This window comes from Gymnoscopelus microlampas (assembly GCF_963454915.1).
Source record: "Gymnoscopelus microlampas genome assembly, chromosome: 2".
Classification (NCBI taxonomy): Eukaryota; Metazoa; Chordata; class Actinopteri; order Myctophiformes; family Myctophidae; genus Gymnoscopelus; species Gymnoscopelus microlampas.
In genome coordinates, this window is record NC_139939.1 from 55,897,067 (window position 1) to 55,969,155 (window position 72,089).

Consider the following 72,089-nt stretch of genomic DNA (forward strand, 5'->3'; position numbering starts at 1 on the left):
GATGGAAACCTCGTATGTTCCAAAACTCTTACTTTTCAGGATTCAAACAAAAGAATATCAAAAGTAGCAGATCTACAAGCTCAAAACGGTCGCATTGCTTTGCGTTTCGAGCTTGTGGATCTGCTACTTTTGATGCTTTATTGTGACGCTGTAGTATGATCAAGTACTGTAGGGCATTAATTATTTTGAGATATAACTGCTAAATTGCACTGCGATCAATCATTTGAGGTCATGTATTCTTTTACTGTTGTGTGTGTCAATGCTCACTGTTTTAACAAACTGATTTGGACCAAACCCAGTTCCAACACACTTTATTAATATGAACATGTTATTAAAACGCAACAGATGGCTTTTAGATGAATGCTATTCCCATTATACAGTATGTGCTTCTCTTAACTTAAAAATGAAAAGATGAATATATTGTAATTTAATGCATAGAGTGTATATTGGGTAGAATTGCAAGGCAGACAAACCAAATCAAACACACAAACTGTCATCATGTAGTTGTACCTGCACACAAGCTAATACATTGTGAAAATGATGTTTTCACTAGATAACTCGTTCACAGATAAACCGAGTTGCATCACGACCACATGATCTGTCATTCCATCGTCCATCATAAGTCTCAGCACAGTCTTCGTTACGACCAGCGTCATTAGGCTCACCAGGGTACCAGAACCTGAAGAAGTAGGAATACATTTACAACAATGTTTTTTTCACTCACATAATTTGGTTTCTAATCATTACATTAAACATCTGGATAGTGAAATAGACAACATTGTCTCAGTGACAGTGTGTGGTACATTGTCATATTATTATAGCATTTAAAGGAGAATTCCGGTCATTTTAAGTGTTATGTTTGATGTGTGTCAAATCACTTACCAACGTAGAAATGAAAATCGCGTTACTCCACAGATCCCCCTGTCGACCCCCACCGTTGGCATGATAGGAGGCTCGTGGATAGCCCAAATTCGCCTATTTTAACAAATGTAAAGTCTGTTTTTTTCTCCTAGTACTCATTGTGGAGTCCCATGATAACGTAACAGGCGCTAAAACTCCCGACAAGCTAACGGCTAATAACAGAACGAGCTAACCCTGGGGCTGCTTATCTCTCTGCATGGCAGCCCCAGGTTGCCAGGTCGGGAGAGAAACCGGCAACCAGCATTAGCTCGTTCTGTTATTAGCCGTTAGCTTGTCGGGAGTTTTAGCGCCTGTTACATTATCATGGGACTCAACAATGAGTACTAGAAGCAAAAAAACAGACTTTGCATTTGTTAAAATAGGCGAATTTGGGCTATCCACGAGCCTCCTATAATGCCAACGGTGGGGGTCGATAGGGGGATCTGTGGAGTAACGCGATTTTCATTTCTACGTTGGTAAGTGATTTGACACACATCAAACATGACACTTAAAATGACCGGAATTCTCCTTTAACACCATTTAGAAAAATGCAGAAAAAGAGTAAATATGTGAAGTGTGCTTAAATGCTTCTTGAAATAAACAACAATGATAAGTCTTACGTTGATGTGGTCAGTGGAGTATCATCCAACCACTTCCAGACTCCTTCCTGGTCTCTGTCAGTCAGAGCCAGCCACACTGTATGGTCTAAACCGTCAACAAAGTCCTGTATAGAAAAACCTGTGGTTATTGAAGCACAAACTGTACAATAGATCTGTTTCTACATGAAGTGGAATATGTGCCGCACGCACGCACGCATTTTATACCTTTTTTTCTTTGCTCCTTGTGACCATCAGGTCTGATTGCTTGTCTCTACAGTATTTTCTGCTCTGGTCCCAGTTTTTCGTCTCAGTAGAGATGTAGTAACACAGACCACCAGCAAATGTAAAGCCATGGGGGTCTAACAACAATAAAATCATGTTAGTTGAGATAATTGAATGTGTGTGTGTGTGTGTGTGTGTGTGTGTGTGTGTGTGTGTGTGTGTGTGTGTGTGTGTGTGTGTGTGTGTGTGTGTGTGTGTGTGTGTGTGTGTGTGTGTGTGTGTGTGTGTGTGTGTGCGTGTGTGCGTGTGTGCGTGCGTGTGTGTGTTTTGTTGTTTTTTGTCCATTTAGATTAATGATAAACAATGATATAACAATGAAGAAAAACAGTGATGTTCCACTGACCACAAAGAATCCTCAGAGCATCCTTCAGAGCAGCTGGGTCTTCAGTAAGGTTCTTATATCTGATTTGTAACTCTCTGAAACGAGTCTCTAACAGTTGCTTCTGTTCAGCCAGGTTGCTATGACTGATCTGTAACTGCTCAAAACTGATCTTGAACTGGTCTTTCTCTTCAGTCACGTTGCTATATCTGATCTCTAACTGCTCAAAACTGATCTTCAACTGGTCGTTTTCTTCAGTCAGGTTGTTCCTGTCTTTAACCAGCATCATATCTGCAAGAAGAAGAATCAACAAACTGATGAGCTTTACATTTTCAACTTTGTTCTGATTTTGACAATGAGACAAAAGGCCCTTTCTTGGGGTAACTTATGAACTGGTGTGAGGCACAGTAATTTGCGTGGCAGCTGAGATCCTCATGGAAGTCTTGCCGTTATTTAAAATCTGTCTGTTTGTGTCCGTGCTTAACTGTCCATGAGAAATGTCACAGGCCTTTGCTGTGCGCTGCTGAACTGCAAATGACACACCGTCAACTCCACCTCTCACGGTACGTTTTAACAGCGGGCGACTCTCGGGCGATGCCGGGCGACATCGTCCAAAAGATAAAGAAAATCCATCTTTCATCGCCCACTTCGCCCGATCGCCGGCTCTCATAGACTTTCTTTATCTTTTGGGCGATGTCGCCCGGCATCGCCCGAGAGTCGCCCGCTGTTAAAACGTACCGTCAGTCTCCTCCCACACATTTTCACAACCAACACATGCATGCGGTGAAAAACACCACTTTTCCCTCCATAAATGGTCAATTTGCTCATCTGCAACTTAATGCCAATTCACCTGCCCCCAAATTAGAAACCAGAGTATTCCAAGTAACAGCCATCTATACTATTTCTATTTCTAACATATAATGATGTAGATGTGCTATTTTTGAGAACCACTGTTCTAAACCACTGTTCTAAATCCTAAGAGTTTTTGTTGTAAATATATTTTTTACATTGTTGTTCCATGATAGTTGTCATACACCAGCAATGAGTTTACTCAGATTTTCTACCTCTATATCACCCGATAACAATTACATTATCAATGTAATTGTAATACACAATTTAATATTTATTCTGCAAACAGAGGACCAAAAGCTGAAGATAAACACAGTTGTTACTGTTATAAGAGCTTGATTCAGACCTTTGTCCTCGTCACAGTCCATGGCCATGTGTACGGTTCTCACTGCCATTAGGAGAAACAGCAGCGTAAGGCAAACGGCACACGCTCTCACGATGGCTCTCTGGATAACTGCAGGATAATTAGTACAATACAGTGTACAACATTAATATGATCTGCTTCCATGTTTCATTTCAAACAACACAGAGTGAATAATATTATACAGGTTATTTCTGCAGAAATGCTATTATGTCTTATGTACAATAATGTATAGTTGAATTATAGTCTTCAACATGCAATTCTGGCTTTCTCAAAAATGCAGTGGTTCTCAAAGTGGGGTCCGGGGACCGCCAGGGGTCCTTGATGGGGTTCCAGCGGGGTGCCCAGCAAAATAAGTGAATATAGCATCAAAATAAGTTTAACCACTTTAACCTGTATATACATCGGCTATTTTCAAAAAATCTTGAAAAAATGTAAATTTTCTATGCATTTTAACAACATAAATCTTGAATAGGCGGGGTCTCAGACCCAAAATATTTCCAGATGGGAATCCACAACCAAATGCATATTAATGTGGGGGTCTTTGACATGAAAAGCTTTGAGAACCACTGACGTAATCAGTATATTATTTAATGTCTATCATGTAATGGGTAATGTTGTGAGCAGAGAGAGTAAGTATTTTAATGTGTACCTAGATCTCGTTGAGTCTCCTGTTGAGTCTCCTGTTGAGTCTCCTGTTGAGTCTCCTGTGCGTCGGAGCGTCTGAGACGGCGTGGTCTTTCATTAACGTAGTCAGGACTCTCATCGTCATCTTCATTCACCTCCTGGACCCGTTCATCGTCCCTAACTCTCTTTTTTCTGGCTGGCTTGCCAGAAATGTTCGTAGACATCTTTAAGGAACGACCCCCCAAAAAAGTTAATTAGTTCAAGTTTTTGTTAATAATTGTATTTATAATAATAGTTTTCAAGATAATAACACAATTATGTTACTCACTTTTGTCCAATGTCTGTGTCAAACTACATTGGTGTTCTCTGAGCTGCTGTCTGTTCTAGTCTGTAGTTGTGTCCACATTTATACTGTGTACATGCATGCATATTCATGAGGCACAAAAACATACGCACTACAGATCAACCAATGGTCTCTTTACCACCGAATATATGTGGGAATTGAGGAAGTGACAAACTTCTCAAGAAGTGGCACGCATGTGGTCGCTGACCTCCTATGTCCCAAAGACAGAGTTAAAACCGTAACCAATGGCAACAGACATTTAGCAAATTATGTAGAACTGCTTCTCAGTTTTACTGCAAAACATGGTGTTATTCTGTGAAACAACGTTTTGAAAAGGAAATCCCACAGCCTTCAGGTCAATGTCAACTTGTCAACTTCTTGAAGTGCGCATGTTACTTTATTTCCCTGTGTTTCATTTAAGGCAGAATTGCAGTCGTACGTGATGGCTGTGCATCTGCCTCCAGGCACCACTTTAGGTTGGGGGAAAAAGCGCATTTTGCGCACTAACAATTAAATGAAAAAGGACGGACGGTCGGACGGCAGACAGGGGGCAAAACATACTCTCTCGCCATGCCTTTCGGCCTGGCGGAGACAATAAATATTAATAACCATTTAACCGTTTGGTTACAGATTTCTTAACAGTTACCGGTTAACCATGAACATTTAGTTATTTGTTTTTGTATACATAGGCCTGTGGCCCAGACCTCAATTCATTTAACAATTTTGGCTCCCTGTGTCTAATCTAGTTTAATACACCCCTGTGCTACTGTACACTAACAAACAAAAGGTCAACAAACAAAACACAACACAATAAAGTACAGTACAAGGTAGAAAACAAAATGGAATGCAAATAAATGAAAAACATAAACAGCACACAACAGTAGCAATGAGCGAGGACAGGTCTAAGGTCCTAGAGTGCTGGCTGGTCTCAGCTGTGCTCGAAGGCCAAAGACTCAAATCAAATCAAATCAAACTTTATTTATAAAGCACATTTAAAACAACGGAAGCTGACCAAAGTGCTGTACAGGGTTGAGACAAACAAAGCATCAACACAATTCAATAAGCGCACGTAGGCGCACAGACAAAAACAATACATTGTTAAGACACAGTAGTGGATCAAGGGCAATTAAAAGCCAGAGAGAAAATGTGGGTTTTAAGGAGGGATCTGATCAATAAAGAAAAGAAGTATGTCTTCAATAATGATTTAAATATATATTTATAAACTGAGCAGCTCTAATGTGAAAGAGCAGGCTGTTCCATAGCATGGGGGCGGCTGCAGCAAAAGCTCTGTCGCCTCTTAGCCAGTGGTGTAAAGTAACTAACAAATATTATTACATATAATTCATATTAGTGTGGTGCCTATCGCAACTGTCTGTCAGGCTCTCCCTGTCTTCCTGCAGCTACACTTCCCCTGTTTGTTGTGACAGCAACTTCTGCTTATCTTTATCTACGTAAGAAACAAAACATGGTGTAACTTTGTGGTTATTACAGCATGTGGCACGCTGTTGCTGCAAGTTACCTTTGCATATCAGCTTGGGGGCTGGTCAACATTGCATAACCCAGTGGCATAAAGTACTGTACTTAAGTACAATTATGAGGTATTTTTACTTTACTGGAGTATTTCTAATTTTCTGTACTCTTACTTATACTCCACTACATCTCAGAGGCAAATATTGTACTTTTACCCTACAATTATTTGAAAACTTTGGTTATAACTAGATTTTGATTATTATTATAAAACCACTTCAGACCTATACTTCGGCCATTTGAAAAGGCCGATCTACAAGCTCACAACGTGATGCGTTGTGAGCTTGTAGATCTGCTATTTTCAAAAGAGTTTTATACATTTGAAAACTTCTCAAATGGGACCTCCTGCATAATGAGTACCAATACTTTTGTACCTTTACTCAAGTCAAATTTGAATTCTGGACTTTCACTTTATTTCTACATAGCAGTAATGATACTTTTATGTAAGTAAAATATCTTGAGTACGTTTTCCACCACTGCCATTATCTCTAACCTCCTTAAAACAGTAAAGGATAGAGAGAGCGTCACGTTATTTACCAATATGACAGGTTGATGGGAAGTGATATGCTCAACGACTTCACTATTCTCATTCATCGTTAATCTTCCTCTTTTGTGACTTCTGTTTTCCATAAAAAGCTGCACGACGGCTTAGTTGTAAAATGAGCTACGGTAGAATGTCTGAGGACGTGTACGCTGTGCCAGACCTGACCAAGAAGAAGGTCAGACATGGCCAAGGAGAGAGGGAGGTAGAGATGGAGGAGAGAGGAGAGAATGAGGAGGACAGGGGAGAATGGGAAGAGAAGATAGTCGCAAGCAACTGGTCACTGACCTTTGAGCTCTGGGTGGGTTATCATCTAGTACAGGGGTCTTCAACAGGGGGTCCGGGACCCCTAGGGGGTCCTCAGAGTTACTACAGGGGGTCCGCCAAATCTTTGTGTGATGTGATTTTTTTTTTACCTTAAACACTTGAACCCTAGCATCCCTTTTCTGAGGAGAACTTTAGCCAAAAATAGCCGATCTACAAGCTCACAACGCCTCGCGCTGCGAGGCGTTGTGAGCTTGTAGATCGGCTATTTTTGGCAAAGAGATATAGGTGTAGAGGGAAAAGAGAGCAGACCACGTAAACAAAAAAAGTTTAATCTGAAACACAATTTTATACAATATGTAGAGGGGGTCCCTGCTTCATCTCTGTCTCAGCTAAGGGGTCCTTGGCCTGAAAAGGTTGAAGACCCCTGATCTAGTATAAGATCTGCAAGGAAGGGGGAGCCAGACCCTTTTTAACTTTAAAAAAAAAAAAACATCAAAAGCTTAAAATCGATTCTAAAGCGCACGGGGAGCCAATGTAGCGAGGCCAGTTATGTGATCCCGCCTCTTTGTGCCGGTAAGGAGGCGAGCAGCGGCGTTCTGGATGAGCTGCAGGCGCCTAAGCAACGACTGATCTATGCCAACGTACAGGGAGTTACAATAGTGGAGTAGAAGAGATGAAGGCATGTAGAACCCTCTCTAGATCTATGGGGAGAGAGATAGGCCTTGACCTTAACCAAACAGCTGGTTCTGACCACGGTGCTATAACCTGTTTATAGAATTTGAAATTGGAATCTAAGGTGACGCCAATGTTTTTTACACTGATGTAAAGAACATCTGGGAGGAGGAAGAGAATGAAAAGTTCTCTACACCTCCCTCAACAACTGGTGTAGATTTGACCTCACTCACTCACTCAAACACACACACACACACACAGAGAGAGAGAGAGAGAGAGAGAGAGAGAGAGAGAGAGAGAGAGAGAGAGAGAGAGAGAGAGAGAGAGAGAGAGAGAGAGAGAGAGAGAGAGAGAGAGAGAGAGAGAGAGAGAGAGAGACAGAGAGACAGACAGACAGACAGACAGACAGACAGACAGACAGACAGACAGACACACACACACACACACACACACACACACACACACACACACACACACACACACACACACACACACACACACACAGACAGACAGACAGACAGACAGACAGACAGACAGACAGACAGACACACAGACACACACAGACACACACAGACACACACAGACACACACACACACACACACACACACACAGAGAGAGAGAGACACACAGACATACATGCTGGATCCAGGCCCAGCGGCCCTAAGGTCAAGTGGTTGTGTAGAAAGTTGTGCCCACTGAGAGTCACTCAAGCTCGAACCGGAAACACAACTCAGCCTGGGAATTTAATTTACAGCAGCCATCATATGTGTTATTATGATATATACAAATAATAAAGATTATTACTGAAACACTTCAGCCCTATTTAATAGTGAAAATATATCAACAGGCTCACAAGCTTGTGAGCTGGTACTGTAGATCTGCTATGTCTAAAAAATATTAGATTTTGTTCTGCAGAAATGTGACTTTTTGAATTATTGAAAATCTTTTGAATTATTGTTTTAAAAGCTAAAAAAAAAAAGTACCAAAAGTACAGCTTTAAAAAAAAAACAGAAGTCACAAAAGAGGAAGATTAACAATGAATGAGAATAGTGAAGTCGTTGAGTGTCACACATTTATCAACCTCTCATATTGATAAATGTGACACTCTCTCTATCCTTTACTGTTATAAGGAGGTTCGAGGTAATGGAGTACTGTAGATGTCAGTCGCAACAATCAGTGGTGTAAAGTAACTAAGTACATTTACTCAAGTACTGCACTTAAGTACAATTTTGAGGCATGCTTACTTTAATGGAGTATTTCCAATGTTCAATACTTTTACTTCTACTTCTCCACTACATCTCGGATACAAATATTGCACTTTTACGCCATTGAAATTATTTGAAAACTTGAGTTACTTTGTTAGATTTTGATTATTATTACAAAAGATACATTACCCACTTTACCCCTATACATTATATACATATACATTTCGGCCATTTTAAATATACTTTTAAGTACATTTTGAAACCAATACTTTTGTACTTTTACTCAAGCATTTTTTTGTTATTCTGGACTTTTACTTGTAAAAGAGTATTTCTACATTGCAGTATTGATACTTTTACTTAGTAAAAAAAAATTGTAATTTTTCCACCACTGCTAATAAGGATGACCTCAGGATCCTTGACCTTTTGACCACCAAATTGCACCATAACATCAGATAGTGAGGTACAGTACTCTTCAGAGACCAGGGTTCCATTCCTGCCAGCGATGCAGGCTTGGCTCGGTGCTCCAATGAACACACACGTAGATTAGACTTTCATATGACCATTTAAAACCATTCAAGGGATGATGATGATCAGGCAGTTAAATATCACCACCTTAGCACCACCCACCTGTCCTAGTCCCTCCTCCTCCTCATGCCCACACCTGTTGTGTTATGATAATGAGGGGGAGGGTATGTTTTTACTATGTCACTAAAGCGCTGTTTCTCTATTGGTACGTTAGACCCTCAAGGTTTCAGCCTCCAGGAAGAAACTCCAAATAGTCAGAGAAGACATAAAACATCATAAAACCACCACTGGGGGCTTAATGAAGTTCTATCAACCTCATAGACACACGAAAAACAGAAAAAGTGCAAAAACATGGCACCAGCTCTTTAATTATGTTGAGATATAGCTGCTAAATTGCATTGGGATCAATCATTTGAGGTCATGTATTGTTTTACTCTCGTATGTGTCAATGCTCACTGTTTTAACAGACTGATTTGGACCAAACCCTGTTCCAACACATTTTATTAATATGAGCATATTATTAAAATGCAACAGATGACTTTTAGATTAACAATATTCCCATTATATGGGCTTCTCTTAACTTAATAATGAAATGATAAATATATTGTAATTTAATGCATACAGTGTATATTGGGTAGAATTGCAAGGCAGGCAGACAAACCAAATCAAACAGACAAACTGTCATCATGTAGTTGTACCAACACACAAGCTAATACTTTGTGAAAATGATCACTAGATAACTCGTTCACAGATAAACCGATAAATTGCATCAGCACATGATCTGTCATTCCATACTCCACGATAAGCCTCAGCACAGTTTTCGTTACCACCAGCGTTATTAGGCTCACCAGGGTGCCAGAACCTGAAGAAGTAGGAATAACTTTACAACAATGTTTTTTTTACTCACATATTTTGGTTTCTAATCATTACATTAAATATCTGCATAGTGAAATAGACAACATTGTCTCAGTGACAGTGTGTCGTACATTGTCATATTATTATAGCATTTAACACCATTTAGAAAAATGCAGAAAAAGAGAAAATATGTGAAGTGTGCTTAAAAGTTTGTTGAAATAAACAAGAGGATAAGTCTTACGTTGGTGTAGTCAGGTTTGTTCCATCCAACCACTTCCAGACTCCTTCCTGTTCTTTGTCAGTCAGACCCAGCCACACAATCAGGTTTAAACCATTAACAAAGTCCTGGATAGAAAAGCTTGTGGTTATTGAAGTACAAACTGTACAATAGATTTGTTTCTCCATGAAGTGGAATATGTGCAGCACGCACGCACACACACACACACACACACACACACACACATGCACACACGTGCGCGTGCACGCACGCACACACACGCACGCACACACACACGCACGTACGCACGCACGCACGCACGCACGCACGCACGCACGCACGCACGCACGCACGCACGCACGCACGCACGCACGCACACACACACACACACACACACACACACACACACACACACACACACACACACACACACACACACACACACACACACACACACACACACACACACTTTATACCCTTTTGTCTTTGCTCTTTATGACCATCAGGTCGGATTGCTTGTCGATACACCATTGTCTGCTCTGGTCCCAGGTTTTCTTCTCAGTAGAGATGTAATAACACAGACCACCAGCAAATGTAAATCCATGTAATTCTAACAAAAACAAAAGCATGTTAGCAACTGTTTCTTTCTTTTTCTTTTCTTTTTTTCTTTTCTTTTCTTCTTTGTTGTGTGTGTGTGTGTGTGTGTGTGTGTGTGTGTGTGTGTGTGTGTGTGTGTGTGTGCGTGTGCGTGTGCGTGTGTGTTGTTGTTTTTTGTCCATTTAGATTAATGATAAACAATGATATAACAATGAAGAAAAGCTGTGATGTTCCACTGACCACAAAGAATACTCCTCAGGGCAGCTGGGTTTCCAGTAAGGTTCTTATATATGGTTTGTAACTGTTTGAAACTAGTCTCTAACAGTTCCTTCTGGTCAGTCAGGTTGCTATGACTGATCTGTAACTGCTCAACACTGATCTTGAACTGGTCTCTCTCTTCAGTCACGTTGTTATGTCTGATCTCTAACTGCTCAAAACTGATCTGCAACTGGTCTCTCTCTTCAGTCATGTTGCTATATCTGATCTCTAACTGCTCAAAACTGATCTTCAACTGGACGTTTTCTTCAGTCAGGTTGTTTCTCTCTTGAACCAGCATCATATCTGCAAGAAGAAGAATCAACAAACTGATGAGCTTTACATTTAAAACTGATTTTGACAATGAGACCAAATCTTGGGGTAACTTATGAACTGGCGTGAGGCACAGTAATTTGCGTGGCAGCTTAGATCCTCATGGAAGTCTTGCCTGTTACGTCTCGCTCCCCCTCGCCTCCACATCCTGCTGCTGAGGCCTCTCTGTACTCATCAGCACCACCCAAGTAACAGCCATCTATACTATTTCTATTTCTAACATATAATGATGTAGATGTGCTATTTTTGAGAACCACTGTTCTAAACCACTGTTCTAAATCCTAAGAGTTTTTGTTATAAATATATGTTTTACATTGTTGTTCCATGATAGTTGTCATACACCAGCAATGAGTTTACTCAGATTTTCTACCTCTATATCACCCGATAACAATTCAATTATCAATAGTAATACACAAAGTAATATTTATTCTGCAAACAGAGGACCAAAAGCTGAAGATAAACACAGTTGTTACTGTTATAAGAGCTTGATTCAGACCTTTGTCCTTGTCACAGTCCATGACCATGTGTACGGTTCTCACTGCCATTAGGAGAAACAGCAGCGTAAGGCACGCTGCACACGCTCTGACGATGGCTCTCTGGATAACTGCAGGATAATTAGTACAATACAGTGTACAACTTTAATATGATCTGCTTCCATGTTTTATTTCAAACAACACAGATATTAGTACAATACACTTTATAAGTTTAATATGATCATCTTCCATGTTTCATTTCAAACAACACAGAGTGAATAATATTATACAGGTTATTTCTGCAGAAATGTTATTATATCTTATGTACAATAATGTATAGTTGAATGAGCATGTCTTCAACATGCAATTGTGGCTTTCTCAAAAATGCAGTGGTTCTCAAAGTGGGGTCCGGGGACCACCAGAGGTCCTTGATGGGGTTCCAGGGGGGCCCAGCAAAATAAGTGAATATAGCATCATAATAAGTTTAACCACTTTAACCTAAAATACATCGGCTATTTTCAAAAAATCTTGAAAAAATGAAAACATTTTGGAATACTTTTTAAATAATTTTAACAACATAAATCTTGAATAGGCGGGGTCTCAGACCCAAAATATTTTCAGATGGGAATCCACAACCAAATGCATATTAATGTGGGGGTCTTTGACATGAAAAGCTTTGAGAACCACTGACGTAATCAGTACACACCTCCCTGTACATTGATGAAGGATCCTACTGTATATTCTTTAATGTCTATCATGTAATCAGTAATGTTTTGAGCAGAGAGAGTAAGTATTTTACTGTGTACCTAGATCTCGTTGAGTCTCCTGTTGAGTCTCCTGTTGAGTCTCCTGTTGAGTCTCCTGTGAGCCGGAGCGTCTGACACGGCGTGGTCTTTCATTAACGTAGTCATGTTCATCCTCCTCTTCATTCACCTCCTGGACCCGTCCTTTGTCCCTCACTTTCTTTTTTTTGGCTGGCTTGCCAGAAATGTCTGTAGACATCTTAAGGAACGACCCCCCCAAAACAAAAGTAACTCAAGTTAATAAAGTTTATGTTAATAATTGTATTATTCTATAATATTTTTCAAAATAATAATGCAATCACGTTATTCACTTTTGTCCAATATCTGTGTCAAACTGTGTTCTCTGAGCTGCTGTCTGGTCTAGTCTGTAGTGTCCACATTTATACTGTGTACATAAATGAATATTCATGAGGCACAAAAACATACGCACTACGTATCAAACAATAGGCTCAATATCACAAAATGTACGTAATAATTGAGGAAGTGACAAACTTCTCATGAAGTGGCACGCATGTGGTCGCTGACCTCCTATGTCCCAAAGACAGAGTTAAAACCGTAACCAATGGCAACAGACATTTAGCAAATTATGTAGAGCACTGCTTCTCAGTTTTACTGCAAAACATGGTGTTATTCTCTGAAACGTTTTGAAAAGGAAATCCCACAGCCTTCAGGTCAATGTCTACTTGTCAACTTCTTGAAGTGCGCATGTTTCTTTATTTCCCTGTGTTTAACTTAAGGCAGAATTGCAGTCTTACGTGGTGGCTGTGCATCTGCCTCCAGGCACCACTTTAGGTTGGGGGGAAAAGTGCATTTGCACTAACAATGAAATGAAAAAGGACGGACGGACGGACAGGGGGCTAAACATACTCTCTCGCCATGCCTTTCGGCCTGGCGGAGACAATAAAAATTAACCATTTAACCGTTTGGTTACAGATTTCTTAACAGTTACCGGTTAAACGGTTAACCATGAACATTTGGTTATTTTTTTTTGTTTACAAAGGCCTGTGGCCCCGACCTCAATTCATTTAACAATTTTGTCTCCCTGTGTCTAATCTAGTTGAATACAGCACTGTACTTAAGTACAAGTATGAGGTATATTTACTTTACTGGAGTATTTCCAATTTTCTGTACTTTTACTTATACTCCACTGCATATCAGTGGCAAATATTGTACTTTTACCCAACAATTATTTGAAAACTTTAGTTTCTAGCTACTTATTAGATTTTGATTATTATTACAAAACCACTTCAGACCTATACTTCGGCCATTTAAAAAGAGCCGATCAACAAGCTCACAACGCGATGCGTTGTGAGCTTGTAGATCTGCTATTTTCAAAGGATTTTTATACATTTGAAAACTTCTCAAATGGGACCTCCTGCATAATGAGCACTTTTACTTTTGGCACTTTAAGTACATTTGATACCAATACTTTTGTACCTTTACTCTAGTCAATTTTGAATTCCGGACTTTTACTTTATTTCTACATAGCAGTAACGATACTTTTACTTAAGTAAAATATCGGAGTACTTTTTCCACCACTGCCATTATCTCTAACCTCCTTAAAACAGTAAAGGATAGAGAGAGCGTCACGTTATTTACCAAATGAGAGGTTGATGGGAAGTGATAGGCTCAACGACTTCACTATTCTCATTCATCGTTAATCTTCCTCTTTTGTGACTTCTGTTTTCCCATAAAAAGCTGCACGACGGCTTAGTTGTAAAATGAGCTACGGTAGAATGTCTGAGGACGTGTACGCTGTGCCAGACCTGACCAAGAAGAAGATCAGACATGGCCAAGGAGAGAGGGAGGTGGAGATGGAGGAGAGAGGAGAGAATAATCTTAAAATCTGCAAGGAAGGGGTAGTCAGCCCCTTTTAACTTTAAAAACAAACATCAAAAGCTTCAAATGAAATTTAAAAAGCGCACAGGGAGCCAATGTAGCGAGGCCAGTTATGTGATTTAAAAAAAAAAAAATTATGCCATAGTAATGGCCCATCTTACTATTATTATTATCCTCCTGACTTTATTTTTTATCAAAAGGGGGTCAAAAGTATGCCCAATAAAAGCCTATTATTGGGCAATGGGGATCCTTGGAGACACTGGTGCTGTGCTGCTCTGCCAGAAGCGCTTCCCTTAAAACGCCATAAAAATAAGGGCAGGAGGATAATAATAATAGTTATAGAGTAGTAGGATGGCATTCAAACAATGCCCCCCATAAAAAAAAAAAAAAATGTAATGTAAATTTTGACTAGTCGACTACCACTGGGTCAAATTAGTCGACCTGTAAAAATCTCTAGTCGTGAAACCCCTAGTGCCGGTATAAGGAGGCGAGCAGTGGCGTTCTGGATGAGCTGCAGGCGCCTAAGCAACGACTGATCTATAGACCCCTTAACAGACGACGTCACACTGATACGAACCAGTATGCGTGCAACCAGTATGCACACACTGTCTGAAACCCATTCTGTCAGGTCTCGCTAGGTCGCGCCTCACTAGCCAACACACAAGAGGGGGTTGGGGTGTGCTGAAACCAGCGCACCCCGAAACAACAGGTTGAGAATTGATTGCGTGAAACAATCACCTGTGCGTCCAGTCTCAATGTTGGTAAACAAATAATTGGTCTATACCAACGTACAGGGAGTTGCAATAGTGTAGTCTAGAAGAGATGAAGGCATGTAGAATCCTCTCTAGATATATGGGGAGAGAGATAGGCCTTGACCTTAACCAAACAGCTGGTTCTGACCACGGTGCTAACCTGTTTATAGAATTTGAAATTGGAATAAGGTGACGCCAATGTTTTTTACACTGATGTAAGAACATCTGGGAGGAGGAAGAGAATGAAAGGGGTTACACACAAATGCGTTCCCGGTTTCAATGGGTTAAACTGTCTACATCAGTGGTTCTCAAACTTTATTCAAGTCAAGGACCCCCAAAATGATGTGTACTTGGCTGCGGACCCCATTCTCAAAAAAATATTTGTGCCAGGGACCCCGGAAGCAAAGATTTGAGTTAAAAAATTATTTGAAATATATATATTTAAAGATTTGCACACATTTTCACAGTTTTTCCAAAATAGTAGATCTACAAGCTCACAGCGTGGCACGAAGTGACGCGCTGTGAGCTTGTAGATCTGCTAGTTTTGAATTGCCAACGTAGCCTGTACGTGATTAAAATGATTGTGAGCCCCCAGGGGGTTCCTGGACCCCACTTTGAGAACCTAATGCTCTACATGTTACATGTTAGCATTTCAGTGTTTTGGAGAATTCAATTAGTTCTGAATTACAGTTCATATAAATTCATGTGACAAATACAGTGACAAATGTACATGTTCTTCTAAATGTGGCCCTTAAAGTCCCTTTAAATGAAATAAAATGAATCAAATACAACCAGTCTCTCTTAAAACTGTGATGTCACTAACCTGTGTGACCTCTGACCTGTGAGTGATGCAACCCATATTAGATTTCCAAGTGAGGTCTGAATGGTTTGGAATGAGACCTAATGACAGGATGGACACCAACTGCACACACACACACACACACACGCACGCACGCACGCACGCACCCACGCACGCACGCGCGCACGTGCATGCATGCACACGCGCGCGCGCGCACGTGCACGTGCATGCATGCACACACGCATGCACGCACGCACGCACGACACACAGACACAACCAGATTAATTTTAAGTCCCCTCGCATATGTATGCAAATTACCTCCTGCACATAATCCTTCCTCCTATTCTGGCATCCTATGCTGTTTAGTTTTTCTTATACACAATTGGATCACATAGCATATCTCACACTTACAATCATCGTGCAATCACATACAGTAGTTTTGGCTCAGAGAACAAGGGCAAAAAAGGAAAAGAGAAGTAAAATGACCTCGAAGGTAAAAAAGGGGAAGAGACCAACACTGCCTTTGTCACGATGACAAGGCAAAGTTTCCGCAACACATAGGTGTATTTTTTTTATTCTTGCCATGCATTAGCCAGACTTCTAAAGTCTTTTTATATTTTCCACAAGAGTGCCTTGGTCTCTTCCCTTTTGTGCCATTTTGTTTTGTCACCCATTTGTACCAAAAAAAGTTGGGGATTTTTACTTTGCCAAACAGATGCTCTCCTTTCTCCCGTTTCTTATGGTTTTGTTTATGTTCATGTCTTGAAAATGTTGTTTGCTGAACATCCAGTGTTAAGTGTCACTTTGAACCTAAACACGAGGGGTCTTTCAAACTACTAAATAAAGATTTATTGATAATAATTGATTTTAACTATTTAACTGCATCTTATAACATTTTCATAAAACAGGTGTTTTCTGTAGCGTTAGAATAACAGGTCATTATTTGACCTGCCTGCAAAGCTTGTGTACTATTGTACTACACACTGCTAGCTCTATATGTGACAGTATTAAATTGGCTGCCAAAAACCCAGATCTGCGTTCTATTGAGTCCTTCGAACGCAGGCTGCCAAAGACGCAGATCTGCGTTTTATTAAAAAAAAAAAAGAAAATCAATTTGACCCAAAGACCAAGGAAATATGAATTTTCGTAGATTTAAACTCCCATCCACTTCCTTGTTAACTTAAAACTTAAAAATTCTGTATCTCGGCTCCTGAGTACTTTTTTTTTTTCATTGAAAAAGTGTGGCAGTCTACTGTAGAAAATAAATAAATAATTCTGTGCAGCCAATTGACATCAAATGAGAGGAATGTCACCACATTGATGACAAGGAAAAGTGAACTAATTCACTTCCTTCAACAGGCTGTAGAGGAAGAACTTTTCTTTTGGTGCCAAGCCCGACTGTTAAGTAGGAGTAATTACTCCTACATATTTTGTCACATGAGTCATGAGTACATTTAACTCTATATGAGACATGAAGCAAATATCACATTAAGTTAAATAAAAGTAAAATAAAGATTATGGAATAATTTTCTGCCCTCTCCTCCAACACGGGACACAGTCTCTGTGGAAGTTGTAGTTGAGGCCCCCATCTTACGACCCTTACGGTCATTTTGGCCCACGCTTGATTGATTGATGTACTTCATTTAGTAAGACATGAGAACAACAGTACATGGAAGTACAAATTCCAGAAGGTCTACTAAACTGGAAGACTCATTAAGCACTGAGCTTGTTTAAGATGAGATCCCCATGCACACAAATCATGATGACATATAAGAGACAGACAGATATACACACTACTATAGAGAATGTCATACAATCAGCTTACAGGTTACTGGTATGGAGAGTGAAAAATATGTACAAGAGAAGAAAAAAATGTGGAGGGGGGTTGGGGGGGGGGGGTAGGTTAGGACTTGGACGAAGGTGTATCTTAGGGCAGTTTTGAAAGTGAGTAGGGTTTTACACTCCTTTACTCCTTTTGGTAGGGCATTCCACATTTTTGTTGAATAGCATGAGAACACGAGTTCATTCCCTTTGTTGAGCCAAATCTGGGTTGAACATGATTCGGGGAGCTGCCTCTGATGTTATGATCGTGGACTTCGTTAACGTTTTGGGAGTATTTTGACAAATACATGGGGATCCTAATGTTGTGGTGTATCTTAAAGACCAGGCCCATTGCAAGTTGCTGTACTCTGTCCTCAACCCTGAGCCATCCAATCCTATCAAAATGAGCAGGGGTTAGATGGGTTTTGTGATTGAGGCCAAGAAGTAACCTTACTAGTTTGTTTTGGGATGTTTGGAGCCTTGTTTTTAAGGCCTTGGTGGCCGCTGGTAATTACGGTAACCGGCTTCGTTCCAGTTTTGGGGCTGGGCGGCCCACAAAGTGAAGGAACTTCTACCCAATATGCACCGTATAGACATTACATTACAATTTATGTTCGTATTTTCATTTATTTAGTTTAAGGGGAGACTATGTTAGGTGTTTAATTTCATTTTATTTTGCATGGAACGTTCACATTAGTTGATTAACCTTTCGTATTCATTGATTATGTGCTTTAAGAATTATGGCTGTGTATTTGTTTAAAATGTTCTAGTTTTATTTTTAAGCGGTGCTAGCCGCTTCTATAACTGGCAATTTAGTTTTTCTTGTTTATTTCCTTTTAATCTGTTTCCAGTTTTTGCCCCTTCTTTTTAAAATAAATCATTTTGAGCAGCATTTTCATGCATTTTGCATGAACAGTGATATACAAATAACGTTTCTTATTCTCATTCTATTCTTATTACCCTCTGTTCATGGTATTATTGTCTCCGCCAGGCCGATAGGCATGGCGAGAGAGTATGTTTTACCCTCCGTCCGTCCGTCCGTCAGTCCGTGTGTCCGTCCGTCCGTCCTTCTGTCTGCGACCAGCTAATCTCTGCCACCGTTGGCCCGGTCGCTGTGAAACTGCACACACACACTCCCTGGATGCCACAGCAGAACCTCTGCCCCACATTTTTCAGATCAGCCTGTCATAGCGCCACCATGAGGCCGACTTTTGCAAAACACATTTTTTTATGTTACTCCTACAGATTTTCTCCAAATAACACACAAATACACAGTATCTCTATAGCCATGTGATCAACACGGATCTGTCCGATTTTCCATATTCCATCCTGATTGGCTAAGATTGGCTTCCAAAGTTAGCAGGATTGGTTCATTTTGAACAAAATGCCTCAAATCATGAATGCAGCATGCACTTTCCGTGCAATTTCCCACGTACATTCCCACTTGGCCCAGGAAGAAATGTCACTTGAAAACTTTCAAATCAGCCTCATGGTGGCGCTATAACAGGCCGATTCACGTTTTTAGCTATAACTGCACCGATCTGCGTGCAACTTTGCATGCACACTCCTTAGAGGCCAAGGAAAAACCTCTGCCGTGCATTTTTCACATATGCCTTTTAGAGCGCCACCAGGAGGCTGAGTTTTGAAAAACACATTTTTTGCTCTTACTCCTTCAGATTCTGTTAAAAAATCACGCAAATCGGTACACAGTCTCTCTATAGTCATGTGATCAAGATGGATGTGTCCGATACTTCATATTCTATCCTACTTGGCTAACTTTGGCTTCTAAAGTTTGCAGGATAGGTCCGTTTTGATCAAAATTCCTCAAATCATGAACGCAGTGTGCGATTTCTGTGAAATTTTGCACACACATTCCCACTAGGCCGAGGAAGAAATGCCACCCTTTTCATATTGGCCTGTTATAGCGCCACCAGCTGGTCTGATTTAGCAAACCACATTTTTGGAACAAAATGCCTCAACTCATGAATGCAGTGTCCGATTGCCGTGCAAGGTCTTAGAAGAAATGGCACCCTTTTCACATTGGCCTATTATAGCGCCACCAGGAGGCCATAATAACCTAGCTGACCTGGCGGAGACTTGTGCTCCGAGGAGCACTTTTTCTAGTTATTGTTATTATTGTTATTATTATTATTACATTTATTATTATTATTATCATTATTACCTTCTGTTCATGTCCTTATGGCGGGTGGGGTTCTGATTAGCAGAAAAAGTCATGATAACGACTTTCTATAGGAACACTCTTATGTGTAACACTATAGGAACACTCATTCATCCATGAATCACTGCAGAGAGACGTGTGACTTTTTTATTCACCTTTATTTAAAGAGGGAAAACGTATAGAGATCGAGGTCTCACTTGCAGTGGTGCCCTGTTTACAAGCAAATCATATACAGTAATCATAAAATAATAAAAGTATAATCATAAAAAGACAATCATAAAAACAATCATATAAAAATCATAATACTGTATACCCATACTACTGTACATTCAATACATACGACTAATGATTTAAGCAACATTATTTAAAACATACAAAGATCTCAACCTTCAAATTCCTTCATCACGTTTGAATTTCTCCACTGGGAAATGTTCAATCTATAAGAGAGCTGTCATTCTATAATAAGTTCTGTTATACTATCAAGTGCGGCAATAGCTGCAGGCAGGAGGATGGAGTGACATCCGAGGTTCTGAAGTACGTGCCCATGGATCATTGGTTCTCAAAGTGGAGTCCGGGGACCCCAGGGGTCCTTGGGGGAGTTTCAGGGCGTCCCAGCAAAATGTGTTAATACAGCATCAGCATTGAAAGATCTTGAAAGTGTTGTGAAAATGTTTATTTTCTGGGGGTCCCTGGCACAAAACATTTTCAGATGGGGGTCCACGGCCAAACATATATATATCAATTTGGGGGCCCTTGGCACGAAAAAGTTTGAGAACTCAATTGCCCATAGACGAGGAGGTGCTGGATCAGCCAAGTATACACATGTCTGGCGAGCCGCCAGGAGCTGTGTGGTGCACAATTATCATCGTTCCAGAACCAAGGTCAGACGACCTCACCAAGACGGACAACTACAGGTCATCAGCCTGAGACCACAGACTAACCAGACGACAGTGGTGGAAGTACTCAGATATTTTACTTAAGTAAAAGTAGCAATACCACTATATAAAAAACACTCTGTTACAGGTAAAAGACCCGTGTTCAAAAGGTTACTCAAGTAAAAGTACAAAAGTATTGGCATAAAAATATACTCAAAGTACCAAAAGTAAAAGTACTCAAATGTTTGAAAATAGCAGATCTACAAGCTCACACACATCCATCCATCCATCTATCTACTGTATGTATCAGGTATAGAATAGCAAGGCCGTTAAACCAAAGCAAACACATAAACTACTACATGAAAGAAACATACCAACTAATACATTGTGAAAATGATGATTTCACTTGATAACCCTTTCACAGATCCACTGGTTGTCTGCAGAACATGGTCCATCGTTCCATCCTTTATTAGGACTGGAAGGTACCGCTCCATTATAAAACTCAACACAGTCTTCTTCTTGTATTTTTGTTGAAGTTCTTCCATTGTTAGGCTCTCCAGTATTGTACCAGTACCTGGAGAAGGAGGAACATGTAATTAATTACAATACCTTACAGTGATGTTTTCTTTCACTAAATGTTTTTGTCTCCGCCAGGAGACTATGTTTTCGTTCTCGTCCTTCCGTGTGTCCACCAAGCTAACATTGGTCAAGCTTCACGTGACAATATGTTGAAAGGGTGTGCTTTGATTGGCTAGCGAGACGCATGATGAAATAGAGATCTATAAATAGGTATGTCACTTCAAAAGATCATTTATATCTTTTGAAGTGAGGTAAGACAGGATTAATCAGGAACAGTACTGGCGGAGACCTGTGCTCCGAGGAGGACATTTTCTAGTTTCAATATTTTTTTTATCATGACCTCAAATGATATTCTATATATGAGATGCAAATTAACTGGACAGGTTGTATTGTCTTGGTGACACAATTAAGGTAACATGAAGATAATAAGTCTTACGTTGGTGTGGTCAGTGGTGTTCCATCCACCCACTTAAATTTCCCTTCTTCCTCTGTGTCAGTCAGACCCAGCCAGACTCTCTGGTTTAACCTGAGGACAAAGTCCTGGACAGAAACACTGCTGGTTACTGAAGTACAAACTGTACAATAGATCTATGTCTCGACAAAGAAGAACAGCTTACAACAACACATGCACGCACAAACGCACGCACCATACCTGTTCTGCTTGGCTCTTTATGACAATCAGGTCTGATTGTTTGTCTCTACAGTATTGTCTGCTGTCCGCCCAGGTTTTCTTCTCAGCAGAAATGTAATAGCAACTGCAGGCAAACTTCTGCCATCCAGGTACATCTGACAACAACACCAAATGAAATTAGCCATTGTTCTTTCATGTGCTCAAATGAAAGACAAATGATGAGCAACATGATCTAATAATGAAGAAAAACTGTGATGTTTCACTGACCACAGAGCCTCCTCTTCAGGTCTTCCTGTTCTTCAGTTAATGCGTTAAGTCTAGTCTGTAACTCATCAAAACTGGACTGTATCCGGTCCTTCTCTGCAGTCAGGTTGGATTGTATCCGGTACTTCTCTGCAGTCAGGTTGGACCGTATCCGGCCCCTCTCTTCAGTCAGGTTGTCGTTCTCTGTCATTAATTCAAAATCTTCAAGAAGGAGAATAATCAACAAACTGATGAGCTTCATATACAACTTTGTTCTGATGACACAGAGGGCCCTATGTGGGGAAACAGGTGAACCGGCATGAAGCGCAATCAATGGCATTGTGGGTGGGGCATGTTGACAGATGTTTGGTATTTTCTGGACTGCAGAAGGGGCGAGGTTTGTTGGATTAGGCCATGATTCTCAACCTGTGGGTCGGGACTCCCAGGGAGGTCACCAAATGATTTTGAGGGTGTCCCCCGATGATTAGCTTAATGTGCAACATTGTTTTCTCACTAACCGCAACATACAGTATAAGTACAGGGTATCTGCACATTTCTAAAGTGACAATTTAAGACCTTTTAAGACCCGTTTTGCACCTCTGAAATTAAATTTGCAACAACAAACTATACTATAAAAAAGTTAAAAACCTAAGAAATAGGCAAACATTGTTGTGAGGCGTTGTGAGCATGTAGATCAGCTATTTTTACAATGTTTATCTGTGGAACCGAGTCAAACTAAATCTAATGCCTCAACTCCAACAATTCCAAGTGCTTGTCAGGGTGGGAAATCCCCAGTTCAGAGGTGATTATTTTGGGGGGTCAAGGCCGGAAAAGGTTGAGAACCAATCGATAAGGCCATGGGCACAGATTCACCTCCCATTCACTTCCATTCAATGCGGGGAAAGGGAGCAGGGGAGTAGTTACCCCAGCTCAGCCCTATGTTTCCTCTGCCCTTAATGTTTCCCTTGGATAAACTACATAAACTACATAAACAAATACCATAAGAAATAGTTCTGTGATGTAATGGGCTTAACAGAATCTGCCAGTTTGTGTAAATGTAAAATATTTGTCGTATCAGTTAACATTTTATAAAGGTGAAACAAGTATGGATATTATGCCTTCAGTGTTCTCCATGCCTCGTGATATCAGTTTTGTGGTGTAGTTTAAAATGCATTAAAACGCTAAATCTTTTTTTCAACCTTGTCCGTATTGACCCCACAATTGTAGTGTGCTGCTGATTTGCAAATGACACACCCCTAACTACACCTCTTCTCCCACACAGGCCCCTCCCCAAAATACCAAACACACACATGTGAGGAAAGTCACACCACTTGGTCACCAGAAATGGTCAGTTTGCTGGTCCTCTGCACACGTCTTGCCAATCAACCTGTCCCAAAATAGGGCTCAAATAAGTAATAATACTCACTGTATATGACCAGGCCAATTATGCCAGCCATTAGGAGAAGACACAGCAGCCCCAGACACAACCCAGCCACTCTGGAGCGATTATTCTTTGACTCACGAAAGACTGAAAAACACAAGACAAACACATGAGGTTACTTGAGCGTGTGTATCCAACCACATGGATTCACTAAAAAGTATTTCACCCTAGTTTTCAAATCATTCAGGTTAAAAATGTATTTTTTTTTTACATTTTAGGTTGAAATTTCCTTTAGACGTCAAAATGGACGGTTGGTCAGCACCTGCCACTGTCCTCGAGCACAACCAATCTTGCCTCGGTACACAGTTTTTTTTTTGTTTTTTTTTGGCTCAAAAATAAAAATCAACCAGTCAGATCACGAGCGAACTAGGATTCAAACAATCAGCCTCAGATAGCTGACAGCTCAGCCAGTTAGTGTACAGACCATATCACTTATGACCCACATGCACCTGAGTTTGAATGTGACTCTTCTATTTTGAATAAATTAATTGAAATAAAGAATGTTTTTTTTTTTTTTTACAACAAATGCATGAGCTTTTACATCACTTTAAAGGGATATTTCACTTTCAAACATGTTTGGGGTCATTTTAACATCAACTCAGGCTTTCTGGTGACTGATATTGCACTTCAAATGCGTCACCAGGGAGTTTATAATAATAATAATAATCTATCATGCCCCCTAACCCTTTTTCTATAGGAAGGGGGCATGACCGATAAAATTAATATCAAATATCTAAATACTTAAGCAAGCAACTTAAAAACTGTCTGGGGTGCTCACAAAAGCCTGAGTAGACGTTAAAATGACCCCAACCATGTTGAAAGTGAAATATCCCTTTAAAAATGACAGAAGCAGGCTTAAGCCCTGTGAGGCCTGAGGTGCGTATAAGCCAACTGCCAACATGCCAGGCCGTGGGCACGCTGTCCACACAGTCTGAGTTGCACAACGATAGGGTAGGAGTCGGTTAGAAATCGTGCGGTTGTTTCTTGCGCAGGCTGATCTGCTCCCAAGTTGACGTCTAATGGCACGTTACAGCAACAGTGTGTTGACATTGTGTCAACAGCGTTTTTTTTTTATAGCCACAAAGTCACACGTGTGCGTGCTCTTTTTCTACAAGGGGAAGTTACAGTCATGATGACAGAAGAAGGGGACCTATGTTAAAGTCACCACAACTGATGAAATAAATGTTGTAATGGATAATGATTTAAGCACTTTTTAAAACACTGTTGACAGTTGACATTATGAATACAAAAGACAAATAACTTTAAGTATCCCTGCTAACATATTTGGCAGCGTACAGAATACATACAGATAATTTATTACTATAATTTATTATTATTACAGAGTCAAAGTGCTGTTCCTCAATATTGTTTGGCACATTTTAAGTATACTCACACCTTGCGTAACAGCAATACATGTGTTATACAACCATTGTAGAATTTGATTGTTTACCTCCATGCTTGCCTCCTGTGTTCCTCTGTACAGCCTGCTGCTGTGTCCCAGGGTCAGGGTCAGGGTCGTCTGCAGAGACATAGATGTCTACTATCCTCTCTTCTCTCTCTCCTCTCTCCTCCATCTCTACCTCCATCTTTCCTCGACCTTATCTGACCTTCTTCATCGGGCCTGGCCTGGCGTGCACGTCCTCAGACATTCTAGTTCATCTTCAAATTACACTCGTTTTATAGGCTAACTTGTTGGAAAACGGAAGTCACAAAAGAGGAAGTTTAGACTATCCTTATAACACTGGAAACGTAAGCAAATTGCGCAGAAAATGCCCACAACTCTGCTGTGGTGTGCATTTCCTCAGCAATGACCTTGGTGAATTCACAGTGACAGACAGACAGACAGACAGACAGACAGACAGACAGACAGACAGACAGACAGACGATGACTTTGTTTACTTTCTTTCAGGTTGTAGAGCATGTGATTCTCAACCTTTTTCATTCCAAGGACCCCCAGTTTTTATTTCATTTTTTTTTGTTATCTCTGGGACCCCAATCTATCACTGTAAAATCCTCAGTGTTCATTTAATTCTGAGAGTGTACACATGCTGACACATGGACCTGTAAGGGTCCATTTGGAGTGGTATGTGGGTGGTTGACCATTTGTTTTGACAGGGAAGTTCAACTTGGATGAGGACATACAGTATGAGGTGCAGTGTGGTTAGAATATGGAGGGTCATGCCATGGAATGACAGCAACTCCCTAAAGTTCGCTGAAATTATTTAGCGCTATTTTTAATTTAAAGAAGCGTGACTTTCTTTCAATAAAGGACGCACTGCATTAGTTCATGCAGGACACAGGAGTCATAATGTCATAATGCTCCTGCTGATTGAGTAAGTGTTTCTAACCAGACACACATTTCTACATTTCACAAATCACAGCTCTCTCTCTCGCGTGCGTGCGTGCGTGCGTGCGTGCGTGCGTGCGTGCGTGCGTGCGTGTGTGCGTGTCTCAGATGTAGCCTACAGTAATATAGCTCAGACTGTAGTTTATTGTTTATTTTCATTACTAATTTAACTTTCTCTCTCATATTATTATAATCTCATTACAATAATATTATTTATCATGCCTATAAGGCTGATGTTAGCCAGACAGACATACAGGAGAGTGTATGTCTGTCTGAAAGAGGAATGGGTGGGACAATCAATTCAAAAGTTAGAAGAGCGGCCATAATAATGATTATGTAATTGTGGAAAACACTGTTGTTGACCCATCAGGGAGGTATAGTATGTTTGAATTCAAAGTCAAATGCAGAATTCTGCCCGGACATTTTTGAATGCTTATGCAATATGCACCTAATTATGAGCACATTTGCATTCAATAATTATTAAATTATTATTAAACTAGAAAAAGTGCTCCTCGGAGCACAGGTCTCCGCCAGGTCAGGTAGGTTAGTGTGGGCCAGCAATGTTTGGAATTCGCTAATCAGGCTGGAATGTGAAAAATCGGACGGATTGGATGGATTGATGTCTTGACTAAAGACATAATTATGTACCGATGTGCATGATGTTTGGACAACATGTATGTTTGTATTAAAACATTTGTTTTGCAAAAATCAGCCTCCTTGTGGCGCTATAATAGGGCAATGTTGAAAGGGTGGCATCTGTTCCTCAATGTAATGCAAAAGTGTGTGCAAAGTTTCACCGCAACCGGACGCTGCGTTCATGACTCAATTTGCATTTAGTTCAAAACGGGCCATTCCTGCAAACTTTAGATGTCGATCTTAGCCAATCAGGATGGAATATGAAAAATCAAACAGATTTGTCTTGATCACATAGGAGATAATGTGGACCGATTTGCGCACAATTTGGATAACATCTGAAGGAGTAATATCCCAAAAAAAAAATTTCATAAGTCGGCCTCCTGGTGGCGCTATAAATGGCAGATGTGAAAAATGCAGGGCAAAGGTTTTCCCTTGGCCTCTAAGGAGTGCACATACAAAGTTTTACTCAGATCGGTGCAGTTATAGGTAAAAACATGAATCGGCCTGTTATAGCGCCACCATGAGGCTGATTTGAAAATGTTCAAGTGGCATTTCTTCCTCGACCTAGTAACTTTTAACTCTATGGTCTCTATAAGCAGAGTTAGGTGGCAACCCAACTGACACACACCCACTGTAGCCTAGAGTGGGACATCACACCAGCTAAATTATAGTTGATATAGCGTTACCATAAATGTAACCACTTTATATAAGTCTCAGGTCATCCCTGTAAATAACCTTTTCATCCACGGCACCCCTGAATAACGTTGTTACTTTAGCACCTTACATTTATGTCAAATTATGCTACGCAAATATGGAAATCTTTCCCCTAAGATACAGCGTGTCACAGGGAAAACTTGAGAGAATATCAATTTCTTTTTGGAGTTAGGACAGATTGGCGTTATACTTGACATTTAACCACTTGAACCTCAGCATCGCCATTCTGGGGGAACATTAGCCAAACATAGCCGATCTACAAGCTCACAAGTGAGCTTGTAGACCGGCTATTTTGGCAAAGGTATTTGGTGTGTAGATCAAAAAAGAACGCAGCAAGGTCCGTTTTACTAAGTCTAGTGGGTCTAAGTGGTTAAACTGAAGTGATATTGATGAATTCCAAATTACCCAAAGTACCCACTTTGAGAAACCCTGCCATGGAAGGAGTTAGTTATTGCTCCACACTACACTCCCCAGGAAGCAGGGAGAGAGAGAGAGAGAGAGAGAGAGAGAGAGAGAGAGAGAGAGAGAGAGAGAGAGAGAGAGAGAGAGAGAGAGAGAGAGAGAGAGAGAGAGAGAGAGAGAGAGAGAGAGAGAGAGAGAGAGGGAGAGAGGGGCGGGCTTTTTAAGTCCTCCAATTGTCAGGTGCTCCCCCCCCCCTCTCACACATACACTCACACACACACACACACACACACACACACACACACACAGTTTGTTGCAAGCTCTGCAAAGTTTGGTAGTAAAAGATCAAAATAAACAACTCATATTGTAACGTTACTCCACATGGACTTTGAGTTGTCAGTGTTCACCAGAGTGGTGAAAGCTGCTAAAAACACACTGTGTGACCCCAGACTGTGGAAAGAGAAGTGCATTGTCTTCTCTATCTGCCCAAAATGAGGTGAGTTTCTGCAGGTGACTTAGCTTAGCTAATTAGCTGCTTAGCATTAAAGGAATAGGCTCTATGCACAGCAGCCATTTTGGAGAGACATTTGGCCTCTTCTTACTTCCAGGTGTTACCAATGATACTAATGAAAGCTCTGTTCCATTCTGGTCAAACAGAGTCAGGGTGCTGATATTGTGCATTTTAAAAGGTTTGTTTACTGGTCCATTTGGTTCCATTTGTACACTCAGAGTTATGGGGGTCCTTGAAATTAAAGGTTTGAGAAGCACTGTGCTAAATGAAATGGAACAAAGCCTTCATTAGTATCATTTGCAAAACCTGTTAAAGAAGTAAGAAGAGGCCCCATTTCTCTCCAAATTGGCTGCTGTGGATAGAGTGTATTGATGTGTGTCATTTCACATTTATTTTACTTGGTAAAGCAACAACTAGTCAGGATGACTTTTTGTGTTGTGTGATGTGATGTGAATATGTTGTATTGTTGAGCTGTGTTTGATTGTGACAGGCTAGTATGCAGGCCTAGTCAGTGTAAAGTAATAAGAACATGTACTCAAGTACTATACAATTCTGAGGAGCTTTTACTTTACTGGAGTATTTTACATTTTCAATACTTTTGCTTCTCCACTACATTCCAGAGAAAAATATTTTACTTCTACTCCACTCTACAATTATTTGAAAACTTTAGTTAAGTTACTTTGTAGATTTTGATTATTATTACAAAACATACCACTTCAGCCCTATAGCCTATATAATCTGCAAGCTCACATCGCGTCACATCGTAACACGTTGTGCATAATGAGTACTTGGTGAGTACTTGGTACTTTAAGTATATTTTGATGCCAATACTTTTGTACTTTTACTCAAGTGCATTTTTAATACCAGACTTGTACTTGTAACATAGTACTTCTACATTGCAGTATTGATACTTTTACTTAAGTAAATCATTTCAGTACTTTTTTCCACCACTGGTAATCAATCAATTAAAGGCATGGCATGGGAGTATTTCTAAATACTGGGCCTAGTAAATCACTTTACACATTCACCAGGATTCTGGATGGCTTGGTTCCAGGCTTAACAATATATAAACAAAATATTTTTGAGAAAACCCTGCGCTGGAAGGTAGTCAGTTATTGCAAAAAAGATCTCAAAGAGAGAAATATCTGCAGGAAGAAAGAAATCTCTATGGGACAAAATAATGGGTTTGACACCACAAAATGGCCACACTGTTATGACCTATAAGTGTTTACAGGGTATTTGCACATTTATAAAGATTTAATGACTTTTAATACTAAATTGGCCAAATGGTCAAATATTAATAACATTGTGAAAATAGCCCATCTACAAGCTCATGTATACGTATACTAGGCTGTGTATGCTGTGACAGGATACAGTATACGTATACTAGGCTGCATGTTGTGACAGGATACAGTATACATACATTATATATGGCTCTCTGTTACTTGAATTAATCTTTCTTTCTTTCTTTCTTTTTTTCTTTCTTTCAGATACTCAAGGCTGGCAGAGATTGCAGGGGGGACACTCCCCTCTTCATTATAAGCCTAGACTATGCATCAAGACATCAGTGGAGGAGGGGAGCAAGAACTGGGCTTCACTACTACAACTAGGAGGTCTAGATGGCTCCCTGATATAGTCTTTTTTTTTTATAAACACACACACACAAACACACCCCCCACACACACCCACCCACACACACAAACACACACACATACTGTACATATGACGATGCAGATGATATCTGCATCGTAAATGCCCAGAAGACTGTAGGTTCTCACCTATCCACCTCTAATAAAGTACTGGTGAAGCTAACCAGAGAGATGTAAAGTACTGGTGAAGCTAACCATATGTATTGAGGATGGAGATGGCGGTAGACGCCGCTGGAAGGCTCATCCAAGGATGCCCTGCCCTAGAGAACGAGATCTGGAGATCTCTCTCTATCCATGGGTTTGTCTGCATGGGGGATTCTTCCGAAGACTTGGTCCGCACGGACGAAGACCTCGTCCTTCTCGGGGGTTTCCCCTGAAGACGGCTGATGAAGACGGCTCAAAGTAGGAACCTCTTTAGGACTGTCACGATTATGACATTTTACTTGCCGATTAATTGTTGCTCAAATAATGCTGCTGCTGCTGCTGCAGTTTGTGTTAGTAGTATGTTTTTGTTGTATGCTGTTGTTGTTGGATGCTGATGTGGTTCAAGATGTAGCTTTGTTGGGGCCCGGTGTGGCAGTGAAACATGTTCAGTGACTGTTTGTTTGTGGCTCTGGAATTAAAGGCTGATGTGAATCTAGACCATGTCGGCTGTGTTGTGGCTGTTATTGGATGTGTGTGTGTGTGTGTGTGTGTGTGTGTGTGTGTGTGTGTGTGTGTGTGTGTGTGTGTGTGTGTGTGTGTGTGTGTGTGTGTGTGTGTGTGTGTGTGTGTGTGTGTGTGTGTGTGTGTGTGTGTCAGTGTGTGTGGTTGTGTATGCAGAAAGCTACGTTATAATGGTAGAAGCAAGTGGAGAGGCTTGATTCATCAGGCTGGCCCTCAGTCTATGTTTAAAGTTACTGAGTGAAGATGAGGAGTTGGCAATACGTTTGTGTGTATTCCAGAGTAAAGAACCTCTGTCTTTAATGGAGAACTGGCTGTGGGTGGTACGGCTGAAGGGAGGATGGAGATTACTTGCGAATAGGCAATCATGTAATAATTGTGACATACCTAATTTTTCCTTTTCCTTTGCTGGATGCTGTTGCTGCTGCTGCAGTTTGTGTTGTATTATGTTTTTGTTGTATGCTGATGTGGTTCAAGATGTAGCTCTGTTGGGGCCCGGCGTGGCAGTGACACATGTTCAGTGACTGTTTGTTTGTGGCTCTGGAATTAAAGGCTGATGTGAATCTAGAACATGTCGGCTGTGTTGTGTGTGTGTGTGTGTGTGTGTGTGTGTGTGTGTGTGTGTGTGTGTGTGTGTGTGTGTGTGTGTGTGTGTGTGTGTGTGTGTGTGTGTGTGTGTGTGTGTGTGTGTGTGTGTGTGTGTGTGTGTGTGTGTCTGACAGAGATAATTTGCATTAAATACTTTTTAGACATAGGCCTCTGTAAATCCGGACGTGGTCATTTGAAAGGTCACTTTTTGGTAGGTACCAAAAGGTCACTTGCCCGGGGGGGAGACTGTGTAAATCCGGGCCTGGACTTGGTCATTGTACCTTTCACACTAGTCACTGCAGCTACATTTTAATCGAGACAATCTACTTTTTCATTTAAAAGTTTAATTGGAAGAAGAAGAATTTCACAAAACAATTTCACGAAAATGGTCAACTTACAGTAGCTTCTTCATCAGCCACTTCGTTTTGAACAGTGGAAGGTTATTGACTCGAATCCAACGCTTATTTCCTTTATTTACGGGTATGATGCAGCTGAAGTGGGAGACAAACACACCACACACGTGGGGAAAAAATGCCCAGCAGCGACTATACTGGTTTCGCCTTGGCAAATGGTTGCCTAGGGCGCATTCTGACATTAACACGGCCCTGCCACCGCCTGTCATCGGCTTGGCCTTGGACTTTGGCTTTCCCCATGGACGTATCGGTACCTGTGGATTATATCAGTAAAGCAACCTTTGAGGACTACTGTGTATGTTTGAACTTGACACTTGCCGATACTCTGCACCTTAGTCTTCATGTACATGCACTGATACTCTTCTTGCCCTAATGTCTAGGAACAGTATACATAGACAATATTGTGGACCAAAAAAAAAACTATAGACCAAATTTCCCACGTCAGCGGCTGCCAGACTAGTGGTACACCTCCTACTGGCTCCAATAAAGTATAGTGCACAAGGTGCAATACAGTATAAAAATTAAAAAGGTTCCGGTGTAAGCAGCTAATAACTGTCCCATTGCCTCAGCAGAATGAACAATCCTTCATTAACTCTCTTACTGCCAGACTTATTTCTGTCTGCGTGCACGCACCCACTGCCAGCGATTTTTCAGTTTTCTTACCCTTTTCAAGTAGAATTCATTCATAGAATATTTTTCTCCAGTATGACTGATCCCCTGATGGTTGCTAATCACAGGGTATTCAGGTGTGGTTTCACAAATGTCAACGAGGTCATCGCGACCTTGTTGATATTAATTATTGATTATGAGAGAGTTAATGTGATCATTAAATTTGCTAAAGTGTATTAAACGGTACGGCAGGATAAAAAAATTTGTGCATGAATTTATCTAGAAAGTAGAAAAAGTGCTCCTCGGAGCACAGGTCTCCACCAGGTCATCTATGTTATTGTGGGACAGCAATGTGGGGAATTCGCGAATCAGGCTGGAATGTGAAAAGTCGGACGGATCGGACGGATCCGTCTTGATCACTTGACTAAAGAGATAATATGTACCGATTTGCGTGACGTTCGAACAACATTTGTAGGAGTAATATAAAAAAAATCTGCCTCCTGGTGTTGCTATAATAGGGCAATGTTGAAAGGGTGGCATTTGTTCCTCAACGTAGTGCGAATGTACCTTACCGAATGTAAAATACCTCAAAATTGTACTTAAGTTTAGAGCACTGCAGGTACGCGTGCTCTTTTTCTACAAGGGGAAGTTACAGTCATGATGACAGAAGAAGGTGACATGTTATAGTCACCATAACTGATGAAATGAAAAAAATAAATTATGTAATGGATGATTTAAGCACTTTTTTAAACTGTTGACAGTTGACATTATGAATACAAAAGAGTCAAAGACAAATAACTTTAAGTATCCCTGCTAACATATTTGGCAGCATACAGAATACATACAGATAATATATTTTACAGAGTGCTGTTCCTTAATATTGTTTGGCACATTTTATGTATACTCACACCTTGCGTAACAGCCATCCATGTGTTATATAACCATTGTTGTAGAATTGTATTGTTTACCTCCATGCTTAGCGCCTGTGTTCCTCTGTACATTCCGCTGCTGTGTCCCAGGGTCAGGGTCAGGGTCGTCTGCAGAGACATAGATGTCTACTATCCTCTCTTCTCTCTCTCCTCTCTCCTCCATCTCTACCTCCATCTTTCCTCGACCTTATCTGACCTTCTTCATCGGGCCTGGCCTGGTGTACACGTCCTCAGACATTCTAGTTCATCTTCAAATTACACTCGTTTTATATCCTTAACACTGTAAACGTGAGCAAATTGCACAGAAAATGCCCACAACTCTGCTGTGGTGTGCATTTCTTCAGCTTGGTGAATTCTCAGCTATATCAAGACGACAGACAGACAGACAGACAGACTATGGCTTTGTTTACTTTCTTTCAGGTTGTAGAGCATGTGATTCTCAACCTTTTTCATTTCAAGGACCCCCAGTTTTTATTTCATTTTTTTTTAATCTCTGGGAACACAATCTATCACTGTAAAATCCTCAGTGTTAATGCAATCCTCAGTGTTCATTTAATTCTGAGAGTGTACACATGCTGACACATGGACCTGTAAGGGTCCATTTGGAGTGGCAGGTGGGTGGTTGACCATTTGTTTTGACAGGGAAGTTCAACTTAGTTGAGGACACATGAGGTGCAGTTTTGTTAGAATACTCCCTAAAGTTCGCTAAAATTATTTAGCGCTATTTTTAATTTAAAGAAGCGTGACTTTCTTTTAATAAAGGACGCCCTGCATTAGTTCATGCAGGACACAGGAGTCATAATGTCATAATGCTCCTGCTGATTGAGTAAGTGTTTCTAATCAGACACATTTCCTAAATTTCACAAATCACAGCCCATTCTCTCTCTCTCTCTCTCTCTCTCTCTCTCTCTCTCTCTAGCGTGTTTACGCGTGTGTGTGCGTGCGTGCGTGCGTCTAAGTCAGATATACAGTAACTATAACTCAGGCTATAGCTAGTTTGTTTATTATTTATTTTCATTACTATTATTTTACCTCAGCGTCATGTCATACTTATTGTACATACAAAGCTGAAAGAGGAATGGGTGGGACAATCAATTCAAAAGTTAGAAGAGCCGCCATAATAATTATTATATAATTGTGGAAAAAGAGAGGTATGTTTGAATTCAAAGTCTTAATGTTCTCAGAATTCTGCCCGGACATTTCTGAATGCTTATGCCCTTAATTATGATGACCACATTTTTATTCAATAATTTGTTCTCAAAATGGTGTGCCATGGGTAGTTGCTAATAAAAAAATCTGATCTTTCACATATCCAGCGGTTAGTTGCAAAACACCATCTGTCATTCCATCTTCTATTTGGCTCATTATGAAACTCAACAGCCATCTGTGTCAATGGGGCCCTCTTTGTTATCAGGCTGAGACTCTGAGGTATACCAGTACCTGTAGACGTTTAATTACTACAACTACAACACCTGGATGGATTTTCACTCAAAATCCTTTGCCTTTTAAAGACCACAAATTAAATTCTAGGTATATACAAATTAATATTAATATTATTGCAAATTAACTGGTGAAATAGACAACAGGCAGAATTAACTTAGTGACAGTATACATTTGCATTTATTATAGCATTTAATACCATTTAGAGGAGAAAAAAAGGTAGAAAAAGAGAAATGAATGTGAAATGTATACTCAAATACATACGAATGTATACAAATCAACAAGAGAAGAATGTAGAATGATGTTGGTGTGGCCTGTGGTTTTCCATCCATATTCTTTTACTCTCATGTGTGTGACAATGTTAACTGTTTTAAGAAACTGATTTGGACCAAACCCAGTTCCATCCAACAACATACAACACACACAATACAACACACCAGTAGTGGAAAAAAAGTACTCAAATGTTTTACTTAAGTAAAAGTATAAATACTGCAATGTAGAAATACTCTCTTACAAGTAAAAGTCTGGAATTCAAAATGTACTTAAAGTACCAAAAGTAAAAGTACTCATAATGCAGAATGTCCCATTTCAAGTTTTCAAATGTATACAAATCTGTACAAATCTGTATGTGTACTTCAGTACATGTACTTAATAGTTACTTTCCACCACTGCAACACACTTCATTAATCTACTATCTACTTGAAATATGGTGTTAAAATGGAACAGATATAGTTGTTACATGATTCTATTCACATTCCAATAGCTCCCCTTTTGCTAAATAATGAAAATATGAACACTGAATGCATCCAATGTACATCGGGTAGAATTGCAAGTCAGAACAAACCAAAGAAAACACACAAACTGTACCAACACACCAGCTAACTAATACATTGTGAAAATGATGACTTCAATAGATATCTCTTTCACAGATCCAACGGTTAATGAAAGAACATCTTTTGTCGTTCCATCCTCTGTCAGGCTCACCCCCATTAAGAAACTCAAGACAGTCTCCATTTTCATTAGGCTGACGGTCAAACCAGTACCTGGAGAAATAGTAACATGTAATGAATTACAATATTACTAGGATGTTTTCCACTGTAATTTTTATCAAAATACATTATATGCAAATTCACTGGATACTGATATAGACAACAGGCACAATTGTCTTAGTGAAAGTGTGGTATAATATAGTCATATTTAATACAGTTCAGTAAAAGGTAGCAAAGAGGAAATATAAATATAATTATATGTTTATTGAAATGAACAAGAGACGAATGAAGGCAAAATAAAGTCTTACGTTGGTGTGGTCAGTGGCGTTCCATCAACCCACTTCCAGATTCCCTCACTGGCACTGTCACTCAGACCCAGCCACACTCTTTGGTTTAAACGTTCAACTAAGTCCTGGATAGAAAAGCTGCTGGTTACGGAAGTACAAACTGTACAAAAGATTTGTGTCTTAAAAAAGTGTAATGGGTTACTGCATTAACTAATACACACACACACACGTGCGCGTGCGCACTCGCACACACGCACGCACACACACACACACACACACACACACACACACACACACACACACACACACACACACACACACACACACACACACACACACACACACACACACACACACACACACACACACACACACACACACACACACACACCATACCTGTTTGTCTTTGTTCTTTATGATCATCAGGTGTGATTGTTTGTCTATACAGTCTTGTCTGCTCTGCCACCAGTTTTTCTCCTCAGTAGAGATGTAATAACACACACCACCACCAAATTGAAATCCATGTGATTCTAACAACAGAAGAAGAAAGTTATTTGTATTTGTTTATCTGTTTTATTTGACAACTGATGAACAACATGACAAAACAATGAAGAAAATAGTGGTGTTTCACTGACCACAAATAATCCTCTTCAGGGACTCTCGCTCTCCAGTTACACGATCATACCTGGTCACTAACTGGTCAAAACTGGACTGTAGCTGTTCTTTCTGTTCAGTTAGGTTGTTATATCTGGACTCTAGCAAGTCAAAATTGGACTGTAACTCGTCTCGCTCTTTGGTCAGGTTGTTGTTTTTCTCTTTAATCAATTCAAAATCTGCAAGAAGAAGAAGATTTGACCCCAGAAGAGAAGATTTGTGTCAAAAAATGCTAAATTATTCATAACACTTTTCTAAAATGTTCAAAAATAGAAGATGTACAAGCTCGCAAAAGCTAGCAAAATGTGTTACCCTGGCTGTTAAAAAAATAGCAGATCTACAAGCTCTTCGTGCCGCGCTGTGAGCTTGTAGATCTGCTATTTTTTTAAATAGCCAGGGTAACACATTTTGCTGGGGACCCCCTGGAACTCCTCCAAGGAGCCCTGGGGGTCCCTGGACCCCACTTTGAGAACCAATGTAAGTAGGGCATTAATTTATTTTAAAAAAGTTAACATTTGGAGATAAGAGGTTTCTGCCCGTAAGCAACGATATACGATGTTGTTTATAGAATGCCACTCACAGTATATGACCAGACCGATGATGGAACCCAACAGGAGAACACACAGCAGCACCAGACACACTGCAGCCAGTCTGGAGCGATTCTTCTTCGTCTCATCAGAGTCTGAAGAACACGAGACAAACATATGAGTTACTTGAGAGGGTTTTGTTCCAAAATGAGACATTTAAAAACAACAAGATATAGGGTCTAATAAATGTGGATCTTTTCAGCTCATGCCCACCCCAATCCTACCTCAATACTACCTCCATTGACATGGAAAATTCAAGTTTCAAATAAATATGTATAAAATATAGCCTGCATTTCTTTTTGTGCCCAAGACATTTGACGTTGATCAGTCTGTTGTTTGCACACACACACGCGCGCGCGCACGCACGCACACACACACACACACACACACACACACACACACACACACACACACACACACACACACACACACACACACACACACACACACACACACACACACACACACACACACACACACACACACACACACACACACACACACACACACACACACACACACACACACACACACACACACACTCTGACCCTCTTCTAAACGGCTCAGCAACTGCAATGCCATGCCGTAATAATAAATATGTATTTAAAAAAGTTATGACGCTTTATGACAGATAAGTACTTGATGTTCTTAATTGACACAGTTACATAACACCATGAATGCATGGTAGAGTAGCTTGAAACGGCATTTGTAAGTTCTTCCTTGGTCTTGGATGTGGCAACTTCTATGTTATGTAATGGCCTGCCCTGCCCTGTTGAAGCAATCTGACATGAGAGTGTCTGTGTTATGTAAGAGACATGGAATAGAATTTACATTTGAGTGGAATGTACACTTTGTGGATTATATATAAAAAGAGTTCACCGCAGTTACTTTTAAAAACTAAAGGGAGTTTAGACAGAGGGGAAGGTAGGAAGGTAGGCGGTTACTAGGGTATAATAGCACTAGCAAATGTGTTCTATAATCAAAACAGGTGGTTATAGGGTGTAAAAGGCCTGTTGTGGTAGGGTAAAACAGGTGGTTGGTATAGTAGCTGGTTGCTAATTGGCTCTGTAGAAGGCTATTCTTATGAATGTTGCCAGTAGGTCTTGGAGGCATCTCTACAAATGTTTTCACACAATGTTTTAATTTTTTTAACTTTAATGTCATAATCGATTAAAATGGGTCTCGGATCAGGCTGAAACCTGGCCCAGATAAGGAGTCATATAGCATACAGTAGATACATCATATGGTCTCTGTGTCGGATGGAAACCTCATATTATAAAACATACATTAACCACTTGAGCCCTATTCTTCGGCTATTTGAAAATAGCCGATCTACAAGCCTCACAACGCGTCGCATGGCGACGCGTTGTGAGCTTGTAGATATGCTATTTTCAAACATTTTAGTACTTTTACTTTTGGTACTTCAAGTACATTTTGATACCAATACTTTTGTACTTTTGCTCAAGTAAATTTAGAATCCCGGACTTGTATTTGTAACGGAGTATTTCTATATTGCAGTATTGATACTTTTACTTAAGTAAATATCTGAGTACTTTCCACCACTGAATTTAGGGCATTCATTTAAGAAAAAATGTTAAAATATGGAGCTACAGTATAGGAGGTTTCTGCCCGACAACAACGACATACAACTGACGTCACAGACTGGCCACAGCATGTAGTACGAGATCCACAGGCGTCTGGGCAGCCAGAGCTAATCTTGCACATTTCTTGCACACTGCCAGCAGGTTAAAGAAAGCATTTTTATGTTATGTTATATTGGAAGCCACTGTGGCTCAGATTAGGCTGAAACCAACCCTGCACACACACATTTCTTTGTAATAATATATAATATATATAACCCATTTTGGACGGGAACCCATTTTGGGGTTCTTGTTGCTTATGTACAGTATATAGCAACATACATTTGTTGTAATTTTTGAATAAATATTTCAAGTTTTTCAGAAAACTTAGGTCAGGATTTAGAGGGCGTTTTTAGTATCGGCCTCAATGGTCTAAATGGGATAATATGTGATAGACCTAATAGATGACTGATGTAATAAATGAAAGAAGAAAGAAAAAACATCACACTGTCCACTGCGGCAGTAAAGTGATTTTGCAGACACTACTATAAACTAGATCATTTGTCATTCTTTAGTATATATTACTTTACGTTGGCCTGCAAATATGACAACTTGCAGCATTCAGAGTATAGGCTACATGTCACTGTTTAGACAGGGTATTGTTCCTTTAAGGCATTGGTTCTCAAAGTTCTCAAACCAGGGGTCCTTGAGGGAGTTCCAGGGGGTCCCCAGCTAAATGCGTTAATGCATTTTAAGCCCTTTATCCATGTTTTATGTGTTGGTTATTCAGAAATAATCTACAGGCTCATAGCAGGTCACTTTGTGCTGCGCTGCAAGCTTGTAAATCTGCTATTTTGGAACATTTTTTTTAAATCTTGAAAGTGTTTTTAAGTCAGCTCCTCATGACACTGGCCACCTCTGGTAAAATCGCCCATCTCCTAATTGAAAAGGATCATGCTGTTCACTCCCCTTTTAGTATAATGGCCTAACTCCCTAGTGTGACTTAGGCCAAAATAGGCATTTTTTTGGCCTAAGTCAGCATGGTTTTGTGACTTAGGGCAAATTATTTACTGATTTAGGCCATTTTTTAATATTTTTTTTTGGCCTAAGTAAGATTTAATCCTATTTAAACCTATTTAAATAGCTTATGTTATATAACTGACAGACAGTGTTATTTCTATTTAAATAGTCATAATTTGTTATAAACAAATGATTAAGAAATATCTTCTAGTTTTGTTTCGGATCAGTTTTTTATTTTTCCTGAAAAAAATGACATGGGCCATTAGTTTAGCAAGGCGACGACATGTGTTTCATATGCTTTCGAAAGCGTCAGCTTCCCTGTTCATTTCCATTCTATCGGAGCTAGAGGGGTTGAGCTGCCTGTTGCAACGCTATATGACGCCATCGATGCGTGTGAAGTGTAACGTGTCTGAAGGTTGCCGTTCAACATTGGTGAACTCTGACCGGGCGTTAACCAATAGGAAAGAAGAAGCGCTGAGGTTGTCTCCCCAGTGGCAGACATTTTGTTTGTAGTTTTCTTTCAGTGAGGCAACCACTCCAATATAAGCCAAATGAACTACACTGCCCAGAGCCACTGCCCAACCTGGCCGGCACGGCCCCCAACACGCAGGACAGAGAAACTGATGTGTCTGAAGCATAGACAGTAAAAAGTATGGACAAAAACTCTACAGACTGTAAATGAAGCCTATTTTTCAACGATTTCAAATCCGGCATCTTTCTATATCCGGTGCACTCTTAATGCTATTGGTTGGGACCCGAATGTGAGGGTGGGGAATTAATGCTATTGGTTGTGTTTAGCTTGTCAATCAAAGCATCACAAGGTAGCCATGCCCCTCCTACAGCATACCCTATACTTTATCATCAATTTTAAAATAAATGGGACCAAAATGTACCAAAACGCATATCATGGTGATTGAAAGAAAACTAGCAACTGGAAGCATAAAGTATTTATGACAATGTTTATTAAGGTAATAAAATCATGTGTAAAGTTCGGCAAAAACCCATCCGCTTGCATAGAGCGTTATTGCTTCTGACACCAGCAGGTGTGAAACAGCGAGACTACAGGCCATTCCATATGAACTTTTACTTGCTACTGTATATAGACTCAATTTCAAAAGCTGGATGCTGGGCCCTTGGTCTGAAGCCTCGGCTTGTGTTGGCTACAGCACAACTAACACATTATGCGTGACCTTAGTGGTGTACAATAACACTTTTCGTCACACCACCACACCACTGCCCTTGCATAACATCCATAGATGTGTTAGTTAACCACAGTAGCATTGTGTTGTTTACCTCCACGCTGCTCCTCTTGCGCTGTGTTCCTCTGTACAGCATGCTGCTGTGTCCCAGGGTCAGGGTCATCTGCAGAGACGTAGATGTCCACCATCCTCTCCTCTCTCTCTCCTCTCTCCTCCATCTCTACCTCCCTCTGTCCTCGCTGGCCATGTCTGACCTTCTTGGTCAGGTCTGGCAGGGCGTACACGTCCTCAGACATCCTAGCTCATCTCCAAACTAAACTACACTCGTGGGTACAAGTTGTTGGGAGTCATAAGAGGAAGTTGAAGATTAACGGCTCTTTGAGAGCACAGTTAAGTCATTTTATTTCTCCACCGACGTTCCTGCGTGGCAACTTCTCATTTTGTTAAATGCATGGCAGCCTGACCTACACTGCTTTTAGGAGGTTAGAGGTAATGAGGGTGATATTATGCATAGGGATGGGACGTCTAACGTTTAATCTGTGTAACCACTTTATTTTATACTTTGGCCATTCAAAAATAGCAGATATACAAGCTCATAGCGCGTCACTTCGTGCCGCGCTATGAGCTTGTAGATCTGCTATTTTTTGAAAAATCTCGCTATTTTGTGCAAATGTTTATATATATATGTATTTATTTTCTGATTTATTTTGGGGCCTTTTATGCCTTTATTGATAGTACAGTAGGTTGACAGGAAACAGGGAGAGAGAGACGGGGAGTGACACACGCAGCAAAGGCCGTCGGGATCGGGACCCAAACCCACGACGCGCTGCCTTATTAGCCTAGGTGCCCGGACCGCTATGCCAGCCGTCCGGGCCTGAATATATATTTTCGAAGCACATTCTTTTCAAATATTTGCGGGGGTCCCTGGAACAAAATATTTTGAGATGGGGTCTGCGGCCAAATGCATATAATTTTGGGGGTCCTTGACATGAAATAGTTTGAGCACCACTGATATAGCAACATACCTTTTTCAAAAAACTGGATTTAGAAATCATTTTTTTAGAATCAACCTCAGGTCTTAATGGTTTATACGGTTAACTGTGTACATGAAATGACTATCTTTAAGTTAGCCGCTTCTGTGGGCCAGAGAGGAATGAAGAAAGGGAAAGGGCAGGTCTTTTATACTCTGTGGGGAGATAGATAGTGGCCCGGTGTCTCCCCTTCCCCTGATTATGTCCGACTCCACCCTTCAAACAGCACTGCAACAGAGAACAGTTACACACAGAACACAGGCACAGGCCCCATGAGGCGGTCACCGTACGCTTAGCCCTAGTCCTGCAGTAAGATCAGTCATTTCTGCTTTGTCTGCTGTCCTCTGTCACTGTTTTTCATTCAGTAGACAGATGAGAACTTATCAACATAATTTATTTTATTTTTTGGTTTCAACAAATACTCTGTCACAAATAAAACTCTGGAATAAAAAAATTACTTCAGTAAAAGTACAAAAGTATTGGAATCAAAATGTACTTAAAAAGTACCAAAAGTAGAAAGTGCTCATTATGCAGAATGTCCCATTTCACAAGTTTTCAAATAAAGTAAAACTTGTCTTTTGAAAATAGCCGATCTACAAGCTCACAATGTGTCGCATCGCGACGCATTGTGAGCTTGTAGATCGGCTATTTTCAAAATGCCAAAATGCATATAGGGCTGAAGTGGTTAATGTATGTTTTGTAATAATAAACCAAATCTACAAAGTAACTAGTAACTAAAATGTTCAAATAATTGTAGTGGAGTAAAAGTATAATATTTGCCTATGAGAACAAGCTCATAGAACAACAAGCTCATAGCGCGTCACTTCGTGCCGCGCTATGAGCTTGTAGATCTGCTATTTTCGAAAAATCGTGCTATTTTGTGCAAATGTTTATATATATATTTATTTATTTTCTGATTTATTTTGGGGCCTTTTATGCCTTTATTGATAGTATAGTAGGTTGACAGGAAACGGGGAGAGAGAGAGAGACGGGGAGTGACACACGCAGCAAAGCTGCAATTTTATTCACATACTCTACATACATTCCCTAAATGTGTGGATGACTTTCCCTAGATCTTCCCTTGAAAAGTCTGTCCAATAAACGAGCAACAGTTTCAACTGTGTGACATTAGTTTACTATGTTTGGTGCGCTTGACGAAGTGCAATGAAATTAACCGGACCAAATGAAAAATGTTGTGACTTCACACCCCGAATTACACAGTCTACCAAACTATAAGTTTGAAAATGCCCCAAGTTGCAATGACTAGACAAAAGCCCTTTGTGTGTTTGGCCCCTTCCTACCAGATAGGAAGTCTTTAGACGCAGTCTAAAGGTAGTATACATGTTGTCTATTTCACTATCCAGTTAATTTGAATTTATAATAATATCTAAAATATCTTTTTTTAAGTGTTATCCTGACCAGGGTTGCCATGCTTATTGTAAGGAGGGGTTGTGTTCATCAAGATGTATTTATTTTTGGGGCAGAGTGTAGAAAAGAGAGTGACGACACGCTTTGATCTCGCCGCAAAGCGGCCTCCTATGGGCTATAGTTCCAAACATTGGAACTATGTCATTGAGACAGAGCACTTCCGCATTCCATTCTTACAATGGGAGTCGACGCTAGTGTCAGAACTCTCTTTATGGCTCTGTTTTGGGGGAATCAGCGCACTCGAATCGGAATCGCACCACTGAGTTATTGGGGTCCATGGCCTAATGCAGTGGTTCTCAAACCGTTTCATATAGGATATAAGAATATATATTCAAAAGATTAGCCAAATTTTCACTATTTTTCAAAAATAGCAGATCTACAAGCTCATAGATCGTGTCACGATCATATCTGCTATTTTTAATAGCCAAAGTTAAAGTGGTTAAAATGATTGCGACGCTATAGTACAATTTTTGAGTAAATATACTTAGTTACTTTACACCACTGACAGTAGCTTACAGTAACCTCTGTCACCTCATGTTACAGTAAGATCTGTCATTTCATGCTTTGTCTGCTGTCCTCTGTCACTGTTTCATTTAGTACATGAATGACAACTTAACTTTAACAATACAACACACTTTATTGATATACATGAAACATTGTGTTAAAATACAACTGATTACATTAATGTCATTCATATTCTATACAGCAAGGTTCACCTTAAACTAAATAATGAAAATATGAATTAAATTGTAATTTAATGCCCCATAACGGTGTATTGGGTAGACTAACAAAAACAAACTTCCTTATGAAACACACCCATCATGTAGCTGTACCAACACACAAGCTAATACATTGTGAAAATTATGATTTCAGTTGATAACTCTTTCACAGATCCACCGGTTATTGTCACCACATGGTTTGTCATTCCATCCTCTAGCAGACTGAGAAATATAAAACTCAACACAGTCTTCTCTTCCTCCGTTGTCATCAGGCTGATTAGGGAGCCAGTACCTGAAGAAATAGGAACATCCAAGTCATTACAATACCTTTACTAGGATGCCTTCCCACCCTAAATCTTTAGTTCATGATATTTTAGATATTATTGTAAATTCAAATTAACTGGATAGTGAAATAGACAACATGTATCCTTGTCATTAGGTCAGCTTTACACCTGTAGTGCGGTACACTTTGTGTAATTCGGGGATGAAGTCGCAACATTGTTGCATTTTTCGTTTGGTTCGGTTTACTTTCACATTGCACTTTGTCAAGCGCACCCAACATTGTAAATAAATGTCACACAGTTGAAACTGTTGCTCATTTATTGGACATCATTTTCAAAAAATCTAGGGAAAGTCATTCTCACATTTGGGGAATGTATATACAGTCTGTGAATTGAATTGCAGCTGGTGATTTGCCTTTAAGGTTGAAGTTTGAAGTTTATTCATGTGGGTTTTGTTGAAGTGTAAACACATGAGATGTTAACATCACATATAGGCAAAGCATCTGAATTGAGCATTAAGGCCTGTGGTGTAAATGTAGTCTTAGGGACAGTGTAGGGTTGTATGTTATAATATTTAAAAGCATTGGAAAAGGTAGCAATATGTACAATGTACTTAAAATGTTTGTTGAAATGAACAAGAAAAGAATGAAGGTAAAACTAGAAAAAGTGCTCCTCGGAGCACACATCTCCGCCAGGTCAGGTACGTTATTGTGGCCTCCTGGTGGCGCTATAATAGGCCGTGAAAAGGGTGCCATTTATCCTTAGGCCTTTAACGGCAATCGGACACTGCATTCATGATTTGAGGCATGTTGTTGCTAAATTAGACCTGTTGGTGGCACTATAACAGGCCAATGTGAAAAGGGTGGCATTTCTTCCTAGGCCTAGTGGGAATGTGTGTGTGTGTTTCACGGAAATTGCAAGCTGCATGCATAATTTGGCATGCATAATTTGAGGCACGCATGGACGGACGGACGGACAGGGGGCAAAACATACTCTCTCGCCATGCCTTTCGGCCTGGCGGAGACAAACATTTAGATGATAAGTCTTACTCTGATGTGGTCGATTCACGTGTTCCATCTACCCACGTCCAGTTTCCTTCCACCTCTCTGTCAGTCAAACCAATCCACACTATCTGTCTTAAACTGACAAGAAAGTCCTGAACAGAAACACTGCTGGTTACTGAAGTACAAACTGTACAATAGATCTGTCTCCACAAAGTGGAATAGGTTAGAGCGCGGACGGACACACACAATACCTGTTTTTCTTTGCTGTTTATGACCATCAGGTCCGATTGCCTGACTGTACACCACTGTCTGCTGTACTCCCACGTATCCGTGCCAGTAGAGATGAGATAACAGAGACCACCAAAATATGTAAATTTATCGGCTGATTTGTTCTCTGTCAACAAAAGAAGAAAGTTAGCCACTGTTTTAAATTTGCTCAGATTAATGACAAATGATGAACAACATGATATAACAATGAAGAAAAGCAGTGATGTCTCACTGACCACAATTGATCCTCTTGTTGTCATCTTGTTCCATCAGTTGGTTATACCTGGTCTGTAGCTGGTCTTTCTCTGCAGTTACATTGTTATATCTGGTTTCTAACTGGTCTTTCTCTTCAGTTACATTGTTATATCTGATTTCTAACTGGTCTTTCTCTTCAGTTACATTGTTATATCTGGTTTCTAACTGGTCTTTCGCTTCAGTTACATTGTTATATCTGATTTCTAACTGGTCTTTCTCTTCAGTTACATTGTTATATCTGCTCTCTAACTGGTCCAAACTGAACTGTATCTCGTCTCGCTCTTTTGCCAGGTTGTTGTTTCTCATTTGAATTAATCCAAAATCTGCAAGAACAAGAATCAACAATTCGATGAGCTTCACATACAACTTTGGTCTGATAGCAAATCAAGCAACAGTCATCAACACTATTTCTGAATCAAATACAACATGTAAAGATATTGTTTATAGAATGACACTCACTGTTGAGAACCAGACCGATGATGACAGCCAATAGGAGCACCAGAAACAATCCAGCCACTCTGGTGAGATTCTTCTTTGACTCACCAGAGTCTGAACAACACAAGACAAACATAGGAGGTTATTCTGTTGTAGAAAGTAAGACACTCACATTTTGAAAAATAAATGTCACTACTCTTACCAAATTATTATCATTAGGGAATGGCAACTTGATGCTGCTTCATTGATATCAGTAGTTTGCAGGTAACACGTTTAGCTTAGAAAACTTTAATATCCTCAGTGAGGCATTTTGTTTAACCAGCAAAGCAGAAAGCAAAACATAAATACACATGAAATTAATAAATGAAACAATAGCATAAAAAGTGGAGTGTAGGTATGGTTGGAAATATGAAAAAATATATACACAAAAGTATAACACTACTGGAAGGAGACACAAGCTGTGTGTGTGTGTGTGTGTGTGTGTGTGTGTGTGTGTGTGTGTGTGTGTGTGTTTGTGTGTGTGCGCACGCGCACGCTCGTGCAAGTTACCTCCATGCTGCTCGTGTGCTGTGTTCCTCTGTACAGCATGCTGCTGTGTCCCAGGGTCATCTGTAGAGACCATCGCTACTACCCTCTCTTCTCTCTCTTTTCTCTCTCCTCGGCCATGTCTGACTTCCATTGCCAGGTCTGGGTAGATGGGATTTTCATACACAGGCTCAGACATTCTAGCTGATGATCATCTGATATGTCTTTGTGTTTGTGTGTGCTGTATATATAGAGGAAAAAACAACTCCAACATGTGTATCTTTTGTTCTTGGATTATTCTGTTCTTCAATTAAATTTGCGTAAAAGGGAAGAAGTTGGATTGAACACAATGCAACATGTCTGTCAGGTGTCAGAAATAGAGGAATTATATGAAACACAAAAAGAAAAATTTAAATATTGGAGTCATAATAGCCACCACTAGCAGTGTCATTCTTTGCATGAGTGAAATGTTTCTAAAGAGTTTATTGTTCTCAAAGTTCACACTTGGAGAACTACAACTTCCCACATGTATGCATGGGTTGTTTAGACTAAGCCAGAGGTTCTCAATCTCAACCTTTTCAGGCTGTGACCTCCCAAAATAATCAAAATAATCACCCCCCCACCCTGATAAGCATTTGGAATATAGTAAGTGAGGCATTCAATTGTGTTTGACTCGGTTACACAGATAAATATTGTGAAAATAGCAGATCTACAAGCTCACTGTGAGCTTGTAGATCGTCTGATTTCAAACCTTTTCCCTCTTTTTCATATTATTTGACAATTTGGCCAATGTTTTTATACATTTTAAGTATAAGTTTGTTGACTACTTTTGATGCAGTAATGGTCTCTTTTCTTTTCTTTCTTAGTTTTTTTTAGTTATTAAAAAGGACTTAAAGGTCCTTAAATTGACCACCTGTGGGTTCTAACCCACAGGTTGAGAACCACTGAACTAAGCAACCATCACACCACCTTCTCGATGCTTGACTGACTGACTAGGGACCCTGGATTGATTGAATTTCTTATTAGGCAAAAGAATGTAAAACAACACAGTTACATTTATAATGCTTTTGTCTAAAAGGTCCGGCCAAAAAAGTCCTTGCGGGCTTGTTTCCGTTGGGGTCCTTGAATTAATTTCATAGACATATATAGTAGCAACCAACCAGTTCAAAAATCAACATAAGAATACAGAGGGAAAAAATATATACCATTATGTACAAAAAAGGCATGAGAAAATAATAAAATATATACAAAAAAAACATTAGAAAATAAAATAAAAAGTATGTACAAAAAAAAGAGGGAGGGGGGGGGGTCGTCTGTCTACAGGGAAACTGGTACTAGCTCCTCTTTAGGCCATCCAAGTTGTATTTAATGACCACAATTGTCTATTTTCAACTGACCCCATATAGGAAGTGTTTGTGTGGAAGAGGAACAGAGACAGAAAGGTCAGCTTTCAAAAGAGAGAACTACTAAATATTATATTGTTGCATTTGATAACATGAAGAATATAGTGTTTGTTTGGTGTTTATGGTGAGGGGTGGGTAGTGAAGGGGTTGTGGTAATCGTGGTTTATTTATTTTATATTCATATATGTTTTGGGTGGGAGGGGGGGGGGGGAGTAAAAAAGTTAAATAAAAAAAGACGAAAGTGAATATGAATAGACCACTCTTCTGCGGTGGTTTCATTGGCTTGTATGTAGAATGTATGAAGAACTTTATTTAGTTCACTTTAGAAGTAGTAGAATTAAATGCAGTTGAAGTGTGAAAAGAAACTTTACTGACGGCTTGTGTATATTTTGTGTTCGGTGGCTCCCGGGTTGCCAGATCTTGTGCGCATATCACCCCACGGGTATGGACTATACACACCCTACATACACAAACACACTATATACACATCCTTGTGTCTGCATAGATGTGTCTAGTGTTTCAGTATTTGAATATATGCCCCTGTGTACTGGTAGGACTACAGTATGTAGGGAGCTGGTCACCAGGCACTTATAGTGGCTGCCCACTTCTCTGGACCAGTGTTGCCATGTCTGCTTATTATAAGGAGGGGTTGTGTTTCATCATGATTTATTTATTTTTGGGGGAATCAGCACTCTCGTGTTGCACCGCTGAGTTAATGTGGTCCATGGCCTAATTCAGTGGTTCTCAAACTTTTTCATGTAAGGACCCCCAAAATGACATGTATTTGGCTGCAGACCCCATCTCAAAACATCATTTTGCTTTAAAATAAATAAATATATATAGATATATTCAAAAGATTAGCAGAATGTCCACGGTTTAAAAAAAATTGCAGATCTACAAGCTCATATACATAGCGTGTCACAAATATGAGCTTGTATATCTGCTATTTTGAATAGCCAAAGTATAAAATATGGTTAAAGTGGTTAAAACGATTGTGACGCCATATTAACTCATTTTGCTGGGGACCCCCTGGTACAACCCCAAGAACCCCTGGGGGTCCCAGAACCCCACTTTGAGAACCACTGGCCTAATAATGTATGCAAGCTCACAAATGACACCCAAGCTCACAGCACAAAGTTAAACAAGAACATGTATTATCTTTATTTTTCAAAAGATAGAGCAAATTATGTTTTTGAGCGGTGTAGCCGCTCCTATAAGTGGGTTTGGGACTTTCCGTCGTGAAAATTTGTCTTTCGCTGTACTGTGATTGGCTTACTCTATTCAGACCCTTTTCGCTGTACCGTGATTGGCTGACTCTATTCAGACCCTTTGCTTTGATTGGCTAGCGAGACGCATGATGAAATTAATAACCTATAAATAGCACCACGCACTTTAAAAAAAAATGTTTTTTTTAAGTGAGCTTCCATCACTGTGATGACCACTGTTGTTTTTAAATAACACCGCTCACTTCACACTGGGTGTGATTTTTATTTGTCAAATAGCTGCAAAAATGTGTTTCTATCATCTCTCTGCTCTCATAAACAGATTGATTTAGTTAATTCTATGAATAAATGTAAGTGGAAGATAAGTCGTCTCATCATGATAGAAAGACAGCTTGTTAATAGCAGTGGTGGAAGAAGTACTCAGATATATTACTTACGTAAAAGGAGCAATACCACGATGTAAAAAATACTCTGTTACAAGTAAAAGGCGTGTGTTCAAAATGTTACTTGAGTAAAAGTACAAAAGTATTTAGCATCAAAATATACTTAAAGTAACAAAAGTACTAAAATGTTTGAAAATAGCAGATCTACAAGCTCACAACGCGTCACAATGCGACACGTTGTGAGCTTGTAGATCGGTTATTGTCAAGTAGCCTATAACATAGGGCTAAAGTGGTAAATGTATGTTTTATAATATAATCATTTATATCTGCAAAGTGATGACTAGTAACTAAAGTTTTCAAATAATTGTAGTGGAGTTAAAGTACAATATGTTCCTTTAATATGTACCTCAGAATTGTGCTTAAGTACAGTACTTGAATAAATGTACTTAGTTACTTTTACACCACTGGTTAACAGAGCATATATGAACAGTAGCATACAGTAACCTCTGTCACCTCATGTTACAGTAAGATCTGTCATTTCATGCTTTGTCTGCTGTCCTCTGTCACTGTTTCATTTAGTACATGAATGACAACTTAACTTTGACAATACAACACACTTTATTGATATATACATGAAACACTGTGTTAAAATACAACAGATTACATTAATGTCATTCATATTCTATAGGTTCCCCTTAAACTAAATAATGAAAATATGAATATAGATTGTATTTAATGCCCTATAAGGTATATTAGGTAAACCTGCAAGGCACACAAACAAAAACAAAGTTCCACACCCATCGTGTAGCTGTACCATCACACAAGCTAATACATTGTGAAAATGATTTCAGTTGATAACTCTTTCACACATCCACTTGTTTTTGTCATCACATGATCTGACATTCCATGCTCTAGCTCTAGTAGGCCAAGAAAACACAAACTCAACACAGTCTCGTCCTCCTCTGTTATCAGGCTGACCAGGGCTCCAGTACCTGAAGAAATAGGAACATTCAAGTCATAACAATACCTTTACTAGGATGGTTTTTCATCCTAAATCTTGTTTAATCATGACCTCAAATGATATTTTAGATATTATTATAAATTCAAATTAAATGGGTATACTTGTCTTAGACTACCTTTAGAATGCGTCTAAAGACCAGATAGTCTAAAGTTTAGACTTTCTATCAGGTAGGAGGGGGCCAAACACACAAAGGGATTTTTTCTAGTCATTGAAATAAAGGGCAGCTTCACGGCTAGTACTTCGATAGACTCTGTGTAATTCGGTGGAGAAATCGCAACATTGTTGCATTTTTCATTTGGTTTGGTTTACTTTAACATCGCACTTCGTCAAGCGCACCAAACATTGTAAATAAATGTCAGACTGTTGAAACTGTTGCTAATTTATTGGACAGACATTTCAAGAGAAAGTCATTCTCACATTTAGGGAATTTATGTAGAGTATGTGAGTTGAATTGCAGCTGGGGATTTGTGTTTAAAGGTTAGGCTGAAGTTTGAAGTTTATGGGTTTTGTTGAAGTGTAAACACAGGAGATGTTCACATCACGTACTGTATAGGCAATTTAACATCTGAATTGAGCATTAAGGCCTGTGGTGTTAATGTTGTCTTCAGGGACAGTGTATGTTTGTATTTATTTTAGTATTATTTAAAACCATTGAAAAAGGTAGCAATATGTACAATGTAATGTACGTAAAATGTTTGTTTAAATGAACAAGAGAAGAATGAAGGCAAAATGAAGATGATAAGTCTTACTCTGATGTGGTCGGTTCATGTGTTCCATCTACCCACTTCCAGTTTCCTTCCACCTCTCTGTCACTCAAACCAATCCACACTTTCTGTCTTAAACTGACAACAAAGTCCTGAACAGAAACACTACTGGTTACTGAAGTACAAACTGTACAATACACCTGTGTGTCCACAAAGAGACACACACACACACACACACACACACGCACACACACACACACACACACACACACACACACACACACACACACACACACACACACACACACACACACACACACACACACACACACACACACACACACACACACACACACACACACACAATACCTGTTTTTCTTTGCTGTTTATGACCATCAGGTCTGATTGCTGGTCTCTACACCACTGTCTGCTCTTCTCCCACGTATACTTGCCAGTAGTGATGAAGTAACAGAGACCACCAAAATATGTAAATCTATGGCCAGATTTGTTCACTGTCAACAAAAGAAGAAAGTTAGCCACTGTTTTAAATTTGCTCAGATTAATGACAAATGATGAACAACATGATATAACAATGAAGAAAAGCAGTGATGTCTCACTGACCACAATTGATCCTCTTGGTGTCATCTTGTTCCATCAGTTGGTTATACCTGGTCTGCAGCTGGTCTTTCTCTGCAGTTACATTGTTATATCTGGTTTCTAACTGGTCTTTCTCTGCAGTTACATTGTTATATCTGGTTTCTAACTGGTCTCTCTCTTCAGTTACATTGTTATGTTTGGTTTCTAGCTGGTCTTGCTCTTCAGTCAGGTTTTTATATCTGGTCTCCAAATGGTCAAAACTGAACTGTAACTCGTCTCGCTCTTTTGCCAGGTTGTTGTTTTTCATTTGAATTAATCCAAAATCTGCAAGAACAAGAATCAACAAATCGATGAGCTTCACATACAACTTTGGTCTGATAGTGAATCAAGCAACAGTCATCAACACTATTTTGGACTCAAATACAACGTAATGCAAAGATATTGTTTATAGAATGACACTCACTGTTTATGACCAGACCGATGATGACAGCCAATAGGAGCACCAGAAACAATCCAGTCACTCTGGAGCGATTCTTCTTTGACTCACCAGAGTCTGAACAACACAAGACAAACATAGGAGGTTATTTCTGTTTAGAAAGTAAGACACTCACATTTTGAAAAATAAATGTCACTACTCTTACAAAATTATTATCATTAGGGAATGGCAACTTGAGTGGTTGCTTCATTGATATCAGTAGTTTGCATGTAACACGTTTAGATTAGAAAACTTTAATATCCTCAATGAGGCATGTTGTTTTGCTGCATAACGATAAAAACATAAATACACATGCAATTAATGAATGAAACAATGGCATAAAAAGTGTTGAGTGTAGGTATGGTTGGAAATATGTAAAAAAAAAAAGAAAAAAGTATAACACTATGTCAGTGAGGACTGGAGACACAAGCAGTGTAACAGTTTGTGTGTGTGTGTGTGTGTGTGTGTGTGTGTGTGTGTGTGTGTGTGTGTGTGTGTGTGTGTGTGTGTGTGTGTGTGTGTGTGTGTGTGTGTGTGTGTGTGTGTGTGTGTGTGTGTGTGTGTGTGTGTGTGTGTAAATGGTAAAATGGTGCATTTATATAGCGTGTTCATCCAAAGCGCTTTACATTGATTGTGCCATTAACCCATTCACACACACATTCATACACCGATGGCAGAGGAAACCATGCAAGACCTGCTCATCGGGAGCAATTAGGGGTTCAGCGTCTTGCTCAAGGACACTTCGACAGTAACTCTGGGGGAGCGCCCCAGAGTGGCTCTACCCGGCCACTCTACCCCTGAGCCACTGCCGCCCCGCGCATGTGTGTGTGTGTGTGTGTGTGTGTGTGTGTGTGTGTACGCACGCTCGTGCAACTTACCTCCATGCTGCTCGTGTGCCGTGTTCCTCTGTACAGCATGCTGCTGTGTCCCAGGGTCATCTGTAGAGACCATGTCTACTACCCTCTCTTCTCTCTCTTTTCTCTCTCCTCGGCCATGTCTGACTTCCATTGCCAGGGCTGGGTAGATGGGATTTTCATACACGGGCTCAGACATTCTAGCTGATGATCATCTGATATGTCTTTGTGTTTGTGTGTGCTGTATATATAGAGGAAAAAACAACTCCAACATGTGTATCTTTTGTTCTGGGATTATTCTGTTCTTCAATTAAATTTGCATAAAAGGGAAAACGTTGGATTGAACACAATGCAACATGCCTGTCAAGCAGCAGAGAAAGAGGAATTATATGAAACACAAAAAGAAAAATCTAAATATTGGAGTCATAATAGCCACCACTAGCAGTGTTATTCTTTGCATGAGTGAAATGTTTCTAAAGAGCTTATTGTTCTCTAGTTCACACTAAGAGAACTACAACTTCCCACAAATATGCAATATGCATGAGTTGTTTAAACTAAGCCACCATCACACCACCTTCCCAATGCTTTACTGGCGGATCTTGGAGCCATCCTTACAGTAGCTCAGAGAAGAAAAATACAATATATAAAGAAAAACATTTAGGAGGAACCAAAGATCTGGAAGTTGTATTTAATGACCACAATGTTTATTTTCAACTGACCCCATTTAACCCATAGAACATGAAAAGGTTGGGACACCATGTAGGAAGTGTTTGTGTGGAAGAGGAACAGAGACAGCAAGGTCAGCTTTCAAAGGAGAGAACTACTAAATATTATATTGTTGCATTTGGTTACACGAAGAATATAGTGTTTGTTTTGTGAATATGGTGAGGGGTGGGTAGTGGAGGGGTTGTGGTAATCGTGGTTTATTTATTTTATATTATATATATCTTGATCAGTTGACAATAGAGCGTCGCAGTTCCCGCCCACTTCCTGGTGCAGGAAGTAAATACTCAATGCATTTTTCCCATTGACTTTTACAAAGATATTTATATAAATTAATTTAAGCCTAGAATCAAGCTATCCAGGATGCTGGTGAATCATGACCATAAAACGTTGATTCTGTGAAAACACTTTTTTGAAAACGGCAAAACAAAGGGTATTTATTAAATATAGTATATCATATCATTAAATATAAAATAAAATAAATCACAGAAAAAAAGGTTTTATGGTCATGATTCACCAGGATCCTGGATAGCTTGATTCTAGGCTTTAATTGATTGATATAAATATTTTTGGAAAAGTCAATGGGAAAAATGCATCGAGTATTTACTTCCGGCACCAGGAAGTGGCGGAACTGCAACGCTCTATAGAGATCATTTGTACCGATTTGTGTGATGTTTGGATAAAATCTGAAGGAGTAAAATAAATAAATTAGTTTTATATAAGTTGTCCTCCTGGTGGCGCTATAATAGGGCAATGTTGAAAACGTAGTGCAAATGTGCGTGCGAAGTTTCACCGCAATCGGACACTGCGTTCTTGATTTGCAACATTTTGTTCAAAACGGGCCACTCCTGCAAACTTTAGATGTCAATCTTAGCCAATCAGGATGGAATATGAAAAATCTAACAGATCCGACTTGATCACATGACTATAGAGATCATGTCTACCGATTTGCGTGAAATTTGGATACTATAAAGAATACTTCACATGGATGCACCTGGGACGTATCATCAGTGTTGTAGCCTGGGGTCATAGGGTGTTTCCGTTCTCGCAACATACACCCTCGCCCAGGTGACCCAGCCGGGGTTGATCAAGCCCCGACTTACGTCCCAGTAGCTACCCACGGTCAGTCCTATAGGGCAAGACAGGGCCACTCAGTCCGCTTCTCCGGAAGTACTCTGCCGGGGCTCGGGGAGGCCCTGGCACGGAGGGACTAGGCTCTGTGGGTTGTCTACTGGCCGGGCTCCTCCTTCGTCTCACCAGGTCCAGGACCTGAGCACTGCGCCAGATCAGTTACTCTGACATAAACAATACGATGTTTATTTTTCTTTGGTGTTTTGGGTGAGGGGTGAATAGTGGAGCGGTTGTTGTGTTCATCATGATTTATATATTTTTGGGGGTCCATGGCCTAATGCAGTGGTTCTCAAACTTTTTCATGTCAAGGCCCCCCAAAATGACATGTGGACCCCCATCTCAAAGATGTCTTGTTCCAGGGACCTCCAGAAGCAAAGATTTGAGTTAATATCTTCGCTTTGAAGATATACAGGATTTGCACAGATTTAAAAATGAAAATAAAATAGCAAGCTCATGAGCTTGTATATCTGCTATGTTTTAAAAGCCAAAGTATAAAATATGGTTAAAATGATTGTGACGCTATATTAACTAATTTAGCTGGGGACACCATGGAACCTTCCCAAGGACCCCTGGAGGACCCCGGACCCCACTTTGAGAACCACTGACTGGCCTATATGGATACAAGCTCACAAATGACACCCAAGCACACAGCACAAGGTTAAACAAGAACATGTATTATCTTTGTTTTTCAAAAGATAAAGAGCATATTATGTCACAAAAGTGTTTACATATTTGTCAAATAGCTGCAAAAAAATGTGTTTCTATCATCTCTGTGCTCTCATAAACAGACCATTGATTTAATGAATTCTATGAATAAATGTAAGTGGTAGATAAGTGTCATCATGATAGAAAGGCAGCTTGTTAACCCATCAAGAACGGGAAAGCATCTGTCATTTTAGATATCAACCACTTCAACCATTATTTTATACTTTGGCTATTCAAAAATAGCAGATATACAAGCTCATGTGAGTTTGTAGATCTGCTATGTTTTGTAAAATCATGAAAATATTTGCCTTATCTTTGAATAATATAAATATAAATAATATATATATAAATATAATATATATATATATATATATTTTTTTAAGCGAACTGTAACTCAAATCTTTGCTTCTGGGCGGTCCCTGGTACTAAATACTTTGAGATGGGGGTCCGCGACCAAATACATATCATTTTGGGGGGCCTTGACATGAAAAAGTTTGAGAACCACTGATATTATAGCAAGCATAAGTGTTTCAGAAAACTGTTAGGATTTAGAAGACATTTGTAGAATCGGCCTCAGGTCTTAATGGGTTAATAGAGGATATACTGAGCAGTAGCATACAGTAACCTCTGTCATCTTACAGTAAGATCTTTAATTTCATGCTTTGTCTGCTGTCCTCTGTCACTGTTTCATTTAGAACATGAATGACAACTTAACTTTAACAATACAACACACTTTATTGATATACATGAAACACTGTACAACAGATTACATTAATGTCATTCGTATTCTACAGGTTCCCCTTAAACTAAATCATGAAAATATGAATATAAATTGTAATTTAATGCCCTATGGTGTATATTGGGTAGACCTGCAAGCCAGACAAACAAGAACAAATTTCCGTATGAAACACATCCATCATGTAGCTGTACAAACATACAAGCTAATACATTGTGAAAATGATGATTTCAGTTGATAATTCTTTCACAGACCCACTTGATCGGGGAGCTGCCACCACATGATCTAACATTCCATCCTCTAGCTGCTCTAGCAGGCTGAGGAATAAACTCAACACAGTCTCTTCCTCCGTTGTTATTAGGCTGATTAGGGCGCCAGTACCTGAAGAAATAGGAACATTCAAGTCATTATAATACCTTTACTAGGATGCATGGTTTTCCATCCTAAATCTTTAGTTTTGTAATCATAACCTCAAATTATATTTTAGATATTATTATAGATTCAAATTAACTGGATAGTAAAATAGACAATATGTATACTTGTCAGACTACCTTTAGACTGAGTCTAAAGACTGCGGTAAATATGACCAAATTCTGAATTTGTTTTGACATTCCACCTTCAACTGCATATCCGGAGTCGGGTTGAAAAACAGATCTTTTCACTACCGTTTTGGACCGCACTTATGTGTAAAGACATCTGATAGGAATCTAATAAGTGGCGATATGACTTTCATTTAAACATACAGTATATGTGCTGCATTGACCCTATGCTTTTAAAAGTCAAGTCAAAGCTGTTTGTTGCTCTACTTCTATTTATCTACTACTATAATTGAAGAGCAATATGGGGGCAGATATAGGCAAAACATTTGAAATGGCTTTCAAGACTGGTGGAGTAAATGTAGCTTTAGGGACAGCGCTTTAGATTTGAATTTTATAGCATTATTTCAAACCATATAGAAACACTAAGCAAAGAGGAAATATGTGTTATGTAGTGTTTGTTGAAATGAACAAGAGAAGAATGAAGGAAAAAAATTAAGATAATACATCTTACCTTGGTTCGGTCAGTGGCGTTTCATTCACCCACTTCCAGTGTCCTTCCCGGTCTATGTCAGTCAGACCCAGCCACACTCTCTGGTTTAAACTGACAACAAAATCCTGGACAGAAAATCTGCTGGTTACTGAAGTACAAACTGTACAATAGATGTATATAGGTTACAGCATTCACTAATGTGTGCACGCACGCACGCACGCACGCACGCACGCACGCACGCACGCACGCACGCACGCACGCACGCACGCACACACTCACTCACTCACTCACTCACTCACTCACTCACTCACTCACTCACTCACTCACTCACCTGTTTTTCATTGCTGTTTATGACCATCAGGTCTGAGTTTCTGTTTCTACACCACTGTCTGCTGTGCTGCCAGTTTGTCTTCCCTTTAGAGATGTAATAAAGACCGCTGCCAAATGTCTTCCATCCACTTAATACTAACAACAAAAGAATAAAGTTAGCCTGTTTCAATTGCTCAGATTAATGACAAATGATGAACAACATGATATAACAATGATGAAAAGCAGTGATGTCTCACTAACCATACATGATCTTCTTCAGGTCAACTCGCTCTTCAGTTAAGTTGTTATATCGCGTCTCTAATTGGTCAAACATTGACTTTAGCTGTTTCTCTCTCTCTTTCTTTTCAGTCAGATTGTTATATTTGGTCTCTAGCTTGATGAGAGTGGACTGTAACAGGTTTTTCTGTTCATCCAGCTTACTATATATAGTGGCCAACTGGTCAGAACTGGACTGTTCTTTCTCTTCAGTCAGGTTGTTAAGTCTGCTCTCTAAATGGTCAAAACTGGACTGTAACTCGTCTCGCTCTTTAGCCAGGATGTTGTTTTTCTCTTTAATTAATTCAGAATCTGCAGGAAGAAGAATCAACAAACTTGTGAGCTTCACATACAACTGATAGCAAATCAAGCAACAGTCAACAATAAACATAATAATCAAAACTATTTCTGACTCTCATATAACATGCAAAGATATTGTTTGGTTTATAGAATGACACTCACAGTATATGACCACACCAACTATGACAGCCAATAGGAGAGCACACAGCAGCACCAGAAACAATCCAACCTCTCTGGAGCGATTCTTCTTTGTCTCATTAGAGTCTGAAAAACACAAGACAAACACAGGAGGTTACTTCAAGTTACTATTCTAAAGTAAGACACTCACATTTTGAAAAAAAAGTGTCGCTGCTCTTACACAATTAGTTGTAAGAATACAAGTATGCTATTAGGGAATGGCAACTTGAGGGTCTGCTTAATTGATATCAGTAATTTGCTAAACACATTTAGCTTGGAAAACTTTAATGTCCTCAATGAGGTATTTAGTTTTGCATAATGATAAAAGCAAAACAAATATACATAAATGCATAAATACACATGCATAAGATACATTTATAAATGCAACGTAGCATACAAAGTGTTGAGTGTATGTATGGTTTGTAATATGTAAAAACAAGTCGTGTGTGTGTGTGTGGGCGCGCGCGTGCTCACACACGCAAGTTACCTCCACACTGCTCTTGTGCTGTGTTCCTCTGTACAGCATGCTGCTGTGTCCCAGGGTCAAGGTCATCTGTAGAGACATAGATGTCTACTACCCTCTCTTCTCTCTCTCCTCTCTCCTCCATCTCTTCTCGGCCATGTCTGACTTCCATTGCCAGGTCTGGGTAGATGGGATTGTCATACACGTTCTCAGACATTCTAGCTGATGATCATACTGATGTCTGTGTGTGTGTGCTGTGTATTATATAGCGTGATAAAAGGAAACAACTCCAACGTTTGTATCTTTTGTTCTTGGATATTTCTGTTCTTCATATTTGCGTAAAAGGGAAGAAGTTGGATTGAACACAATGCAACATGTCTGTCAGGTGTCAGAAATAGAGGAATTATATGAAACACAAAAAGAAAAATCTAAATATTGGAGTCATAATAGCCACCACTAGCAGTGTCATTCTTTGCATGAGTGAAATGCTTCTAAAGAGTTTATTGTTCTCAAAGTTCACACTTTGAGAACTACAACTTCCCACGAATATGATGATCTACAAGCTCGCTGTGAGCTTGTAGATCGTTTATTTTCAAACCTTTCCCCTCTTTTTTTATATTATTTGACAATTTTGCCAATGTTTTTATACATTTTAGTATAAGTTTGTTGACTAATTTTGATGCAATTATGGTCTCTTTTTTTTCTTTCTTGTTTTTTTTTTAGGTATTAAAAATGACTTAAAGGTCCTTAAATTTACCCCCTGCGGGTCCCGACCCACAGGCAGGCCCGGATTAACCCTGTGTGGTGCCCCAGGGTGACCTCAAGTTGAAGTGCCCCCCCTCAACCCCCTCTCCACTCCCACTTTCAATGATTTTTTTTTGTTTTTTTACTATGGCTATAAACACCATAGATTTGCATGAGATTATTAGTTACAGTACAAACTCAACACATATGACACCATAACAGACACACAACAACATTTTTCTCTACAACCACAGAGGTGTGCTGGAAGTGGTTTTCATGGGGGAGGCTGGGGACTGGCAACTTAATGTATCTGAATGGTTATAGTGAGCCTGCCTAGGACTCCAGAGGTCCTCTGGGTCCAAGGTACTTTCTGAACAATTACCATATTCTTAGGCCCAAAAAACAGGAAAATGTGTCATTATTTGCTTAATGTCCTCATGCATCCAACAAGCTTTAAACTGAATAGATTGGACCTTCTGTTCCAGAGAAAATGGACAAAACGTCTTGAAAACAGACACTTTCGCAAATTTTCTATCAACGATTTTCGATTGAGTTTTGGCCAATGTCGGCCGTTTTTCTTTAATAACACAGCCTGGGAATGTTGGACAAACTAGATACCCGAGTAAAGTTCACTTTGAGCTGCATCCAACACATCCACTGACATTTCCGTCTGCCTTACTGTTAGGCCACGAGAGGCCTTTGAGAGATTTTTTTTTTTCTTTATCAAAAAAGGCCTATGGCCTATGGATGATCTGGCCTTGCCCTAAGGTTGAGAACCACTGAACTAAGCAACCATCACACCACCTTCTCAATGCTTGACTGACTAACTAGGGACCCTGGAGCCATCCAAGTTGTATTTAATGACCACAATGTCTATTTTCAACTGACCCCATACGACCCACAGAACATGAAAAGGTTGGGACACAATGTAGGAAGTGTTTGTGTGGAAGAGGAACAGAGACAGAAAGGTCAACTTTCAAAAGAGAACTACTAAATATTATATATTGTTGCATTTGGTCACATGAAGAATATAGTGTTTGTTTGGTGTTTAAGGTGAGGGGTGGCTAGTGGAGGGGTTGTGGTAATCGTTGTTTATTTATTTTATATTCATATTTGTGGCAAATGCAGTTGAAGTGTGAAAAGAAACATTTCTGACGGCTTACAAAATTAAACATTTATTGATTATCAGACAGTACAAATGTCATTTACAAAACTTTCAAACAAAATAACAAAGAGATGTATTTTCTTTTTATGGAGTGAGTGTCGTGACTCAATTGTCTGGATGTTTATGTGAAGGCAGCACACACACACACACACACACACACACACACACACACACACACACACACACACACACACACACACACACACACACACACACACACACACACACACACACACACACACACACACACACACACACACACACACACACAGTATATATATGTGTAAAGAAATGACACAGATGCTTTCCCAGATTTTTAGAATCGGTCTAGGCTCTTAATGTGTTATATACACAGCATCATGCATCTGTATGTCTGCATAGATGTGTCTATGTGTCTAAGTATTTGAATATATGCCCCTGTGTAGTCTACTGGCAGGACTACAGTATGTAGGGAGCTGGTCACCAGGCACTTATATAGTGGCTGCCCACTTCTCCTGACCAGTGTTGCCATGTCTGCTTATTATAAGGAGGGGTTGTGTTCATCATGATTTATTTATTTTTGGGGGAATCAGCACTCTCGTGTCGCACCGCTGAGTTAATAAGGTCCATGGCCTAATTCAGTGGTTCTCAAACTTTTTCATGTAAGGACCCCCAAAATGACACGTATTTAGGTGCAGACCCCCATCTCAAAAAATAATTTTACTTTAAAAAAAAAAATATATATATATATATATACATTCAAAGGATTAGCAGAATGCCCACGGTTTTTCAAAAATAGCAGATCTACAAGCTCATACATAGCGTGTCACAAATATGAGCTTGTATATCTGCTATTTTGAATAGCCAAAGTATAAAATATGGTTAAAGTGGTTAAAACGATTGTGACGCCATATTAACTCATTTTGCTGGGGACCCCCTGGTACGACCCCAAGAACCCCTGGGGGTCCCAGAACCCCACTTTGAGAACCACTGGCCTAATAATGTATACAAGCTCACAAATGACACCCAAGCTCACAGCACAAAGTTAAACGAGAACATGTATTATCTTTATTTTTCAAAAGATAGAGCAAATTATGTTTTTGAGCGGTGTAGCCGCTCCTATAAGTGGGTTTGGGACTTTCCGTCGTGAAAATTTGTCTTTCGCTGTACTGTGATTGGCTTACTCTATTCAGACCCTTTTCGCTGTACCGTGATTGGCTGACTCTATTCAGACCCTTTGCTTTGATTGGCTAGCGAGACGCATGATGAAATTAATAACCTATAAATAGCACCACGCACTTAAAAAAAAAACTTTTTTTTTTTAAGTGAGCTTCCATCACTGTGATGACCACTGTTGTTTTTAAATAACACCGCTCACTTCACACTGGGTGTGATTTTTATTTGTCAAATAGCTGCAAAAATGTGTTTCTATCATCTCTCTGCTCTCATAAACAGATTGATTTAGTTCATTCTATGAATAAATGTAAGAGGTAGATAAGTCGTCTCATCATGATAGAAAGACAGCTTGTTAATAGCAGTGGTGGAAGAAGTACTCAGATATATTACTTACGTAAAAGGAGCAATACCACGATATAAAAATACTCTGTTACAAGCAAAAAAGGCCTGTGTTCAAAATGTTACTTGAGTAAAAGTACAAAAGTATTAAGCATCAACATATACTTAAAGTAACAAAAGTAGTAAAATGTTTGAAAATAGAAGATCTACAAGCTCACAACGCGTCCCAATGCGACACGTTGTGAACTTGTAGATCGGCTATTGTCAAGTAGCCTATACCATAGGGCTAAAGTGGTAAATGTATGTTTTATAATATAATAAGTTATATCTGCAAAGTAACTAGTAGCTAGAAGTTTTCAAATAATTGTAGTGGAGTTAAAGTACAATATGTTCCTACAATATGTACCTGAGAATTGTGCTTAAGTACAGCACTTGAATAAATGTACTTAGTTACTTTTACACCACTGGTTAATAGAGGATATATGAACAGTAGCATACAGTAACCTCTGTCACCTCATGTTACAGTAAGATCTGTAATTTCATGTTTTGTCTGCTGTCCTCTGTCACTGTTTCATTTAGAACATGAATGACAACTTAACTTTGACAATACAACACACTTTATTGATATACATGAAACACTGTGTTAAAAATACAACAGATTACATTAATGTCATTCATATTCTATAGGTTCCCCTTAAACTAAATAATGAAAATATGAATATAGATTGTATTTTAATGCCCTATAAGGTATATTAGGTAAACCTGCAAGGCACACAAACAAAAACAAAGTTCCACACCCATCATGTAGCTGTACCATCACACAAGCTAATACATTGTGAAAATGATTTCAGTTGATAACTCTTTCACACATCCACAGGTTAGTGGCACCACATGATCTGTCATTCCATGCTCTAGCTCTAGTAGACCAAGAAAACAAAAACTCAACACAGTCTTGTCCTCCGCTGTTATCAGGCTGACCAGGTCTCCAGTACCTGAAGAAATAGGAACATTCAAGTCATTGCCATACCTTTACTAAGATGGTTTTCCATCCTAAATCTTTTTTAAATTTGTAATCTGTTTTTTTAAACATGACCTCAAATGCTATTTTATATATTATTATACATTCAAATTAGCTGGGTATACTTGTCTTAGACTACCTTAGACCAGATAGTCTAAAGTTTAGACTTTCTATCAGGCAGGAAGGGGCCAAACACACAAAGGGCACTTTTTTCTAGTCAATGCAATTTAGGGCAGCTTCACACCTTTAGTTTGGTAGACTCAGTGTAATTCAGGGATGCAACATTGTTGCATTTGGCCATGTTTTCATTTGGTTCGGTTTACTTTCACAATGCACTTTGTCAAGCGCACCAAACATTGCAAATACATGTCACAGTTGAAACTGTTGCTCTTTATTGGACAGAGGTTTTTTAGGGAAAGTCATTCTCACATTTAGGAAATTCATACAATATATGAATTGAATTGCAGCTGGGGATTTGTGTTTAAGGCTGAAGTTTGAAGTTTATTCATGTGGGTTTTATTGAAGTGTAAACACAGGAGATGTTCACATCACAAATAGATAAAACATCTGAATTGAGCATTAAGGCCTGTGGTGTAAATGTCTTCAGGGACAGTGTAGGTTTGTATTTTATAGTAGGGTTGTCCGATATTGGCTTTTTTACCGATAACCGATATACCGATATTGTCCAACTCTTAATTACCGATACCGATATCAACCGATACCGATATATGCGGGGATTACTGTGATTAGGGTAAGCTCAAATTTCATATCACACACACCATATACAGTAAGAACTCCTGTAGCTTATTTATAAAGCAAAAAAAAAAAAAAAAAATTTCAAAAACCGATACCGATATTTTCCCGATATCAATTTTTATGCTAATATCGGCCGATAATATCGGGAGGCCGATAATATCGGACATCCCTATTTTATAGTATTATTTAAAACCATTGAAAAGGGTAGCAATATGTACAATGTACTTAAAATGTTTGTTGAAATGAACAAGAAAAGAATGAAGGTAAAATTAAGATGATAAGTCTTACTCTGATGTGGTCGGTTCATGTGTTCCGTCGACCCACGTCCAGTTTCCTTCCACCTCTCTGTCAGTCAAACCAATCCACACTCTCTGTCTTAAACTGACAAGAAAGTCCTGACCAGAAACACTACTGGTTACTGAGGTACAAACTGTAGAATACACCTGTGTGTCCACAAAGAGACACACACACACACACACACACACACACACACACACACACACACACACACACACACACACACACACACACACACACACACACACACACACACACACACACACACACACACACACACACACACACACACACACTACCTGTTTTTCTTTGCTGTTAATGACCATCAGGTTTGATTGCTCGTCTCTACACCACTGTCTGCTTTTCTCCCACGTTGTCTTGCCAGTAGAGATGAAATAACAGAGACCACCAAAATATGTAAATCTATGGGCAGATTTGTTTTCTGTCAACAAAAGAATAAAGTTAGCCACTGTTTTAAATTTGCTCAGATTAATGACAAATGATGAACAACATGATATAACAATGAAGAAAAGCAGTGATGTCTCACTGACCACAAATGATCGTCTTGTTGTCATCTTGTTCCATTAGTTTGTTATACCTGGTCTGCAGCTGGTCAAAACCCGACTGTAACTGGTCTTTCTCTGCAGTTACATTGTTATATCTGGTTTCTAACTGGTCTTTCTCTGCAGTTACATTGTTATATCTGGTTTCTAACTGGTCTTTCTCTTCAGTTACATTGTTATATTTGGTTTCTAACTGGTCTTGCTCTTCAGTCAGGTTTTTATATCTGGTCTCCAAATGGTCAAAACTGAACTGTATCTCGTCTCGCTCTTGTGCCAGGTTGTTGTTTTTCGCTTTGATTAATTCAAAATCTGCAAGAAGAATGATAAACACATTGAACTTTGGTCTGATAGCGAATCAAGCAACACAACAGTCAACACTAAACATAATAGTCTAAACTATTTCTGATTCAATTAACATGTAAATATAAAACACAAGGCCAACCGGGCGCTCACAGGAGATAAGAATGTCTTGAAAGTGTATTGAAGGAGCTTCTAGGAGGAGAGGAAGTAAAGCTAAAACAAATTTTATTCTATAAATATTGCCAACATTTTTCGACCAGTAATGACCTTCGTCAGGGCGAGAACTGACAAAGACCATAACTGGTCGAAACATGTTAATATTTGTAGAGGTTAATACCTCTACATTTTTTGAGCGCTCGGATCTCCTCTTCCTTTTTATTTAACGTGTAAAGATATTGTTTTGTATAGAATTACACTCACAGTGTATGACCAGACCGATGATGACAGCCAATAGGAGAACACACAGCAGCACCAGAAACAATGCAGCTCTGAAGAGTTTCTTCTTTGTTTCATCAGAGTCTGAACAACACAAGACAAACATACTAGGAGGTTACTTCAAAGTTCTATTCTAAAATGAGACATTGACATTTTCTAAAAAGTGTCACTGCTCTTACAAAATGATTTGTAAGAATCCAAGTATGCTATTAGGGAATGGCAACTTGAGTATCTGCTTCATTGATAGTAATTTGCATGTAACACATTTAGCTTAGAAAACTTTAATGTCCTCAATGGGGCATTTAGTTTTGCATAACGATAAAAGCAAAACAAATATACATAAATGCATAAATACACATGCAAAAGATACATTTATAAATACAACATAGCATACAAAGTGTTGAGTGTACGTATGCTTGGTAATATGTAAAAAAAAAAATAATACAAAAAAGTAAAATACTACGTTAATGAGGGGTTTAAAAACATTATACATGAGGGATGAGTTACACAGTCAGCAATGTAACAGTGTGTGTGTGTGTGTGTGTGTGTGTGTGTGTGTGTGTGTGTGTGTGTGTGTGTGTGTGTGTGTGTGTGTGTGTGTGTGTGTGTGTGTGTGTGTGTGTGTGTGTGTGTTTGTACGCACGCACGCACGCACACACGCACACACAAGTTACCTCCACACTGCTCTTGTGCTGTGTTCTTCTGTACAGCATGCTGCTGTGTCCCTGGGTCAAGGTCATCTGCAGAGACATAGATGTCTACTTCTCTCTCTCCTCTCTCCTCCATCTCTACCTCTCTCTCTCCTCGGCCATGTCTGACTTCCATTGCCAGGTCTGGGTAGATGCAATTGTCATACACATGCTCAGACATTCTAGCTGATGATCATTCTGTTATGTCTGTGTGCTGTGTATATATAGAGGAAAACCCAACTCCAACATGTGTATCTTTTGTTCTTCATATTTGCGTAAAAAGGGAAGACGTTGGATTGAACACAATGCAACATGTCTGTCAGGTGTCAGAAAGAGGAATTATATGAAACACAAAAAGAACAATCTGAATATTGGAGTCATAATAGCCACCACTAGCAGGGTCATTCTTTGCATGAGTGAAATGTTTCTAAAGAGTTTATTGTTCTCAAAGTTCACACTTGGAGAACTACAACTTCCCACATATGTGCATGAGTTGTTTAAACTAAGCCAGCGGTTCTCAATCTCAACCTTTTCAGGCTGTGACCCCCCCCCCTGGCAACTTAATGTAGCTGAATGGTTAGTGAGCCCGCCTAGGACTCCGGAGGTCCTGTGGGTCCCAGGTACAGTACAAGTCCAGCCCTCAGCAATGTGTCGAAGTGTCACTGAGCAAGTCACTTAACCCCTAACTGCTCCCCCCTCTGCGGCCCTACCTGGGCCGAGGCATGGCCTAGCCTGAACAATTACCATACAGTATTTGTCATTATTTGCTTAATGTCCTCATGCATCCAACAAGCTTTAAACTGAGCAGATTGGACATTCCGTTCCAGAGTAAATGGCCAACACATCTTGAGAACAGACACTTTCGCCGATTTTCGCTCGCCGATTTTCGATTGAGTTTTGGCCAATGTCACCCGTTTTTCTTTAATAACACGGGCTAGGAAGGTCGGACAAACTAGATACCTGAGTAAACTAAATATTCACTGACATTTCCGTCTGCCTTATCGTGTGCACTTCACTTACCGCCACCAAAGGCATTTGAGAGATTTTTGTATTCTTCTTTTTTTTTATCAAAAAAGGCCTACGGCCTATGGATGATCTGGCCTTGCCCTAAGGTTGAGAACCACTGAACTAAGCAACCATCACATCACCTTTCTCAATGCTTGACTGACTGACTAGGGACCCTGGAGCCATCCAAGTTGTATTTAATGACCACAATGTCTATTTTCAACTGACCCCACATAACCCATAGAACATGAAGAGGTTGGGACACAATATAGGAAGTGTTTGTGTGGAAGAGGAACAGAGACAGAAAGGTCAGCTTTCAAAAGAGAGAACTAATAAATATTATGTATTGTTGCTTTTGGTTACATGAAGAATATAGTGTTTGTTTAATTGTGAATATATTGAGGGGTGGGTAGTGGAGGGGTTGTGGTAATCGTGGTTTATTTATTTTATATTCATAATTTTTTTGGGGGGGTGGGGGGGAGTAAAAAGTTAAATAAAAAAAATATGAAAGTAAAAATGAATATGAATAGACCACATGAACAACTAGAGGTTACGTAGGTAACCCCGGTTCTTTTAGTTCAGGAGTGAGGCACTCACTATGGGAAACAGTGCCATATAGGCTCCCGAGTGTTGGACAACCTGGCCCGCGAGCTGACAATGTGGTGCGAATCGCGCCTGTTGTCAATTTGTGCGCTTCATGCCCCGAGCCTTCAGAACAGCGGGGCAGACATGCTGTCCAGGGGCAGGTATTGGTACACGGATTGGTCACTCAATCTGAAAGTGGTGGACATGATTTGGACCAGGTTCGGCCGACCACAGGTCGATTTGTTTACCGAGGACCGTTTTTTCCGGGCACTGTAGGCTTATAGGGAGACCATCGGGAACGGGGGACCCCCATGTAGGTAGCTCCCGTTCTCTCTGGTCTACTGACAGGGTTGGAATAAGACACGGTTTTGTACTTTGTAACACATGTATTGGAACAAATACAGGGGTGTGCATTACAGACCTTACAGAAATGTGCGAGGTTTTTTTCTGTTTGGCTGTGGAGGAGTGGTCCATGACTCTGTCCTCGAGATGCAAAAAGGGTCCCTGTCTCTTCCCCGTTAACGACGGGGGGGTTCTGCGCCCACCCAGTCTGACCGTGCAGCTCTGGGTGGAGCGGTCGGCAGTGCTGTGTCTCCTCCCATGCCTGCCGGACACTGAGAGGAACAGTTGGGTCGGTGTCACTTCCCCCGCCCACGACGGGAGCGGGTGGTGTTGCGACGTGGTGACCGGGCAGCGGGGGTGGGGCTTGAGGCCTGAGGTCGAGTGCCAACCTCCTCGTGGGACCTCTCCCTGGACGTTGCCGGTGTCGGTGCGTTCTGGGGGCGGCCTGACCTGGTCTGGCGGGAGGAAGAGCGTCCTCTCGCCGCTGGTCTCTCCCCTCGGGGCCTGGTGTTGGTGGAGGAGGATGAAAGGGGTTCGAAGACGCCCGTAGCGGCTTCGTGGGTCGTCCTCCTCTCCTCCGTGAACGACTTTATGAAGGCAGCACCGTCCTTGAAGAGGTTCTCTGCATCAAGGTCGAGAGCCATAAGCTGCTCTTTGGCTTCCTGGCTGGCCTCGCTGGGGAAATTGACGAGGTCCAGCCATCTGGTTCGCTCCTGCATGGCGCAGAGGTCCAGGGACCTCCCGGTCCACTGAGTGGCGTGCAGGTTCAGCTGGATGATGAGCTGCATCACCAGCTCGATCTCCTCCGCGTGGTCGCACAGGACGGTTTTCAGGTCCTGAAGCATCGCGCTCAGGGAGCCCTGTAACAAGGTGCTGGCGTTGAGGGTCTTGGCGACGAGGGCCGTCGCTTTAAAAGACCTATCTGTGGCCGCGGAGGCAGCTTTCTCCTTTGGGTTGGTGAGGGTAGGAGACGCGCCCCCTACTCATCGCCCCCAGACTGGTGGCCAGGACAGGGTCCATGGGGGGGAGACTGAGTCCCAGTCCCACTCCCCCTGCCACGTTGGTGTCGGAGCTGAGCTTCGCGGGGTCAGCGTGGCCCTTCCAAGATGCCTGGAGATTCTCCTTGAAACTCCGGGCCACTGGAAGCTTTCTAATTCGAGGGCAGCGAGGTTCCGGGGCAACATGCCCGGGAACGAAGGCGTAGGTGCAGAGGTGGAGGCCTGTGGTTCCTCCACTTGAAGCTGCTGGCCACATCTGATCACCGCTCGCTCGAACGCAGTGGAGACGGAAAGCTTCCGCGTCGTCCGCAGGAGCCTGGAGGGAGAGCTGACCAGGGAGAGAGGAGGAAGATGGGGGGAGGCCGCTGCTGTGTCGCCCCAGAAGAGAACCCTCTGGGACAACGGCGGCGGATAGGGCCTGGCTACCCTGGTGCTGTGGGGGCTGAGGGCCGGCGCCCACAACGGCGGTGGCTGGCCGTTGTTTACCGCGGCCCTGTGGGAGGCTAGCTCTCCACAGGGCCCAAGGCGGGAGGTGGTGGTGGTGGGGTCCCAGCGTGGTGCCGCGAGTGTTAAGGGCCACCGCCCGTGGCAGTTGGGGTTGGGGTGGGGAGGCGGGGGTGTCGCTGCGACGCTAGACGAGAACCGCTAGCGCCGCTAGCATTAGCTGCTCCGGCCTCTCTTCGGCGCAGTGGGCCGGTGATAGCGGGAGACTCACCGCCGTTGCTGCCGCCTACGCAGTCCCTGGCCAAGCCGTAGCGTGTGCGCAGGAACCTCTCTGAGTACCGAGAGCACGCGCCGCAGTAGGAAGGGTCTCCGGGGTTGTGGAGCGCGTTGAACGCGTGGGCCACACCGAGGCAGGCGATGCAGATGTTGTGTGGGTCGTCTCCGGCGATGGTGGCCGAGCAGTCCGGGAGCCTGCACCGTCTCGGTGGTGGAGGGCCCTTGTAGATGGGGACACCTTTGAAGGTGCCCATCGTGTGGTGAAAAGCGCTAAGCTAACGGCTCTATGCGGGGAGTTAGCTTAGGGAGGGGTGCTAAGGGCTGTGGCTGTAGCCAAACAGCTAAGCTAGTTAGCGGCTAAGGAGCGGCTAGGCAAGCTAGGTAGCAGCTAAGGTGGCTAGTAGCCAACTCACCACGAGGCAGAAAGAGAAGTATAAGTTCGTTTTCCTGGAGCGAGAGAAAACCTGTGGGCGATTTATCCTAATCTTTTCTCTCGTGAAGACAGGAATCGAAGATTTAAGTAGTTTTAAGACGTTTTTCAGTTTTTATAAGCGTGTGAGCCTAGTGCATCTGCGAACAGAGGAACTGAAGAGGAAGTACTACGTCACGACCGGGCCTTATATGTCCTTCCGGAAAGGGGAAGGGACGGCTGGTGACGTGACATACCCTCTTGCCCAATAAATGGGCCCGGGAGCGTATTGTGTGTAGCTCTTTTGCATCGCCAGATGGGTCTGTTTCCCGTAGTGAGTGCCTCACGACTCAGAACTCAGGCTCTGGCTGTTACAAACATATATATATATATATATGGATATGAGAGAGAGAGAGAGAGCGAGAGAGAGAGCGAGAGCGAGAGAGAGAGAGAGAGAGACCCATTAAGAGCCTAGGCTCTTAATGGGTTATATACACAGCATCATAGATGCATCTGTATGTCTGCATAGATGTGTCTCAGTATTTGAATATATGCCCCTGTGTACTGGCAGGACTACAGTATGTAGGGAGCTGGTCACCAGGCACTTATAGTGGCTGCCCACTTCTCTGGACCAGTGTTGCCATGTCTGCTTATTATAAGGAGGGGTTGTGTTTCATCATGATTTATTTATTTTTGGGGGAATCAGCACTCTCGTGTCGCACCGCTGAGTTAAAAACCCCCCATCTAAAAAATATTTTGTGAAAAAGCAAAGTTTGAGTTAAAAATGTTCACTTTAAAAAAAATATATATATACATATACATTCAAAAGATTAGCAACATTTTCAAGATTTTTCAGATCTACAAGCTCATACATAGCACGTCACAAATGTGATATATGTGGTATATCTGCTATTTTGAATAGCCAAAGTATAAAATATGGTTAAAGTGGTTAAAATGTGACACTATATTAACTTATTTAGCTGGGGACCCCCTGGTAACCCCCCCAAGGACCCCTTGGGGTCCCCGGATCCCACTTTGAGAACCAATGGCCTAATGGATACAAGCTCACAAATGACACCCAAGCTCACAGCATAGGGTTAAACAATAACATGTATTATCTTTATTTTTCAAAAGATATAGAGCACATTATGTCACAAAAGTGTTTTCATCTTTGTAATATAGCTGCAA

General features: G+C 40.4%; 5 protein-coding genes across 5 annotated transcripts; all 5 read right to left on the minus strand.

Annotated features, from left to right (window-relative positions):
- Positions 1-9,656: 9,656 nt before the first annotated feature.
- Positions 9,657-12,759, minus strand: LOC311061898 (uncharacterized protein). Its single transcript, XM_084080598.1, has 6 exons — positions 12,555-12,759; positions 11,772-11,879; positions 10,928-11,248; positions 10,567-10,700; positions 10,115-10,218; positions 9,657-9,880 (listed from the first exon to the last, which is right to left on the minus strand). The coding sequence occupies exons 1-6, from the start codon at positions 12,748-12,750 to the stop codon at positions 9,751-9,753; spliced, it is 993 nt and encodes a 330-aa protein (XP_083936724.1). The 5' UTR covers positions 12,751-12,759; the 3' UTR covers positions 9,657-9,750.
- Positions 12,760-21,218: 8,459 nt separating this feature from the next.
- LOC311055881 (uncharacterized protein) lies at positions 21,219-25,299 on the minus strand (the record flags this gene model as incomplete). The annotated part of the gene is made up of 6 exons (XM_084072148.1): positions 25,161-25,299; positions 23,696-23,797; positions 22,294-22,491; positions 22,048-22,181; positions 21,832-21,935; positions 21,219-21,390 (listed from the first exon to the last, which is right to left on the minus strand). Exons 1-6 carry the CDS (start codon positions 25,294-25,296, stop codon positions 21,219-21,221), a joined length of 846 nt encoding a protein of 281 aa, XP_083928274.1. The 5' UTR covers positions 25,297-25,299.
- An 18,650-nt stretch (positions 25,300-43,949) lies between these two features.
- LOC311061916 (uncharacterized protein) lies at positions 43,950-47,053 on the minus strand. Its single transcript, XM_084080621.1, has 6 exons — positions 46,897-47,053; positions 46,372-46,461; positions 45,894-46,235; positions 45,642-45,784; positions 45,436-45,542; positions 43,950-44,397 (listed from the first exon to the last, which is right to left on the minus strand). The coding sequence occupies exons 1-6, from the start codon at positions 47,024-47,026 to the stop codon at positions 44,256-44,258; spliced, it is 954 nt and encodes a 317-aa protein (XP_083936747.1). The 5' UTR covers positions 47,027-47,053; the 3' UTR covers positions 43,950-44,255.
- Positions 47,054-50,691: 3,638 nt separating this feature from the next.
- LOC311061925 (uncharacterized protein) lies at positions 50,692-53,731 on the minus strand (the record flags this gene model as incomplete). Its single annotated transcript, XM_084080631.1, has 6 exons — positions 50,692-50,873; positions 51,652-51,758; positions 51,976-52,118; positions 52,228-52,527; positions 52,667-52,756; positions 53,557-53,731. 6 exons carry the CDS (start codon positions 53,729-53,731, stop codon positions 50,729-50,731), a joined length of 960 nt encoding a protein of 319 aa, XP_083936757.1. The 3' UTR covers positions 50,692-50,728.
- A 3,075-nt stretch (positions 53,732-56,806) lies between these two features.
- LOC311061905 (uncharacterized protein) lies at positions 56,807-59,598 on the minus strand (the record flags this gene model as incomplete). The annotated part of the gene is made up of 6 exons (XM_084080609.1): positions 56,807-57,208; positions 57,878-57,981; positions 58,188-58,321; positions 58,427-58,753; positions 58,904-59,005; positions 59,406-59,598. The coding sequence occupies 6 exons, from the start codon at positions 59,596-59,598 to the stop codon at positions 57,058-57,060; spliced, it is 1,011 nt and encodes a 336-aa protein (XP_083936735.1). The 3' UTR covers positions 56,807-57,057.
- Between the last annotated feature and the right edge of the window lie 12,491 nt (positions 59,599-72,089).

What these genes read in the sequence shown, in the direction of transcription:
- LOC311061898 (XM_084080598.1), bottom strand. Translation starts at nt 12,750, where the DNA reads ATGTCTACAGACATTTCTGGCAAGCCAGCCAAAAAAAAGAAAGTGAGG. An exon ending in GGACTGTGACAAGGACAAAG is followed by an intron (nt 11,249 to 11,771) that starts GTCTGAATCAAG and finishes TTCTTCTTGCAG; the next exon opens with ATATGATGCTGGTTCAAGAG. An exon ending in CCTGAGGAGTATTCTTTGTG is followed by an intron (nt 10,701 to 10,927) that starts GTCAGTGGAACA and finishes TGTTTTTGTTAG; the next exon opens with AATTACATGGATTTACATTT.
- LOC311061916 (XM_084080621.1), bottom strand. Translation starts at nt 47,026, where the DNA reads ATGGAAGTCAGACATGGCCGAGGAGAGAGAAAAGAGAGAGAAGAGAGG. An exon ending in AGCACACGAGCAGCATGGAG is followed by an intron (nt 46,462 to 46,896) that starts GTAACTTGCACG and finishes TGTGTTGTTCAG; the next exon opens with ACTCTGGTGAGTCAAAGAAG. An exon ending in CATCGGTCTGGTTCTCAACA is followed by an intron (nt 46,236 to 46,371) that starts GTGAGTGTCATT and finishes TTGTTCTTGCAG; the next exon opens with ATTTTGGATTAATTCAAATG.